The sequence below is a fragment of the Periplaneta americana genome, chromosome 6, assembly GCF_040183065.1.
Source record: "Periplaneta americana isolate PAMFEO1 chromosome 6, P.americana_PAMFEO1_priV1, whole genome shotgun sequence".
Classification (NCBI taxonomy): domain Eukaryota; kingdom Metazoa; phylum Arthropoda; class Insecta; order Blattodea; family Blattidae; genus Periplaneta; species Periplaneta americana.
Window position 1 is genome coordinate 69,026,495 of NC_091122.1, and position 69,605 is coordinate 69,096,099.

The 69,605-nt window shown below is 34.7% G+C and overlaps 2 protein-coding genes across 6 annotated transcripts; both read right to left on the reverse strand.

Annotated features, from left to right (window-relative positions):
* Window positions 1-1,685: 1,685 nt before the first annotated feature.
* Window positions 1,686-3,040, reverse strand: LOC138702204 (uncharacterized). Its single transcript, XM_069829807.1, has 3 exons — window positions 2,955-3,040; window positions 2,577-2,648; window positions 1,686-2,275 (listed from the first exon to the last, which is right to left on the reverse strand). Exons 2-3 carry the CDS (start codon window positions 2,611-2,613, stop codon window positions 1,686-1,688), a joined length of 627 nt encoding a protein of 208 aa, XP_069685908.1. The 5' UTR covers window positions 2,614-2,648; window positions 2,955-3,040.
* A 32,335-nt stretch (window positions 3,041-35,375) lies between these two features.
* On the reverse strand, window positions 35,376-60,218 carry LOC138701414 (protein IWS1 homolog). 5 transcript variants are annotated; one of them, XM_069828277.1, is made up of 6 exons: window positions 60,055-60,218; window positions 57,710-57,913; window positions 45,733-45,871; window positions 44,178-44,310; window positions 41,469-41,579; window positions 35,376-35,626 (listed from the first exon to the last, which is right to left on the reverse strand). In XM_069828277.1, the coding sequence occupies exons 1-4, from the start codon at window positions 60,133-60,135 to the stop codon at window positions 44,270-44,272; spliced, it is 465 nt and encodes a 154-aa protein (XP_069684378.1). In that variant the 5' UTR covers window positions 60,136-60,218; the 3' UTR covers window positions 35,376-35,626; window positions 41,469-41,579; window positions 44,178-44,269. The 5 variants fall into 5 exon arrangements, with proteins under 5 accessions (XP_069684378.1, XP_069684377.1, XP_069684380.1 ...); XM_069828276.1 differs by lacking the exon at window positions 44,178-44,310 and having other exon boundaries at window positions 60,055-60,217; XM_069828279.1 differs by lacking the exon at window positions 44,178-44,310 and having other exon boundaries at window positions 58,747-60,212.
* Window positions 60,219-69,605: the final 9,387 nt, after the last annotated feature.

Sequence of the window (69,605 nt, forward strand, 5' to 3'; positions counted from 1 at the left end):
TTGTAGTCAGTGCTGTGTATTAGATGAAATGAATGTGTTTATTTAAGAATAGAATAACATTGAAGTTAGTAATAGACTGAATCCCTTCTTGGCAGGTTGAACAAAAAATAAAGCAGCTATGATAAAAATTTCAATTGAAATGAGATACAAAATTTGCGTTTTGAGTGAGCAGTATCATTGTCAAGCAAGTATTGCACTACAAACTGGTGTATCGCGTTGCGCGGTAGAGTAGATTCTGAAGAAAAAGCTACAGTTGGTGACAGTAGATGATCGAAAGCGGACTGGCAGGCCCAAGAAATTGACTGCTAGGGATGAACAATATCTGAAAGTGAAACCCTGAGAAATAGAGCAGCTTCAAGTGCACAACTGGCAGCAGAACTTTCTGAAAACAGTAATACTGAAGTACATGCATCTACAGTATGATGGTCACTCATCAAAAATGGTCTTCATGGACGTGTTACGGAAGGGTAATAGGACAAAGCGATTATCATTCGCAAGAGAACACAAACTATAGCGAGCCAATAATGGAAACAACTGTTTTGGAGTGACGAATCAAAATTTGAAATCTTCAGAAGTCATCGAAGGCACTATGTCAGGTGGAGGAAAGGAGAACAATTAAAAGAGGTATGTCTGCAACCAACTATGAAACACGGGGATTGTAGTGTGCAAATATGAAGTTAATGGAGTGGGTGATTTAATTAGAATTGAAGGTAAGTTGACACCTGTTAAATACAAACAAATATTGATTCATCATGCAATGCCGTCAGGTTTGCGATTAATTGGAAGAGATTTTGTCTTTCAAAAAGGCAATGATCCGAAGCACACAGAAAATATAGTGAAAACCTACTTGCAGAAAAAAAAAAAGGTAGAGGAGACGTTCAGCTGTTGGAGTGGCCTCCTCATAGTGCAGATTTAAATATTATCGTGTGTCTTTGGGATTATCTGGGCAAAGAGAAGATGAAAAAGCAGCCAAAGTCTGCAGCTACATTGTGGCAGGGGGAGGAATATTCCTGCCACAGTTCTCCAGAAATTGCAAAAAGGTATACCTAAGAGAATTCAAGAGATATTGTTGTCTAAAGGCGGCCACACATCATATTAGTGTCAGGAACCTACTCAGTGACTCTTGTGTGTGATATTGTTTTTTTCTGTGTTTTCTAAATACTTTTGGTAATAAATACTTTATTTTTCATAGTATTTTTGTTCTTTTTTTTTTACAATTTTTATTACCTGCCTAAGACTTTTGCACAGTAGTGTATATATATATATATATATATATAAGGATTTAATATTACTAACAACAATAGTTGCGTACAATCTATTATTTATATATATATATATATATATATATATATATATATATATATATATATATATATATATAAGAGGTCCTATTTTAAATAATCAATTATTGATAAATAGATTTAACATAAATATATTTTTATATAAATAATATATATTCTAATAAGTTAGATTTATATTAATATAAATTATATATACCTCTATTTTTCAACAATGCTGTATATTCATAGATAATCTGTATTTTATATAAATTAATTATTATAATATAAATAACCCTATTCTTTAGTAAATTAGGTTATTTTATTAAACAATTAATTTATATATATATATTGTATCTAGGAGCCATGATCAGAACAGAACATGGCTCTTAGACAAACAGTATTATATTACTTATGCCTAAAAAGACGAAAAACCCTACGAAATACACGTCTGAAACGTGACCAGCAGCGATTCCTGTTTCGTCTGTCCTGTTCTGCTGACTGGTTTTCGACACGTGTCACTGACATGGCTTCGGGCATGGAAGCTGGTGTGGCAGCGTCTACGCTGCTGTCCAGTGTCTGCATGGCAGCGTCTACGCTGTACCCACATGTCTGCGTGGCAGCATCTACGCTGTGCCCACATGTCTGCGTGGCAGCATCTACGCTGTGCCCACATGTCTGCGTGGCAGCATCTATGCTGCGTTCACATACCTGCATGGCAGCGTCTATGCTGCGCCCACATGTCTGCATGGCAGCATCTACGCTGCGCCCACATGCCTGCGTGGCAGCATCTACGTTGCGCCCACATGCCTGTGTGGCAGCGTCTATGCTGCTCCCGAGTGCCTCCGTGGTAGCGTCCACGCTGCTCTGGCCCATTTGGGTGTGACTGTCTGCGCTGCTCTTGTCCTCCTGTGCTGTACCTTCAGAAAGACTAGCTCCGCTCCACATTGCAATCAAGCTGCCTGGCTGGCTTTTGGAGCAATGGATCTGTCCATCATCTAAAATGCAACATAATTCTGTGTTTCAATCGTAATAAAATGAATGTTAGCCAATGTAATAAACAGGATAAATAGGTACTAGACAGTATGCACGTGTATCAAGAATTTAAACACTTAAAAATTTACTTCTATCGCATGTGTAGCCTTAAAGAAAAATAAATTCAATGAACTGAAATAGAAGTAATTTCGAATTTTATTTAAAAATGAAAATAATTTATCCTTAATCTTTTATTTACAGTAAAAATTGAACTTGTCCATAGCTGAAAGCTCCACCAATTCAGAATGTAAACAATTACTGTACCTTCTAAAAGGCTGGGTCTGCTGCACAATATAACCATGCTGGATGTACTGCTATTTTCCTTGTCGAGTCGGTCTAAAATGCAATATAATTGTGTGTTTTAATTCTCGCAATAAAATGATTGTTAGCGAATGTAATGAACAGCATAAATAGATAGTAGACACTATGTACATGAATTAAAAGTTGAAGACCATAGTAAAGTTACTCCTATCGCATGTATAACCTTAAAGGAAAATAAATGCAAAGAACTGAAATAAAAGTGATTTTGAATTTAATTTCAGAAATGAAACTCGTTTATCCCTATTCTTTTATTTACAGTAAAATTCGAACATGTTCGTAGCTGAAAGCGCCACAACTTCAGAAGGTAAACAATTACATTACCTTCTGAAACATTTGATCTTCTCCACTCTGTAAAGCGGTTGGGTGTTATGTTTCCGTCACTGTGGAGCCTCCGCACGCTGATGAGTCCATCTAAAATGCAACATAATTCTGTGTTTTCATCTTCGTAATAAAATGATTGTTAGCAAATGTAATGAACAGGATAAATGGATAGTAGACTCTATGTACGTGAATTGAAAGTTGAAGCACATAGTGAAGTTGCTTCTAACGCACGTATAGCCTTAAAGAAAAATAAATTCAATGAACTGAAATAAAACTAATTTCGAATTTTATTTAAGAAATGAAATTAATTTAGTCCTATTCTTTTATTTACAAATGGCTTCTAAATATAGAGTGTCTGTGTGTACACTGGCGTTCAAAAGTATCTGGACTACAATTTTTTGATCATGTAAGGGTGAGCGAATTTTCTAACCACGGTATAGGTCAGAATCAAATATATAACAATTTGAGAAACTTTGAAATAGATCTGATAATATTCAGTAGGTGAATCTGTTACCGGAACAGATATAAAACTGTTTGGAAAAATATTGAGATTGTTATTCTGTATAGTTAAATTACACAAATCTACAGTACTTGGGCTAACTAAAACAGAAAATGAGTCCTTCGCCATGGCGTTGTGCTCTAAGGCATTCTGCCTAGAAGTCGCGTTATGGAATGCGCGCCGGTTCGAGTCCTCATGAGGGAAGAAATTTTCTCATGAAATTTCGGCTAGTGTATGGGATCGGTGCCCATCTGGCATCGTGATGCACTTGGGGGCTACGAAAGGTAGCGAAATCCAGTTGCGAAAGCGACCTATAATGGCTGGGGATCATCGTGCTAACCATACAACACTTATATTCTGATTGGATGATCGTCCACCTCTGCTTCGGCATGTGAACGTGAGGCCACCAGAGGTTGGTGGCCCAGAACCTTCATGGGCTGTAGCACGATGGTTCATTATTATTGTTTTGTTGTTATTATTATAATTATTATTATTATTATTATTATTATTATTATTATTATTATTATTATTACAGAATATGAATTATTTTGAACTTAACGCATTTTCCTCTCTGCTCTTCATATCATATCATATTATATAATATATTATATCATGCCAGTATCATAAATAATGTCATATCATATCATATCATATGAATAGTATAGCGAAAAAAACCTGATAAGTCACGTTTTACTGTTTTTACAGCACAGCAAGTTAAAAGTTTCAGGATCCATTATATTGTATTAACTTAGGGTGAGTGAGTGAGCTGCAGTAGCAGCTGGTGGTCAAAATAATGAGTGTGCTACAATCTCTACACTACAACTGTATACACTTATATGTATTTATCTTAATTTGAGACTCGCCTAGTGACGAAATATGAAATCCGTACGACGTTCCTTCCTACTGCAGAACTTGTCATTTACCCTGGTGTTAAACCCTCCATCTTGAATATCATACTCTTTTCTATTGATAGTATTCCAAGAGCAGTGAGGCGATCCTGGGACATAGTGTTCCTTAGAAAGGTTTTTATGCGTTTTAAGCAAGAAAAACATCTTTCTGACTCAGCAGTGGTCATTGGTTTTGTAACCAAAATATTTAACAACTTCCTTACTTCACAGAATGGATTCTGTGAATTGTTGGAGGCTATGTTATGTATTGCAACAATTGAACAGCTGTATCTGTATTTCAGAAGTCGGGTCTTCCGTATAGAACTCCAAGTTGTGTCTTTAACACTCTTTTGTTCAGTACAGTATAGCTGTTGGCAGCAAATTCAAGTTCGCGTTCAGGAAAATTATGCAAAAAATTGTCAAACAATTTGCTGTTTAACAATTTTGTTGCTTCTAGGTAGCTTAAAGACTGGAAGCAATAAGTAGTTTCCTGAATTATACGATCACATAATTCCTTGGCTTCAATTTTCTGGACTGACTGATTCGGGAGGAACCTCAAAAACCAGGTAGATGGCAGCAGTGGTAGGATGCTTGAATTACCAAACACACTGTACATAGTTCCGAGTTCTTCCACAAACAAGCATTCTTTCGTTACGCTTTACTTTTGCAATCTCCAAGCTGTGTTGTGCTGAAGCTGTCTACAGCACTTCCCCATGTAAAAATAGCCAATCAGAGCAGTGATTTCAGCTTCGCACATGCGCATTAGTTGTCTACATTCTCATGCAGAGTTTTGAGTAGCACAGCATACTGCCTGAGGCACCAAAGAGCGAAGAGCGAAGACTAAACACTCGATAATGCGTCATGAACATAACCACGGGAAATTGTCAAATGGCAGATCAAATACTATGGTATTGCAAATACATTATTTGAGCAAAAATTATCATTGTGCTGTAGCACTGTAGCACTGTGAGCTGTTGAAATTTGCTGAGGAAAATAAACTAGAGATGGCCAACTGTGCGGTTGTCAAAGTTTGTGAACTTACACTAACAATTCCTACGACTACTTCCTCTCTGTTCTGAAGAGGTTAAACACATTTGTGAGAAACTCTATACGCTAAGAGATAATTTCACAATTGGCAGTTTTCAAATTAAAAAATCTTTTAGGAACTGTCACAAAAATTTAGGTTTTACCATGCCGTCATAGATGGGTTTGACAAATAAAACGGGAGAATCATTCTGCAGTTTAAATGACAGATAGGTAGGTAATTTATTTTCTTAATACAGGGTGTTTCAGAAGGAATAGTAAATATTTAGAAGCCGGGAGTATGGACTATGCTGAGTAAAAGAGATTATATAAACATGTGTCCAATTTTCAATGGGTATGGAAATACAACTGTTTGTATGTTGTGCATAACAAGCCTACAAGACAAAGAGGAAACACAAATGACTTAACAATTACATTTATTGTTTATTTACATGGTCTCAATATAATTCAACAGTTCAATGCACTCTTCCGCTCTGTTCACAACAGTTGTTCTTCTGAGGTCGTCTTGTCGTTCCTTTGGAGAGCTGTACTATTCATAATGTGAGCGACCAATAATTTGATCCTTGTGTTTGCTAGGTTTTTGTACACTTCGCTTCCAAAGACAAAATCGACAGGATTAAGGTCTGGGGACCTTGGAGGCCAAAGCACGTGACTACCGCGACTGATTCCTCTTTTGGGGAATGTGACATTAAATGAGTTACCTGGAGGCTTAAATGTACAGGCGCTGTCATGCTGGACAAACATGCCCATCTTTGTGGCCAAAGGAAATACCAACTGCTATTTCTCTACATCCCTTTATGACCAGTGCTACCCTCAGACGATCTTACAAGATCGACACATATTATTGTTTTGTGCATAGTTATTTGCTTCATAAAATTTTTTAGGCTTGTTATACGTAACGTTCTAAGAGCTGTATTTCAACACACATTAAAAATTGGACACATATTTATATGAACTCTTTTACACACAATAGTCCATACTACCGCTCTCTAAAATATTCACTATTCCTCATGAAACACTCTGTGTATTCATTGTAGCCTATTTATTTACTGCTTCCCTACTTTGAAATGTTACTGTACCTTCAGAAGAGGTGGAATCGGTGAAATGTGTGGTGGACTCATAGATCATCTGGACCGCATCTGTCTCCTCTTCTGCTCTGCGTCCAGCTGAAAAGCAATATTGAGTTTCTGGTTGATATGTACATAAATTATCAGGAAGTATATCTCACATGACCATATGTGTCAATTATTGTTTGTATGCATCTGAATTCTGACTAGTGTTAATATGTAGCTAGTCGGTGTTGTCTGCACTGGAGCGGGAAAGAAACTGGCCACCCTAACCCATTATCTCCTAACCTAGTTACCTCATAAGTGGTGTCTTCTTTATATCACTTGTGAGGTTCAGACTTGTCTTCGGACAGTTGGATAAACAAGAACAATAATTATGAGTGAAAATCGTCGGTATCACACTGATTGCTAGCTAATGAACAGGATAAAGAGTGTATATTAGATAAGAATGATAGCATGAACGTCATCAAACTATCAACAATAAGTAAAACATTTTTAGGGAGCCTTTGTTATGTACACTATCAGAAAAAAGTAATGGGCCTTTGAATATTCTAAACTCCAGATACAAGAAACTGCACATGCTCAGAGACATAGAGCACAGACACACAAATTATCGCTAGAGGAGTTATTGAAATTCGTTCTATTTCAAGTGCTGTCGTAAACCGTTCTGAAACGAACTTGAGAAAATATGAAGAAAATGGATTTGATGTATAATTTATATGAACGACCCAGTTCAGAAGGAAACAAATGAAAATTTAAAGTTTTGAGTAAACTACATTTTAAAGCAATATGTTGCTGTGAGAAACAAAAGAATCTTTGAAATTAATCCATAATTCTGTTAATGATGTTTCATATACTTACTTACTTACTTACTGGCTTATAAGGAACCCGGAGGTTCATTGCCGCCCTCACATAAGCCCGCCATTGGTCCCTATCCTGAGCAAGATTAATCCAGTCTCTATCATCATATCCCACCTCCCTCAAATCCATTTTAATATTATCCTCCCATCTACGTCTCGGCCTTCCCAAAGGTCTTTTTCCCTCCGGCCTCCCAACTAACACTCTATATGCATTTCTGGATTCGCCCATACGTGCTACATGTCCTGCCCATCTCAAACGTCTGGATTTAATGTTCCTAATTATGTCAGGTGAAGAATACAATGCGTGCAGTTCTGTGTTGTGTAACTTTCCCCATTCTCCTGTAACTTCATCCCTCTTAGCCCCAAATATTTTCCTAAGCACCTTATTCTCAAACACCCTTAGTATGTTTCATATACTGTAGTTATATTATAAGCTTAAAATAATTAAAATGTGTTAATTGGATTTTTCACAGCAACATGAAGCTTTAAAATTCTGGTTTCTCATAACTTTAAATTTTGAGTTTTTTCCCTTTTGAACTGGCCTGTCTATATACTATATTCAGACCTTTGTGAGGATACTGACATGTCGCGCAAAAGTGAAATCTTCCGTCTCGTCTCACATGGCTCAGACATGTACGAATCTCTTTGTTCAACAGAAAGTGGAATAATTATTTCCCAAATCCTATCAGTTATTATTAGCTTTGCCCTGGCTCAAGAAAAATATATATATAAAAAACGAACCCTTACTTGGGAGATAATTTGTCTTCTTCAAACAAAATAAAGAACAAAAAAAAATGGTTATAGAAAATGTACTCTAAAACATAATTTTAACATTATTCCGATCATAAACTAATCTGACCAGTGTAAGTCAGTTTGTTTCTAAACGACATTTCATACAAGTTGAGAGGATGCGAAAGCATTTCTTTCCCCTTCTACTTGTCCTGAGTTCGTCAGTAACAGGGCGGTAGCTGTTACCTCTTATACCTGCACCTCTAAGTTGTACACACAAGAAAATAAAATCTTAAATAAAGTACATAAGTGAATGTAAAATACAGTGACACAGATGTTTCACAGTTACATGGTTGAGTATATTTTAGTGTCGTTCTTAAATATTTTCAACTGATATTTATAGTAAGGAATGTTAGTTTGTAGTATGAAGTCAGGGGGGAGTGACACAGTGCAGATTGTCCCATTGTATGTGTTGTAGGGTAGCAACTAGCGGTGAAGAATTTTATCTTCTGCTCTCAGTAGCCTTTTAATGTGCCAGTTTATATGAACAGCAATAAAATGAAATAAGAACGCTTAGTATGGACTTTCGAAATATAGATTATCAGTAAACATTTCCAATAATATAATTTTTCACTATGTTGAAAGTCAATTAGTCGAACGTTAGTAGGATGGATAGTAGCATCTTCCCCTTCACTGATGAGTAGAGGGGAAGGCCTATCAACCAAACTGAAATGAGGATTACTCGTACTTGCCAATAATGTTTCTACTTTTGGTCTCTTGGGTTTCTTGCTGCTCTTCTGAAACTATTTCCTAGACCATTCCTCTCTGCTGGGACCAGGTGTCAATTTTCACGATAAGATACTGGTGATTCCCCAAGTATGATTATATGTAACACATTTTCCGACAAGTTACGGTACATTTCAAAGTCTAACAATTCTTAGCTAACATTTCCCTAACACTTTGATTACTTTCAGTCCATTTTTTAAAACACTCCGTATAAATTGTCAATACTGTTGTTGTTTAGTCAACTGCCGGAAAAGACAGGTCTGAACTCACAAGTGACACCATTAAGGTACCACTCATGAGGCAACTAAGCCAGGAGATAATGGGTTAGGATGGCCAGTTCGTTCCCCTCTTTGTCTTTGTCTTTGACTGCAAGCACTGCGGCTGCAGTATTTGTACTGTTGCATTGAATGGGGGCAAGCATGTTACACACATGGTCAGGAGTTAAGGTTCATGAAACCATAAGACAAATTCCTCCATGACACAAACTGCACTAGGTTCTGGAATGTAGGGTACGATTACACCGTAAAAAAATTCCGTTCAAAACAAGGAAAGGGCAATAATGCAACAAAAATTAGAACATTTCCTAAAAAATGATCAGAAACAATAAAAGACAAAAAGTGCAAATATATACAAAAAAAAGTAGGCATAGACTATATTGGTTCGTGTTGAATTGAAACGAGTTAATATTGTATCTCGCTTTGTATGTGATATCAGAAAAAATATGATATTCCATCAACTTCGAACCCTATACATCACTCATCAACTCTCCACTATTTTTCCACCTCCTTTCTGATATTCCCATCACATCCACTCTGTTTCTACTCATTGCTTCAAGTTTTCCAACTTACTTGGTACCATTGGCGTCCTTACATCCTTCGTCGATCTTCTATCTTCTATGATTTGTTCTGTCATGAATTGTCCTTCCCCGGTATCCCCCACCCGGACATCCGATTGGGGGGATAGTTTACGTCCGGAATTTTTTACCAGGGAAAGACTCATCATGCAATTCTGGAATATTTCTTCTTGGGAGAAATAAGTGCGGAAGCTTCCCATTGCTGTCCGCACACCACTCTCTCTTTCGCATCTTAAAAGATCCCAGGGGGCCCCAGCGAGGAGGTGAGGAGAGTGGATTTGACTAATTAGGCCCTCCGGACTTCACCGAAATTCACCACAAGGATTAAATATCAGATCCATCAGGGTTTTTGACCCAATCAGAGACCAGGAAATCCCAATTAGCCTTTGCCCCCCATATTTTGGCTAAAGGATTATAGTGATCATCAATGTGATAAGACCAAAAAAGATCTTATCGAACAGACACCAAGAAAGTTAGACAAAAAAAAAAAACGCTTTAAAATTAAGGTTAACAGTCACATATGCTCTCTTCAAGTTCGGCATGAAGTTTATGAAAATACATTAGGTAGGAAAGAGGTTATAAGTTTTGTTTCAATTCACTTCCTATAAAGGGGTAGTTTTCCTTACACAAACATTATCAGAATTTGTACACAGATCACATAACTAACTTTAAGTTCTGCATAAAGTTTCTTAAAATTATGTTAGATAGGAAGAAAGTTATTAATTTTGCCTAAATTAACCCCCTAGAAAGGGGTAGTTTCCCTTACACAAATATTATCAGAGTTTGTACTACCTTAAAGTTCTACATCAAGTTTCATGAATATAGTCTATGTTACAAAGGACGGAAGTTATTAATGTTGCCTAAATTAACCCCCTATGAAGGGGTAGTTTCCCTTACACAAAGTTTATCAGATTTTGTACTCACATCACATACTTACCTTAAAATTTATATTAAGTTTCATGAAAATATGTTAGATACGAAAGAAGTTACTAATTTTGCCTAAATTAACCAAATATAAAGGGGTAGTTTCCCTTACACGACCATTATCAGAGTTTGTAATCAGATCACATAGCTACCTTTAAGTTCTGCATAAAGTCTCATGAAAATATGTTAGATAGGAAGGAAGCTATTAATTTTGCCTAAATTAACCCCCTATTCAGGGGTAGTTTACCTTACACAAACATTATCAGAGTTTGTACTCAGATCACATAATTAACTTTAAGTTCTGCATAAAGTTTCTTAAAATTATGTTAGATAGGAAGAAAGTTATTAATTTTGCCTAAATTAACCCCCTAGAAAGGGGTAGTTTCCCTTACACAAATATTATCAGAGTTTGTACTCACATCACATAGCTACCTTAAAGTTCTATATCAAGTTTCATGAAAATAGTCTATGTTACAAAGGACGGAAGTTTTGAATTTTGCCTAAATTAACCCCCTATGAAGGGGTAGTTTCCCTTACACAAACTTTATCAGATGTTGTACTCACATCACATACCTACCTTAAAATTTACATTAAGTTTCATGAAAATATGTTAGATACGAAAGAAGTTACTAATTTTGCCTAAATTAACCAACTATAAAGGGGTAGTTTCCCTTACACGACCATTATCAGAGTTTGTAATCAGATCACATAGCTACCTTTAAGTTCTGCATCAAGTCTCATGAAAATATGTTAGATAGGAAGGAAGCTATTAATTTTGCATAAATTAACCCCCTATTAAGGGGTAGTTTACCTTACACAAACATTATCAGAGTTTGTACTCAGATCACATAGCTACCTTTATGTTCTGCATAAAGTTTCATGGAAATATGTTAAATAGGGAGGAATTTATTAATTTTGCTTAAATTCACCCCTATAAAAGATGTAGTTCGCCCTACACAATCGTTATCAGAGTTCATACTGAAATCAAATACGCTACCTTAAAGTTCATGAAAATCTGTTAAATAGAAGGAAACATGTTAATGATGTCCATTTATATTAAGAAAATTTCAAACTGTGCGATGGCCAGCTTATGTGAGAGCAGCAATGAACCTCTGGGTTCTCTAAAAGCCATTTGTAATTAAATATTGTTAATATTGTTATAATAATAATAATAATAATAATAATAATAATAATAATAATAATATTGGAATTTAGTAAAAAGTAGTATTTTATGAGGAGCAAGTATGATTTTAAGAAAACAGTACCGCGTCACACCCAAATATGTAATTAGGTGATAAAATATGTTTACCTTACTCTATAATTAATATGTAACACCTGTAGATTTGATTCTCAAGTTTTAGAAAGGAACTCATTCTAAATTTGCATTTTTTGTGATGAAATTATTAATATTTCCATGAAGTATTGATTTACAAAGAAAGGAACTTAGTCAAACCTTCCCCTCTATCTCTAACATCAAGATGTTTTTTATAGTACTGGACTGGTACACTCGTATTTAGCCTATTCATAAAAATAAGTTTGTTTGCTCTCCTAAAATATGTCAAAATTTGACTTAGTTTCTTTCCAAAAAGTGCTATCCTTTGTAATATTAATACATTCCTCACTTTCATTTGATCACGAATTCACGCAACGCAAATGAGTTAACAGTTCCATGTGTGTTATTAGAGGAATTCGAAGTTTCATTAGTGTTATAATAATAATAATAATAATAATAATAATAATAATAATTTGCTATAATTAGCATACCTACCTTGAACTTTTATAAGATCATTAAAAGAAAAACAAAACAAAATAATCATTGCAATATAAATGTTAATATAGTTTAATGGTATTTAATAGATAACACACGTAATTATATAAAATCCAGTATTTAATTATTCTGTTCAATGGGATTAATATGTTACTTTTTAAAGGATACCAAATTTTTTAGAATGATCTGATTTTAGGGCGGCAAGCTGTGCCTCATTTCTGGTTTTGCATTTAGCCTATTTCGGTAATTCGTTTTCATGGATAAATATGCAGAGAATCCAGATATGAAACTGATTAATATTATTTTTTTAGATTTTTAATAGTATTAATGTTATTAATAATAATAATTGGATATAATAATTGTTAATATTTATTTTGTAATTTTACGATTAGGCCTATATTATAACTATTATTAATGGTGAAGTTTCATGTTTTTATTGATTCGTATTTTCGTGACTTCGTACACATTTTGCAGTAGGCCTATTCTTCAAATTTGAAATACTATTTATATATAGGCTAATTTACGATTCACCAAAGTCCACACTTTCACAAGGGCTGCATTATACGATTTATTTTGTTCGTATTTATTGAAAAGGAAGGATGGCTATAAAACAATGTTAGCCTATGTTTTAAAAGCATAAAACATCATTCTTCTCAGCAATTTAAAATTGCGTAGCGATTTTGGTACCGGTAGTGTTTTTAAATGTGCCTGTTCAATCGAGGGTTAATTATTAACTCCCAATATAAACATTTATTCTATAATCACTATTGATGCTAAATAACGTAAATGTTTTTTTCCCCTACTTACTATAGCAGTTTTCAAGAGGAATCTTAATATAACTTAGAAAACTTACCTCAGTGGAAAGAGGTTCATCCTGGTTCTCCTATGGGAATCGAACCAAGCTCCTCAATACACATACTCTCCATAAAACGCCATTTTTGCTTGCTTTAATTGAAATGAAAACTCATAATGGCGGTCCAATTTATCATATGCATTGTTGAAGATGGCATTGTTACGCATTGAGCAATGAATGCCAATTACAAAGAGAATGAAAAAATGGAACTAGCTTATAGATCTCAGTTATAGATCTTCTTCCCCTTCTTTTAAAAATGTTGTAGCTGAAACTTCATTCTATACCATGTTGGCTGCGTTTTTGTAATAGAAGATGAATCTTAATGTTACAACTATGCAGTTAAGAAATCATAGTTCTTCCTACGTGTTCATCTGTGTATTTGATTTTTAAAAAATTATGTTTCTTTTTATGTGTCCCTATTTTCTCTAGAACTAGTGAAAGTAGACAGTTGAAATTTCAGGTTTTTTATATCATACTACATTATTTCAGTCATATGGTAACTGATGTACTGATGGAAAATATAGACTAGAAACCTCTGTAGGAGTCAAGACTTTTTCAAATAATAATACACTAGAAGTAGGTTATTCGACATGTAACAATTGGAATAAATGGTTGTTTCGTCTAGTAATTACTTTTAAAACTAATGTTCATAATTAACATTTCATTTCAATTATTTTCGAAGCTTACATTTGGAAAATGCATTAATATCAATGAAAATAGTGTCCATTCTGGAATCCTAGAGGATGTTGCTGAAATTGCATTACTTCTTTTTCTAGCTATAAAACGTTGTCCTTTAGTACAGTAATTCATTTTATTTTATAACAAAACAAAGTAATGTGATTTTTATGTCTTACGAATTGAAAGCACCAAGTGTTGTCCAGGTTTTCCTTCTTGCTTCTATTTTTAATTAAACTTGTTGTTAGATTTTACAGAAATCTCGGAAACTCAACTATAGACAACCAAAACGAATTGCCTTTACTAAGTTTTCTCGTCCATAAAGATAATCTTTACATAGCGTCACTTACTTCTTAGCCAAATGCCTGCCAGGGTCACTCAATATAAAACAGGTGTAGATCAGGCATCGAAAAGAAAACATTTCATCATATGCCTTGCGTTCAACTGTTTCTTTGAATTAATTTTTATTTATTTATTTATTTTTGCTTATTTATTTATTCTGATGTAGTTAAGACCATCAGGCCTTCTCTTCCACACCACCAGAAATATAAATAAAATAACAGAAAAAATCAAACTGTAAACAAAGTAAAACCAAACAAAAATATTTACAGGCTACAGCAACACAAGATTTAAATGAATTAGCATTGTCTTCAAGTTCAGCAAAACAAACATATACCCGGTATCTATACACCCACTAATTCAAGTGGCTTATCTTATTCGTGGGCGTCAGCATATCAAAAAGCATTGCAACTTTTCTGCCGTCTCCTTTCCTCTCCATCGCAAATGTGATGTTGTACAGAGGCAGAAATAAAATAATTACCGGTATAAGATCTGTACATTGATCTCAAGGTGTGTCTATGTGTGCTTTCACTTGAAATTCAGAGACAGCTGATGATAAATAAGGAATTACCTTGTTCCCAGTCAGAACCCATTGGGGTGTTATCGTGAGCGATAATTGATCTAATCTGTTGTACATATACATATACGTATGTAATTTAATTTATATTAAAAGTTTTTTTACCTCTTAACCGCTGTATGCTCATATCATACCTGGTTTTTAAAATATGACTTGAGAAATTTCGATTATCTCTCAAATTCAGATCATATTAATTATATTATTTTTTATTTTATAAACCGAAAGAAAAACGTACAGTATAATTTCGTGACAAGTCATTGTTTAACATACATGTTATGAGTGACATATATTTTAGAAATTAAGATATTGTTCTTTCCACAATGCTTAACATTGGCAATATTGGCAATAGGCCTATAATTACACAGATATTTATAAACATACAAAGACGAGGGTAATGTAAAAATGATATCCAACGGTGAGACAATCCGATATGCATAAATTATGAAAATGAGATTGCATTTAATTCTCTAACGACTATGCAAACATTATGTAAAAATTTGGAATTACTTGCATCTTCACCCCTTCTCCAAGCCGATCAGAAATTCTCTATCTTAAATGCTTCGATTTGCCCTACACTCATCTATCATTTTCAAACTATTCCCCTTCGTCAGATCCCCAAAAATTTCTAGAAGACTCTGACAAAATGGTAAAATGCACTTTAAAGGAAATTTTACAACTTCCTGTTCTTCCTGACATATGGTTTACAGCCCCAGAAAATTTAAAGGCTTGGAACTTTTCAGATCTCAATGGGAAGCAGTTCTGCAGCAAATTAATGCTTTGAAAACACTATACAAATCAAATAATACCTATATTCTAAATACTAGAAGCACAATAGATGAAAGCAAACATTGCTTAACCAGACTAAATTTAACATACAATGACAGTCTCACTAACTCCCGAGATGAATTTCTTGATTCAAGGAAAGTGAGGGCTACGCTAAGGGATCTAGAATTTCAGAAATGGAGCACGCTTTCTCAAAAAGGGAAAGGAGTTTCCCTTTTCACGGAACATCCTGCCACAAGCCGGTGGATCACTCATCATGAAGGACTGAGCTGCAGTGAATGGAAGGATGCTATAAAAATGGTCGGTATTGTTGCGGCTGTATGCGCTATTCCAGTCAGATCCATGGACAGTAACTGTTGTCACCACTGCTTCAACGAGATAGAAACTTTCGCCCACGTTCTTGGATCTTGCTCACATGGTGAGACATTACGCAATGCCAGGCATCACAAAATCAGGACCGCAATCGCTCAAGCTCTTCGCGACAAGGGATATACCACTTATGAAGAAATCCATGGTCTATCGGAAACAGGAAGCTGTCGGCGGGTTGATATATTAGCCTTTAACAACACAATAGGCTATATAATAGATCCTACTATCCGCTTTGAATTGAATACAACTCAACCGGAAGATGTCAACAATGAGAAGAATCAAATTTATGGTCCAGCTGTTCCTTATTATTAACATATCGATGGCTGAGAACCAGACTGTTCTAAGTCCAACTTTTTATAAGAAAGAAATCTGTGTTTCATTGTGTTCCAATTCTTGTATGCATGTATGAATCGAACAAAATTGTAAATACTCCTTTCCATAAGGTTGCTATGAAGCTATTCCAGATTGTTTCATGAAGCTTTGAATGTCAGGAGCTTAAAATAGCTCTCAAAAAAAAAAAAAATAGTAAAATGGACTTGGAACAGTCTGGTTCTGGGCCATCAATATATATAAGTTACAAACAATTGAAATTGTTGGGTTATTAGTGGGTGCTAGAGGCACGATTATAAAAGAGTTTATTAATTTCTGTAAAGAGTTCAATCTTGAACCTTCTTTGGCCATGACTATTTCTTTGAGAGCTCTAAAATATTGAATCTATCTTCTGAGAAATCATATATATAAAGTAAATTAATAACACAATGATAATAATAATTGTATTTCTCACGAAAACATTTTCACAAAATTGTACGCATTCACCAATACTTGTCTATTTGGTAGGCTATACTTTGTCTTTCAGATCAACCCCTATTCTAGGGGAAGTTTGTTTTATATATAAAGTTTAGGTGTGCTCACTCGAAAGCAATAATTGACAATATGAAAGATATTGATATTGAGTTTCTAAGTGAATGTCTGCAACTTGAGTGACTGTCCTTGAGCTTTATTTTAATATGGTCATTACTCATTACAAAAATCTATCTCGCAGAATCTATCTCGCAGTACGCAGGCGCAGAATAAGATAGCCACAGATCACATGAGATACTTCTTCCATGCACATACGTGCACATTTAAGTGTTCATCATTACTCATTACAAATTCTAGTCGCACTGAAATTGAACTTGCTTAAAATCGAAAGGCATGTTAGTGGGTATCACAAACATACATAGGTTAAAAAATTTTCTCCTGTCGTTTACACCTAATATTCTCACTTATATCACGTATTGCATTAGTTTTTTCACAAAAATTCTTGTTCCATTGCATAAGTATACAGTTAAATATTTTGCAATAGTACTATTGGTCATTCAAAATTAAGTTTCAAAATATTTTGATGGCAATCCTTCAAAGAATTCAAGAAATCAGTTGGATAAAATACTACAGCCTGCTGACTATTTACAACTGTATCGAGAAACTCGTCATATATGGTCCTGGATTGTGTAAAGATACTTATTGCCTGAATTGTCTAGATTTTAGCCTTCATGATGTAAAACAATGTTATTTAATTTCGTGTTGTATTTTCCAGGGCCTCGTGAAAAAAAATATATATATATATATATATATATATATATATATATATATATATATATATATATATAATGTTGAATATAACAGAAAATAAGAAAGAACATTTGACAGCAGAATATTGGATTTTAATATTATACATGAATATTTGATCGTATTTATTTCTGTTTTATTTTTTAATTAATTTAACGTTCATATGTCCAATTCTAATGTAGCCTATGCTTCTTTCCTGGCTATGAAGGTTAAATGTGCACATTAAAAAAAAAAACCAAATAGAATGTGATGAAAGTGTAATGGAACGGAGAACAGAGAAATAGAATGTGTTCTAAACCAAGCTCTCAGGCATAGGTGGAGTTATGGGGGGGTATGGGGGGACACTGCCCCCCAAAACTTGTCTCAACTTTTTTTTTCCTATTAACATTAGAAAATATTGAATTCAAAAGATTTTTCTTGCTTCTGTTTATGATTAGGTTTCTGTGCTAAATTGACGAATTAATGTCTTCAGATCATTTATTTTAAATTTTTAAATGTATGAGAATTTTTATACCTCATATGAGGAATGGAAGCTCTGTAATGTTTCTTATGTAACAGCCTGTACCCATGTGTTAGAAGTCTGCAGGTGTTCAGGCCGCCATTTGGAGAAATATGAATAACATACTGCAGAACAATGCAGAAAAAATAAAAGTCATCCCGGTACAATGTGTAAATTTAAAGACGAGAGATTAAGTAAAATAATTAGAATTTACATTTCATATGATATCTTCAGGAAGGTAAGCTTCAGGTAAAGTTTCTGTTAGCACTGTTACTTAATGTTATTGATGTATGGATGTGTTTGTGTATGAGAGAGGAAAATAGGGAGATCGTTTTAAGTTATGCCCTATTATAATTTGTAGTAGACCTACAGTTCAAGTGCTATACAACTCAGTCCAAAACATCGCGGATATGGATGTAACACTGTAAGAAATATGTCCCCCAAAAACACCTTGATTAATGATCATTTTCCGATATACTGTACCACGGTCAAACTATAATGAGGGAAGGAGGTAAATAATGTCCCCCATAACCTTGTTATATTGGGATTCTATGGGTTTGCTTTGCCCCCCCCCCCAAGGAAACTGTTCTCTCTCCGCCTATGCTCTCATGCTCATTACTGGTGGAATCAAAACAACTCCAATAGATTATATGAGATTCCTCACTAATACAGATATGTAAGTAAAATCATGTATCAGAGAGAAACAAGGAAAGAACCACTCAAATTTAATGGGAAAACTCTTACTTCCAGCAGCTCTATTGCCGAAGCCTTTAATAAGGATTATAGCTCTCAACATAAACTTTCTCCTGAAGCTAAAAAGAAGCAAATGCAGATTAAAAAAGATCTCAAAAAATTTAAGAAGTGTCAAGAACAAACAAATGATATATTCAGCAGAGAATTCAGCATAAGGGAACTAAATTCTGCAATCCATTAAAAGATAACAAATCTCCTGGATCAGATAAAATACATGTTGAATTTCTGAAATATCTCGGACAAAAGGGAAGAAATGCACTACTGAAATTATTTAACCTATCATGGACCTCTACTGTACCTACAGAGTGGAAAAAAGCAATAATTATCCCTATTCTAAAAAAAGACAAGACAGCTGATGACATAAATAATTACAGACCAATTTCTTTAACAAGTGTCATTGCAAAAACAACAGAACATATCGTCGCCTGAATGCAAGAACTAGGTAACTCGAAATTTGAGTTTTTTAGTTGCCTCTTATATAGCGTAGCAAAAATCGCACAAAATGTAATCCAGCATCTAGGTAACTGATCGAACGATACCAGCGACATCTATTTTCCAATATAACAAATAGGTAAAAGAAAACGAGACATATTCCTTAGTGCAATAAATAAGTAAATAGGCGATGTCACAAAATATGAAAAATCAAGTTACCTAGTTCTTGCATTCAGGCGACGATATGATTTCAGCGAGGTCAAATTGGTTCTTAGAAAGTAATAACATACTAACAGCAGCACAAACAGGATTCAGACAACACCTATCTACAAAGAAAAGACAATTCAGTTATCCCACGATGTCAAAGAATCTTTCAACAAAAATCAAGATACGCTATCAGTTTTCACTGATTTTGAAAAAGCATTCGATTCAGTATGGAGGTATAATCTACTCGAAAATCTCACAAAACTAGGCATTCAAAACATGTTAAACTGGATCACTCACTTCCTTTCCCAGCGCTTCTGTGCCACAAAATACAATGACAGTACTTCCAAATTCCGAAAATAAAAATGGGCCTCGGACAAGGTGCAGTATTGAGTACAACCTTGTTTAACATTTACATCAACGATCTTCCCTCGGCTGTATCAAGCACAGAAATAAAGACAGCTCTTTTTGCAGACGACATGGTCATGTGGACATTTTCCCCACAAATAGTCAAATCCAAAGCTTCAATGGAAAAGGCTCTGATCCTATTAGAAAAACGGACTGACAACAATTTGATGACCATAAATACCGATAAAACAACATTTCAAATATTTAGCTTGAAGAAAAAAATCCCTAAACTAAATCTACAGTTCAAGAAAACAAACCTGAGTCAAACATATGAAACGAAATATCTAGGGACAATTTTTTATTCAAAATTATTTTGGAGAAATCATATTCAAGCATAGTAAATACATCAACGAAAAGACTTTCAATTTTAAAGAGATTAGCTGGAACAAAGTGGGGTAGTAATCGGCAGACTTTGGACACGACGTACAAAACATTCATCAAGGCAACAAATTCCACAATTTGGGACATCTGGCCCAAATCTACGGCTGACCCCTAGGATCCAGAATGCAAAGGAGAGGTTAAATTAAAAATACAATATGATTGCAGAGAGAATACGGAACAATGATAATAACTTCTCTACAATGTGGATGTAATAACACAGTCTAGTATATACAGTCACGAAGCTTAATACTTAATAAATATGCAAACATAGACAGTTGCTCACCACCAGGATCGCTACTATCGCCTCATCACAGACTCTTTCCCTAGCAGACTATAAAATATATATTACTGTCGATATCGTGTTCTTTTGAAAAAAATAACACCTTCCTTCCACTATTGAAATATGAAATACATAGGCCTAAGGTTTATATATTATTTTCATAAAATATATATCATATTCTTTAAACTCACCTTCCTGGATCTTTCGGAAGAAGGATAACTCTAACCTATTTTTCTTACAATTTATAGTACTACAAACGTCTCCTTGTCCCATATTATTATTCAAATTATTGTATTTTAGCCATTTACATTTATTACAACCGATAACAAACATTTCACAGTTTACATAGCTTTTCACAAAAATGCGAAATATGGCACAGTCAATGCTTTTTCGATCTAGACCAGGCCGTAATATTTGTTCGGGTTTCTATTTCAGTGTATGGAGCTCAGTGTAATATTATATTATAACTTTATTGTGTATCATTGCTAAGCTTTATTTAATGTAATGTGTCTATAAGTTCCCTTTACTTCTTGTTGCATAATATGTTGCTGAAATAATTACAAAACTGTGTTATTTTAATGTGAAGAGACTTTTACATGTTAACATAATCTGTTTGCGTCAACATTTCAAGTTTAGAATGGAAGCTATTTTGAGGTTTACTAAAAAAGAATTTATATTGTGATTTCAATTTAGCACATCTTCCTTCCTTAATTTTAGACAAAACATTTACCATACCACTCCTATGAAATTAGTGTACGTACAATTGTGTTACTTCGTCTCTTAGGTAGTAGATAAATACAATAATTCAGTACTCAATTGTAGTATTAAAATACAGACAAATTGAATGTCTGGGGTATCATACATGACATTATGCTTAATTATAATGTATGATTGCGAATTTAGGAATATAAGTTAAATATAGTAAACATAACCTATAATTTTCATATGAATGGCAAGGCATTGGAGATCACTAAATTTAGACAGAAAGGAACAACTGGTACAGTAAACATAACCTATAATTTCAACATCTCTAAATATCTGTGCGATACAATTGAAAATTATTGAATCGTGCATAAATGAATGTACAAGAATTTCGAAATATTTAATCGAAATAAAGGCAGGTATTACAGATACGAACAACGTAATTTTCACACCATAAATAATATTACACCTTAACTCACAAGTGAATTATGTCTGAAGTGTCTCATAATCATTGCTTAAAATTTTATTAATGGAATTACACTACATTTTAGAGAAACATATGTTACTGTTTATGCATTCCAACTAATTTATATGGTTGAAACGCCGCCCTTCGTGATCGGGTTAAGCGAGTTACATGGTCTGGCTGTATTAGATCACAATGGCTATGGCACAGTTTATTGTTCCTAGTACTCACAGCGCTCCAAGCGGCTAGCAACTATCGCGAGATTTGCAAAAAATCATCCCAAGCTTCGTGACTGTATATTGTAGACTGTGGTAATAATTAGAGCAAATAATTTTAACCTGAATCGACTAGAAGAATGCCAAAATCAGCCCTGCGACTAATAACTAGTGCAGCTAAATCAACTCCAATCACGGCAATGCAAACCTTAATCCAGAACCCTCCAATATGTCTAACTCTAGAGGAGCAGGCACTAACAAACCATGAAAAAATGCTACGGGTAACAACAACAAAATGGGAAAAAAGACTGCTACAACCAATCAAGTTGAAAACACAAACAAGTTTCCTTCCAAAGTCACGGAAATAAAAACAGAATTGAATCTCCCTAAATCTAAAGAAAACATTTTAACCAAAGAAAGCTCCCTAACCTTCGAACCAATTAATATTCAGCTAGATTTAGAAGAACCAGTTACAAAATCTGAAACTTCCAAACCTGTACTAAAAGCACTAGCATTAGAAGCTGTGAACAATACACACCACCAGAAGAATGGTTACATATCCACAGATGGAGTTCCTATTGATAACAACTCAGGATCAGGAATTACATGTGCGTTATTCTCATTTTATCAACCAGCAGGATACCATGCAACAAATCTTGATGCGGAAATAACGGATATTCATATTTTACTCCAACACCTACTATACAGAATAGATAAATTTCAAAATGCTGTCATACTCTCTGATTGTAAACCAGCATTATATGCAATAAATTCATATAAAATGATGTCAATTAAAATTAAAGAATGTCACAAAATGATTCAACAACTTCAAACACTACAGAAAAGAATTCAATTGCAATGGATACCTACACATTGAGGAATTGCTGGAAATGAAACCGCTGATTTTCTTGCCAAAAAAGGCTCCAATTTAATTCAGAATACAAATAAAATCCTACCTTTTCAATCCATGAAAAGACTAATTAAAAACAAATATAAAATCAAGCAAAACCAAGCACTATGTAACAAAGCCGAAGATAAAAAAGGAACATTTTAATAAAAAAAAAAAAAACAGAAATTATTCCAGAAATCCCACGTAAAACTGCAGTAGCAAAATTCAGACTGCTTACGGAACATGATTATTTGGCCAAACACTTGCATAAAATAGGAATTTACTTACTTACTTACTTACAAATGGCTTTTAAGGAACCCGAAGGTTCATTGCCGCCCTCACATAAGCCCACCAGTAGCCCCTATCCCGTGCAAGATTAATCCAGTCTCTATCATCATACCCCACCTCCCTCAAATCCATTTTAATATTATCCTCCCATCTACGACTCGGCCTCCCTAAAGGTCTTTTTCCCTCCGGTCTCCCAACTAACACTCTATATGCATTTCTGGATTCGCCCATATGTGCTACATGCCCTGCCCATCTCAAACGTCTGGATTTAATGTTCCTAATTATGTCAGGTGAAGAATAAAATGCGTGCAGTTCTGTGTTGTGTAACTTTCTCCATTCTCCTGTAACTTCATCCCGCTTAGCCCCAAATATTTTCCTAAGCACCTTATTATCAAACACCCTTACCCTATGTTCCTCTCTCAGAGTGAGAGTCCAAGTTTCACAACCATACAGAAGAACCGGTAATATAACTGTTTTATAAATTCTAACTTTCAGATTTTTGGACAGCAGACTGGATGATAAGAGCTTCTCAACCGAATAATAACATGCATTTCCCATATTTATTCTGCATTTAATTTCCTTCCGAGTGTCATTTATATTTGTTACTGTTGCTCCAAGATATTTGAATTTTTCCACCTCTTCGAAGGATAAATCTCCAATTTTTATATTTCCATTTCGTACAATATTCTGGTCACGAGACATAATCATAATAGGAATTTATACAAATTCTAATTGTCCTCTATGCCACAAAGAAGAAGAAATGAGTGCAGAACATCTACAAACCTGTGAAGTTCTACCTGTTGGATCCACCACAGAGAAATATTGGACAGCAAGAGCGCTAATGGCTTCGTTGCCAAGGCCCAGCATTGGATAACAACAACAACAACATATTAACAGCATCAAAATGACAATTGAAGAAAAAGCACTGATCCAATATGAAAAACTTATCAGATTCAGTGCTGTTTACATAAACAAATACATGAACAGTTTTACCAATATAATGAGTATGACTACTATTCGTAAACTACATACAATTTTACACATGCAAACAGGAAAACTAATTTATTTGAGGACTCACCCAATTTCTTCCATACCAAGTCAATCCTCCTATATTTTAAGCAGCAAACCTTTCGATGATGTCTTCATAAAATGTCTGAGTTTAACTGAGGGTGGACAGCTATGCAAAGCTATGGGGCTAATGATGAAAGTCTCTCCTATGATGTAGCATTCCGAGTGAAATTTTCGATATTTTCAAACAGAAAAGCTTCTTTCATCGGAAGAATTTTTTAAAGTTATTTTATACAACTTCTCTATTTTCTTAGCACTTCTTAAAACAAAGAACAAATGGAACTGTAAGTCGTCCAGAATTTAAAACATCTTTCTTATTCTCATATTTAAGTCTACAAAACGGCATTTCTAATAAATTACAAACTGTGTCATTTTCGGGATACATATTTCACACTCATTTATCAACATTTTCTATGTACTGGTACCTAAGTACTCGTATTTGTATAATAGCACTATAGTGATTAAACATATGTAATATACACTTAGATGTAGGATTAATACACTATATACACTTATCACTAATATACTCTAAATACATTAAATAATAAGTTAATATATAAGTACACAGTATTAAACTACATGACTTGTACATTTACACGCGCGTTAAACTTTCAAATACAAGAGCTGGATCAAAACTGATGAGCTCATGAGAAGAAATAACCGGGAAAAACAAATTTTAAACTTTGCGAATGTATGTGGGGTGTATTCCTGATCAAATAATATAGAGCCAGCTAATTTACTACTGCAGGGATGGCTGCTTGGACACAGGGAATGAGAATACTATTCTCGAGTCAGGTAGTACATACTGTAAAATTTCACAGCCCTTAAACAATAGCCCCCAGCCTTGGAGACCAGCTTCAACCCTTCTCTATTATTAGTACCGTTAGATCTGCAAACTGGTTGCTCCACCTTCAAGTCTGACAGTTCTCCGTAACTAAAAGACTCAGAAACGCACTTCACTCATACAATCTTTCTTTAGTGTGTGACATCACGTTACCATGGAAATCAAGTGCTGTTTGAGAATGGGAACCCAAATAATTTCACCTCTACAGTATTGTAAGTCCAATAAGCACCGCTCAGCGCTCGTGGCAATTGACATTATTCTATTCAGCGGACGGTTCCAGGCACTATTTATACAACTAAACACTGTTCACAACAACTGACAAGAAAACTTTTTTTTATTTTAGAAATATGATACCGGTAATAATTAGAATTAATTATTAATACGAGATAAAATTGTGTTTTACACATAAATAGATAAAGTGGCACTTCACCTGAATAACCGCCCCTGATCAGATTACCAGGAAATAATTGGCATTCATACAGTCCTCTCTATAGATTAAAAACTCGAAAAAGTTTCATATCCATGGTTCAAGAATTTAAAGCAGAAAATCAACATCCCGAATTTAACAGAAAACTTACAAATTAAACCAAACCCTTTAACTCTATTCCATATATAGTATAATCTAAATTTAACAGAAGAAATATTGAAATCAGAAGTAAACACTGAAATAATGAAACAATTGTCTTTAGAGACAATTAATATTAGGTACACTCCACAAAACTGGCTTCATTTATACACCGATGGATCCTTGAGCTCCAGGGAACAAGGTGCAGGTACAGGTGTTATGTGCTGTCTCTTCTCACTTTATAGATCTCTTGGATATGGCACAAATTTTGATGGAGAAATCATTGCAATGAGTGAAAGTCTCAGGAATCTTCTATGCCACATCAATAAATTAAAAAATGCAGTTATATGTCAGACTCCAAAACAGCTATTCTACCAATAGTCTCTAGACACAGACCTTCATCTCAAACAGCAGAAATAACTACAGTACCAGTATTTGAGGAACAAGTTGAGACAAAATTTTGAACAGTGACAGCATTATGTACTTACCCTCTCTCTCGCACAGCTACTATTATGGGGTTGTTGGCATTGGTGCTATCCCTTCCATCATGTCCGTGAAAGTGTCAGTGGCGGCATGCTTCTCTGTTGAGTGTTCACATCCTTCGTCTTCGCTATCTGTCTCTCCTATGTTGATTACAAACCGATTGATGACTTCGTCAATTAAACCATCTTTCTTCCAATAAAACTTTTCCTCCTTTTCTACACTTTCACACGCTTTTCTCCAGTTTTCTGGTGTCACTTTTGATAATGCTGTTTGAAAGAGAAGTGTTACATCACTGGGTATGAATGTTACATGATGTTTGGCCACATCGTTCTTTACTTGGGCCCAAATTAATTCAATTGCACTGAAGTTGCAATGATAGGGAGGAAGACGTACTACGGTATGCCCTGCTAACTCTCCAATAGTGTCAATTTCGTATTTTCTAAATCTATCTTTCTTAGTCTTGATAATGTCATATAATACTACTTTGGGGGATCTCGGATCATATTCAATGTTTTCTTCGCGTAACCAGGTTTCCACTTCGCTTTTTAAACGTGATGATATTGAGGCCTTATTTAGTTCCACCGAATGATAAGGTGGATTGTCCACAGCAATTACACTATTTTGAGGAATATTTGGAAGGAGTTTGTTTACAAACCAATCCCTGAAAACAATACCATTCATCTCCTCGTGACAGTCCTTTGTGGATTTAGACCCAAAATACAGAAGGCCGTTCGGAACAAACCCTTCAGAAGACCCGGCGTGTACTATAATAAATCTCCGACCTTTACCCAGGGGAAAAAATCATAGGTAAGTCAATTTCACCGTCTGGCATGTCACATAACCATACCTTTCCTGTAGTATGGTTCACATTCAACCAAGTTTCATCAAGATAAACGATTGGTCGACCACTTGCTCTCAGTTCTTGCATTTTTCGTAAATAATAAAAACCTTTTTGCTACAATGTCGGGTTTTTCCATTAAAAATTTTCGTCCTACAATGTTTTTAGAGTAACGGAAGTTCATATTTTTTAATATTTGTCGCACTACCCATATGCTGCCCTCAACTAACTTAGCCTCCCTCAAAGCTTTGTGTATATCAAGCAAACTGGGAATGAAACTTGTTTTGTATAAGGAATAAACGATCCTCTTAATGGCAGATGCAGTGAATGAGCGTATATTCGTCTTCTTCGGCGTACTGTTGGATCTTTTCTTAACCGGGGTTCGAATTTTGGTTCCTGTATTGTCAGCATTTATCTTTTCATTTAACATTCTATAAACATTAGCGCGAGATACTCCAATTGCGGTAGCAGTTTGTCCGATGACATAATTATGTGACTGATATAGTAGGCGCTCCATTTTTAAGTGCATCAAATTCGTCTTTAAAGAACTTGTGCACATTAATCACAATTCATCTTCCATCTGACTGAACTGGCTTTCCCTTCTTTCCACCACCGGTTTGAAAAAGAATTAATATTAGAGCAAATATTATTAAATATGGAACTAACGTAAATATGTCTGTGTTCTGATGCAGTCCTACAACATAATAGAATTTGTTAACAACAGAGAAGCGCCACTGTTCTCCACTTGCACTACCCAGTGGTTATTGTTATTAAAATACAAAATAACACGATACAGTAAAACAATAAAATAAATACTCAAACAAATAACATAAAAATAACGTCGAAGTAAAATATCGCACTAAAACAACTCGCAATATTGTGACCGACAACAGAGACCGACACTGGCAACCTCAAGACTTCGACTGACGCAAGTGGATTCTTTCTTCCTTCCTTTTGTCAACTTACACCCTCTCAACCGGTTGCCTGGGAAAGGCCAGAGCAGGTATCAGTCTCAAGATATTCCTCAAAGACTGTAAAATGCTCTCTCAATTAATAACACTCAATAAAATAATTGTATTCCAATGGATACCATCCCATTGTGGAATCCTGTGAAATGAGAATGTGGATGCTTTAGCAAAGAGGGGCAGCACTGCTACTTACAGACCTGTTACTAAATCTATGTATTACTCTGTGAAAAGATTTATCAAATCTACATACTTAGACTTCAAAAACAAAATTTGATAACACAATCTCAAGGGAAAAAAATGGAACTCTCTGCATCATAATCCACAGTTAATTCGAGATTTATCACGCAAATCGTCTGTAGCTGCATTTAGATTGGTAACAGGCCATGCAGTTGCGGTGCGTCAATAAGAGCACAAGAGCATGTGAACACCTTGTTTCCATTAATGCACGACTAGTTTTATTATTTGATACCGTATTGACGTAGTGAGGATGTATAATATCAGAATCGAGTATTTTAAACTTCCCGCATCCTGCATAAACTTCTTATGTAAACTTGGCAACATCTGTTCACGTACAAGCTGTGCTCTTTTCGAGATGGTTACAGGAATTTCACGCATGCGCGGGAGAGAAAATTGTCTTTAGCTGGCCGCTTATGACTCGTCAAGAATACAAAGCGTTAAGTGAACATGATGAGTATCTATCCTACAGATGTCAGGTGCATCGATGCCTATCGTTCACGTGCTATATCTCGAGGAGGAAATTTAATAACCTGTAGATGTCAGCATCTGACTGTAGGAACGTTTACTTTACGTGGATGTGTGTACAGTGCTGCTACGAGAGTGTAGTTTGTGAATTACTGTACTTCAGTGTCGGCATAATAGCATAGTTTGACTTTCAAACACATGCTGGCTGACTGTGGTGGTGTTATGAATTTAAATATCTGTATGGTAGTGTATAATATTTAAGAATAATATTTACTGGCATGTATTTATAGTAATCAATCTATGCGAATGGGATTACAGTATTGGTATAGGCTATAGTGTATCAGTATGTTGTGAATCAAAATATATTACCGAACACATGCGTGGTATGCGTTCATTTTTAACAAACATAAACAATGAACTCTGTTCAAGTAATTTTGAACAGTAAAGAACTGGTTAAACTGACTTACCAGGAAAAATTGGAAAAAGACTGGGTTTCATTATTACTATTACTATATTATTATTATTATTATTATTATTATTATTATTATTATTATATGTTGTTTCGAATTTATATACGGTTTTTTTCGATAGTGAAACATTGGAATTATGACATTTCATATTAGACTAAACGTACAATTTCAAATTCTCTTCGATTTTGGAACCACAAAATTGTGAACACATATAATATTTTATCACGAGCCGCCACTGAGGCCATGCTGTATAGCCAAGCACCTGTATAGAATTGGAATATATCAGTCCTCTAACTGTCCAGCGTGCAACTCAAACCAAGAAATGGATTCGGAATATCTCAAAAATCTATGCTTCAGTGGCTGACCATGACAATATCTTTGAAAAATATTGGAGTGCAAGAGGTCAAATGACTTTATTGTCAAATGCCTGACATTAGAAAACAACAACAACATATTGGCCAAAGCGTGTAGATTTGTATTGAGAAAACAAAACACAGACACAGACACACACACATATACTTACATACACTTTTATATACAGGGTTCCTACAAAAGAACTCTGGGGTTTCAGACAAGGTTTATTACACTAAGGAAAAAGAAAAGTCAATTTGCATGCATAGATGACATGAAAGCATACATACAGAAAGCATTAATGGAGAAAAATTCGCTTCGACGCCAGAGATCGAACCCGGGTTCCCCAGCTCAAACTCAACGTCAGCAACATCTCGCACCTGATGTCAACCAAGGTCATGTGTCTGCCTCTCTAAGAATGGGATCCAACAAAGTACCGGTATGTGAAGTCATCACTGTCGAAAGGGAACCATAGTGCAGATGATCTAAGGATAAAAAGGAGGAGGGACGAGGAACTAGCCTCAGAAAACAAGAAAGGAATTTAAAATCATCTTTTAGCCTGGGTGCTTAAAGTTCGTATCAAGCCATAAATCACAATAAAAACATTATTTTTGTCACTACCTCCCTTCCAATAGCTTTTTATTCACTCTATTCCTAATACTCGTGAGAGAACCGGTTGTTAATGAGTTTGAATATCACCACTGGATTATGCTTTCCCCTTATCCTCACATTTTTCAATCATCACTATTCTTTAAAACAGCGTTTCAGTTTTACAAGGTTACAGTGAAAATTGATTTCATTATTCAGAACTTCTACTCATGAGTTCAATTTAAGTAATAATAAATAAATCGCATTAGTAAGGTAAAATGGGAAAAAACTTACATGGGACAAGTGAGTAATTTGCTCAATTTGTCTTTAAATTGTACTACAGCATTTTTTAAAATGCTATAATTTTTTGCATACTATCCACTAAATATCTTAAATACTAAAAGACTGTGAAGGATGAAGGAAAAGAATGGCTGCTGGTAATTTTTAAGAAAATGGTTTTAAAATACTTGGAATTTACTGTGTAAGTGCATTTTCATTAATATCTTAACTTTTCCTTTTAATTTAAGTCCATTTTAAATTTCAAAATTACAACTACTGAAAAGACAGTGCATTCATTTTCGGAGTATATTCTAACACTGTGCTTTCTTTCTACGTAAACAGGTGGTAGAAATCTGTGTAAAATTTATTGGAGCCAACTTGGAGATGATTACTGCCCAGTACACTGGGAATTCAAAGCCTAAGCGGAGTTCAGGAAAAAACATAATTAAACCTTCTTTATTTTCCTGAGATTTCTTCCATGTTAGTATAAATAAAACTGACTAAATTTTGGTTAAAAAATTAATAAATTTGTTTGCAACAAAGGCAATAACCATACTAGATACTAGCAGGGGCGATTTCTCAGGGCATGCTATGCTTGCTGCGCAAGCCCAATATTTTCGTGGAATGTGTATTTCTCAAAATGGCGTTACGTACATTAAAATTTATTTTGATTTTTGGAATACTGTATAGGCGTAATACCATCCGCAGGTTGCACACTGCAAGTATCACAACGCTTGTTCGTTTCTCGGAGCTACAGGAAAGACGTAGAAATAGAGAAAAAATTATGTGCGCGCAAGTGCCTTCCTCTAGGGCGCTCATGTTTCTGTTATGTGTTGTTTGAAGCTCTGGTCCGAGAGCTACACCAAAGACTATTTAAAATGTTACACAGAGAGCAGTATTGACAGCGGGAATGTGCTGTGATTTGCGAGTGCAATGTAATTGTATGAGCGGAATGCATGTGTTAGCTGCTGCATGTATTATTAATTCTTAAACATTAATTTGAAGTATTGCAATGAGTTCGGAATTGTGTGTCATTGAAACCTTATTATTAAATCCATTTTCCCGAAGGACTATTCAAAGACATTATAGAGAATATGTGCGCTTGTTCAGTGCAGCTCAATACAACAATGTGCATTGGTTGGCAGGGTCGAAAAAAACTAAATAAACTGTTTTTTTGGCCATGTTTGTTATATTATACCGAACTTCTACATCTGATAAGCGAATATGATCCATGACTCATAATGATTTCATAATTATAAAATAAATTATTTATGTGGGTCTGATTATTTTTATTAATTATGAATTATTATATCCTCCCATCTTCCCCTATGAATAAAAGAGCAAGCCTAACTTTTGTGACTAGCATTCGCCTCTGGATACTAGTAACCCGAAATATTAGAAGATTTTTCCACAGTATAGCCATTTTTTCAGTATTTTCTTCTTTTTGTCATGCTCTTTCCTTGTGACACCTTTTAGCGGCCAAAATTTAGCACAGTGGTCAGAGTTGGAGTTATCAAAGGAGGTCCAACAATTCTAAAGCCTCATGTACACGATATCACAGGTGATGTGTCGTTTAGTGAGCAATATCAAGCAGAGTGACGGCAATCTGGAAGTGATGCATCATCGAGTGTGTACACGTCCGAAACCAGTGACATGCATGCAAGGCCTTCTTAATGACATTATAGGTCTCAGGGCAAAGGTGTGCATTGGGCCTTGCCTACACAACCACTCATATGAGTAAAAATGGAAATTATCTATAAACATATATTATGATACCTCCTACAAAATCAATATTTTGACATTTAAAAAGCCTCACGTACAGCAAAAATTAATCATTACAAACGTTTGGACAGTGCAACATGAACTTGGAAATAAAAATTTCAACATAAAAATGGTACTTGGTTAGTAAATGAGATAACAAAGGCGCACGTTGTGAAATTACCATGAATTATTTATGTTTTTTTCTTAATCAAGTGTTCAATACAAACATTTGCAAAAAACTTCTTTGCAGAGAATTCCTTTATAATTGGGTTGAAGTAAGCAGTCTTCAGGATTTCCTTTTTCACAAGCCTACACATGAGCGAAGAGAAGTGCAGAGAGTCTCAAATACTGTTTTGAAAAAGTTAATTTTGAAAGATAATTGCAGTTAACTATCATTACTTAAGGATGGCAAGTGATCAGTTTTACTATCTGCTAGTTTCTATACAAAGAGAGCAGACAACAATGAGAATAACACCAGCAAAACTAAAAAACTCTGATTTTCATTTACCGGAGACAGTTTCGCAATTCTTATAGAGCACTGCTTGTTTGTTTTTACATTCCTGATTATTTACTTCCCATCCCCGTACACAACAAAATGCAGAGTACATTGATCATTCTATCTATCCATATTTTAGCGCGTTCTAATGCAATTTCTGCTAGCAACTAAATAATTTACGCGCGAAATCACCCATTAAACAGATGGAATCATGGAAAAAATTATGCATCACTGCTCATTAAAGTTGGAAAGCAACCAACTGGTTCTAGTGATCTGCAAGTAATGATATGCTGACGCAGTGATCACTTGCACAGTGGTGTACACAGTGCAGTTTAGCGATACGTTAGTGACTACACATCACTAAGTGATACCGTGTAAATGAGGCTTAATAAGAAGCAAGGAATCATCTCACTGGAGAGACAATGAAGTTTAGCTGGGAGGAGTCTCACAATATATTGACAGCGTGAATTTCGAACATTTCTTGGTTCGTGATGAAAAATATAACAAAAAAAGGGGGATAGGCTGTATTGGAGAGATGCCTGCAAGTATTATACATGAATACTCGCTGATAAAATTGCTATTAAGGTGTACGTCAACAGTAACAAACCAACATCTCTTCTTTCCAGATACTCTGAAAACCTGGTAGGACCTATATCTTTCATATGCGGGAACTCCTGCCAGTAGTCATCTTCTATGGATTAAGACTAAACATGTCGGTTGCTATAGAAACCATAGTGCTCTATTGTTTGCTACCAGTTGCTTATACACCTGCTCCCGTTTGGCTTGCATATGCCTCGAAATTATAAATTTTCTCTCTTCATTCAAATCCACTCGCGAATTTTTCATTTAACTTGTCGATTGTTGATCAATTGAGATTGGTTAGTTACGAATCATTTGACACTGCTATGAACGAGATACTGTGTCTCTTCACATTCTCGAGTTAAACTGCCCCAGTTACTGTGCAATCCGCCAAACTCCTCATTCAGTGTTTCCCTACATGGGGTCATTTGCTCCAATTCAAGGTCACGTTGGATACATATTTATATTTCGTCACTTACTTCATTGAATTATGTTGTGCAGAAGAACTGTTCTTGCCTCAATCATTTTATATAATTATGTCGGGCAGATATGGGCTACAAATATTACAATGATATTCACTCTGATTTACACTTAACCCAAATCATTCTTGAAGTTTTCTTGTCAGACTGTTTACATTACATTGAAGATATATAAAAGCAAATCAAATTCAAGAGATGAGAGTTCTTATTCAAATTGCATTCTCCAGGAAGCATTATCCAATATCAAAAAGGTACTTTGAAGTATGCTGATGCATTTCAATGAATATTAAACAGTTTGAAAACTATACAACATTTATTATACTTAATTAATGTCCAGCTTTCTGTAAGCAGTTCTGTAGATGGAGTGGGATGGGATACTTATAAAATCACTCTATACTCAGGAACTTAGTTAAATATCGTGAAAACATTGAAAAAGTGATAATGTCGTTCTAAATGGAGAGCTGAATATAATGCACAGAGTTTACTTAAGAAATTACGAGAAAACTGATGCCAAATTTATTCTCAAGATTTTTTTAAATTTGGACTACAAATTTCGACTTGCTCTTTCCCCATTTCTCCTTAAACTTGACTTGGCAAGTTATACCGGTTTTCTTTTATGAATAATCTAAAGGGTAATAAAAATCACGTCCCTGAAAATTTTAAGGGGAGTCTGTACTTCCATATCTTACAATGTTAAATTCCTCAATTTTATTTATTTATTTAATACTTTACACTTGAGCTACATTAGGCATTGCAGCCCAAAAGAGTAGAAGCTCGTGCTCGGGCGCAGTTCAGATCAGTCATACAAAATATATCACAAAATTAAGAGAGTTAATTGAGCACAATAACAGCAATAAATGGTAAAATACAGCATGTAATAATAGGGTCCATATACACATAGAAAATACAAAAGTACATAAATATTAGAGTATCAATTTTTAACTCAATTGGCTTAAACAATTAAATAATTAATCTGATATTTTCGATATAGTTTTCTCAGAATTTGTAAAAGATACAAATGTAGAAAGAAATAGGGTATATGTAACGTACCTTTATGTATACAACCGATTAAATAAATTTAAAATTCCACTGAGCAGTTAGCAAAAAAAAAATTTTTTTAATTCGTAACATTTTTTTGCATTAAGAATTACTACAAATTATTTTTTATTTTTACTTAACATAGAAATAAACTTAATTTATTTAACCTACTGTGTAAAATGTCATCACATTGATATTATATATTAATTTCAGCCTTCTGGGTACAATACATTCTGAGAAAAGTGCACCAATATCACAATAATAAGAAAGTGCAGAAAAATGGTGTCAAAGTTTACATATCATGCAATGTTAAATTCCTCAATTTTGGAAGCACTTTTCTCAGAAGTGATAAAGGATACAAATGTAGGAAAAATAAGGCAAATTATGTAACATACTTTTATGTACAGAATCGGCTAAATAACTTTAAAATTTCACTAGTTGTTGATTAAAAAAAAAAATTCATTCACAACATTTTTTGCATTAAGAATTACTACAAAATTTTTGCCGAAGATAGGGTTAAATCTGACAATCAGGAGAAATAGGTCTAAAATCATAGTATCATTTTACACTTATTAAACTACCGAAAAACGATAAAACCAAAATTTCATTTTTGTTTGTCAAAATTCGTTGTAATTCCCTGAATTACCCTACCGGCACGTCTCCACCAGTCTGTTTCCTCACGTAGGAATTTCACTAAAGAAAAGGCTACGTGAACAACAATATGGAACTCTGAAATATTTCTTAATTCTAGTGAAAGGGATTGCAACATAACTGAAATAAAATGCGTAATTTTATTTTATTAAACAAAATTTTAACATTAAAACAAACAAAATATCGATATTACACACAAATTTCACATGACATCAAAGATCTTCACTCTCAGACTCTCCAAGGATTTAAATAGCTCATATTTCCATTTTGCGACCTTCAATAGATACAGTCACAGACACAGTTCATCTTTCCTGCATCTTGAGTCGCTTCATGTTCAGCAAACACCTTTCAAAGGGGTTCAACCTTTTCTTTATGGACTGAAGCAAAACAAAAGTGACAAGCAAAATTAGCTTCATATATTCGACTAAGGTTATCATTAAACCTTTACAATAACGGGAACCATCTTATTAGGGTACAGTTACGAAACAACTCGCTTCTATTTTCTCTTCATAGCCTATATCAAGCTTCCTTCTTTCGATAATGCCATCACGAAAACCAACAAATTTGTTACAGGGAAGCTTCAAGTAATCACAACAATGCATTGAAACTGTCACAGTTTAAGCAAACAGTAAAGCAGGAAAAGTTAATTACCAGAATTGCATAAAAATACCTTTTCCAAAGCCTTCTTAGTACTGTACCACGTTACAAAATATCTGTAGCAGCAGTAACTAATGTTTGTGTCATGATGACAGTTATATTTAAATAACTTGAAAACGATTAGAGATATCTCAAAATGGATAGCACCATTGTTTTTCTCAGAAAATTTCACATGATTCTGAGTACCTACATGACCCCCTTTCCATTTAAAATTTCAAAGTTGCATTCAAAATGGCGGCTTTTGAAATAGCTGAGAGGTAGAATCGAATGTGTCACTGGTAGAGCATTTGGTCTTACAAATACTGGTGAACCAATAGTAATCGAAAATCAAGCATATGGAAGATATTTATATGGTTCCAGACTTTTGATTCACTATGTATAAAGCGAAGCATGTTATTAAAAAATAGGATCAATATTGGCTAGAGACTGAAAAGGGAAGTACTACCACAGTCTAGTACATACAGTCACGAAGCTCAATACGCAGGGAATATGCATCCAATGACAGTTGAAATTTAGTTGCTAGCCATTAAGATCGCTACTATTGCACAGTCTTTTGTTCCTAGTTCTCTCAGTTGCTAACCGCTTGGAGCACTGTATCGCGAGAAATGCAAAAAATCACCTCAAGTTTCGTGACTGTATGATATTAGACTGTGGTACTACAAAAAGCCATTTTTTTCTCCAATATTTCAAGTCAGATTATCTTCTTACAGCCATTTTCACCAACACCAATAATTTCTTTATCCAGGTTTTTGTACTGAAAAACTATAGTAACGCTTATTTTTCGTTTCACCAACATAATATCTTGGGTTTGTGACATTATCTCAGTTTATATTTTAACTGTGGAAGATTGGCCAGTAAAACAGGATTATCCACGACAACTCCCCTAAAAGAAAATGAGTTGTATACAGTGGCGGTTTCTCAGGGGAGTCCACACCTGTGGAGTAGCAGTTAGTGCGTCTGGCCACAAAACCAGTTAGCCCGGGTTCGATTCCCGGTCGGGGCAAGTTACCTGGTTGAGGTTTTTTTCGGGGTTTTCCCTCAACCCAATATGAGCAAATGCTGGGTAACTTTCGGTGCTGGACCCCAGGCTCATTTCACCGGCATTATCACCTTCATCTTATTCAGACGCTAAATAACCTAAGATGTTGATATAGCGTCGCAAAATAACTTACTAAAATAAACAGAAAATTCTTGGGGGAGGGAAAGGAGGAACGTCCTCCTCACATTTCTCTTCTTTTAAAAGTAAATACCAAATAATATATGTGCCATGAAATTCGAGGAAAATTCTATAATTTTTAAGTTCACAGCTGTAAGAAAACCTCGGTTAATCGAGTTTTAAACAATGCGCGCTCATGTGCTGTGCGAAAGCTGAGAGAAGGATGCGAGATTGTTTGTGAGGAGGAGAGTCAACACAGAGACTTACTAAATACCACAGTCAATCTTTCCTCCTCTCAGTGTTGCCAACCAAGGGACAAGAAATCCAAATCCCCCTGTATCATATTAAAAATCCCCCTAAAATTCAGAGAAAGCCTCTAATTTTTTTTAATTTGTACTTGGAAAAACGCAACATAAAAATTAGCAAATGTGATTGTACATACACAATTGAATAGAAAAAATATTCGTACTCATGAACACTGACATGCAATAGAATAAAATATTCACAGTACAATCCTGTATGTCCCTGCACTGGTAGACGATTTCTTCAGAATTTGATTATTAAGTGTTTGCATTTGCATTAGTTGCACGATGTGTTCAAATACGGCATTCAAGGGAAAAAAAGTAAGATATGGTCAAAAATAATCTTCATTCATAATATAGAACAAACACACATACTAACACAGACAACAACAAACACGCAGAGAGAATAATGTATTTGCATCGATATGTAGATGACATAATAGTCCTATATAATGGAAACGAGAGACAAATAGAAAACCTACATCAACAACTCAACAAAATACATCCAAAATTAAAGTATACAATAGAAACAGAACATAACCAAGCTATAAATTTCTTAGACATCACCATAACCAAAACAAATAATAGACATGAATTCAAAATATACAGGAAACCACAACTACAACACACATACAGAATTCATCGAACTATCCCATACAACATAAACATGCAGCTTTCCATACAATGACATACAGATTAATATTTAACATACCTATGAACAATGACAACTATACTGAAGAACTAACACAATAAAATATATAGCACAAGACATGGATATAATCCTAACATGATAGACACACTAATAAAAAAGGCAAAACAAAAACAGAACAAACCAACACAAACAGAGCGTGAGAATAAATACATAACATTAACATATCACAATACCAATACTCACAAAATTGCAACTTCGTTCAAAAAACTAAAATACAAGATAGCATACAAAACAAATAACACAACACAGAAATATCTAAATAATCACATCAAACATTCAAATAAATATAATTCAACTGGGGTTTACAAACTAAAATGCAATAGTTGCCCACATTTTTACATAGGACAGACAGGAAGAACCTTTCTAACAAGATATAATGAACACATTAAAGCTATAACCAAACCCTACATCACATCAAATTACGCAGAACATATTATCAGCAATAATCATGACTACAATAATATAGAAACAGAAATTCTACACATCACACCAAAAAGTCCACAGTTAAACATCTTAGAACAATACGAAATATACAAACTTGCAATAACACACCCACAACATATACTTAATACACAATTGCAGTTCAATACCCACACATTATTCGACATCATGATACGTAGCACACAAACAACCACCCCCCACCATAGGAGCAACACACCCCCACCCCTACAACTGACGAATGCAAATAGCAGTATGCAAGATCAGCAGGAACATAAGTAGTTCATAGGACACTGAAGATGACACAGAACCGGCATCGAAATGAGCCGTCTGTCTAAGGTACATAACCTTTTTTAAAAATTTTAACACTTCTAACATGTCGTTAAACAATTTTAAGTTTTTAAACAAAGTGTTAACGTGAACCGGAATCAATGAAAAAAAAAATTCAATGCTCTGAAAGACAAATCCATTGTTGAAAGGTAAGTTATCGATTTACTGTATGTTACAGAGTTGATATTTTTACGTGGCAGTACAAACAAGAATTATTTAATTTCTAATGTGCAAGGATTTTTAATTATTAAAATAAGATATTTATTCCAATGGTACATATCCTTGAAATTATTTTATAAATAAACTGATAGGCTTCAAAATAATAATATAAAACATACATTATTTAAAATTTTTAAATTAATGATTTAATTTCTTTGGATTTCTCATAATACGTCCTCACATTACGAACTGGTTGGCTCCTTATCCATCAGGAAGACAATGTGTTGCATTTTGCAAGTATTGCCACAGTACACTTAAAGTCCATACCACTTGCACCTTGCTGAGAGCCGACGTTTACTCGGGCAAGCCGACAGTTTCAAACTAAAAATGTTATTCTTAGCTAACGTGACTGGCAAAAAATATTGTTACCTTTTTATGTACAAATAGCTTCACTATGATACAGACGTATTAACTGACAGTTACATTCCTTGAGATTTTATTAAAGCTGTTTGCTATATCTTTCCACTTATCATTTTTAAATTTGGTTGTAACTCCATGACTTTAATTTGTTGTCAATCACATTTATATGCTTTGTACGAGTTCCAATGACAGATCTTTCTCTTTGTATGTCATATTAGGCTTCTTCTTCTTCTTCTTCTTCTCCTTCTTCTTCTTCTTTGTCGGCCTCAGTAGCGTACTTGGTGGAGCGCTGACCTTCTATGCTCGAGGTTGCGGGTTCGATCCCGGCCCAGGTCGATGGCATTTAAGTATGTTTAAATGCGACAGGCTCATGTCAGTATATTTACTGGCATATAAAAGAACTCCTGCTGGACAAAATTCTGGCACACCGGCGACTCTGATATAACCTCTGCAGTTGCGAGCGTCGTTAAATAAACCATAATTTGATTTTCTTCTTCTTCTTCATCATCTTCGTCTTTCATCAACGCGCATCATTCTTTACGGTAGCAAAACTGTTTTTATAATCAACTACACCGTCGACATACTCATTTTCAGTTGTTTTTACTTTTATTATAATGAAGAACTCGTATGATACTAGTCAGTTTTTCTTCCAAGATGGTCTTCTTGAGCAGTACCAAACAGACGGTGTTGGTTCCAAAATGAGAATTTTAAGGATCAAAGTGAATTGAAACAAAATTTACGTTTTAGAAAACTAAGATAATAAAAGGTGTGGCGACCACAGAGTTGAGTGTTTCCAAAGACCAAGTTATTAACTGAGTTTTAGCAAACTGAGATAAATTAATTAAAAACATAAAATTGCTTAGTCACACATTAAAAAGTGTTAAAATTTTAAAAAAAGGTATATACCTTCGACAGACAGTCCGTTTCGATGTGATGTTACGTCTTCATCAGTGCCATCTGTCGAAGGTATATATACCTTTTTTTAAAATTTTAACACTTTTTAACGTGTGACTAAGTAATTTTATGTTTTTAACAAACAAAGTGTTAACGTGAAGTTTAATCAATAAATTAATTTACCGGCATTGGTGAAAATGACACTTAGCTGTAAACATTGTAAACAGTGTACAGTATTTGCTACATTGTAATGTAGTAACTGAATAATGTATACACCTTAAATTGTTAAAACATAAATATAGGTTCTGCATATATCGGATATCAGGGATTGTGGGTTTGTGTTCCACCACGGGTACCTACCAAGGTAAGGCGTAACTCAAACTAGAGAAAGAATGATGCAGATCAACTTTTAATTTTCATTCGACAACAACACACAGTATTTCCGATAAAACTGTGGCTTCAAGACAAAATGTGACATGTCATTTATTGCAGTTTTTCAGGACCTACGCTTTTAAGGTTTGAACAACTGTATAAACTCATAATAATCAATTATAACACAATGGATTAGAGAGAAAAATACCACAGATAATATGCATATCATCTTTTGTCACAATAAAGATACCTTTAGGATGAACAACATATTACAAAACACCGTTTTCGCCAAAAATTGATATGACAACTTTTGCCTTGGAATCACAGAATTATAAGGCAACACAAAAACATTACGCAATATCGCAATATTTTAATATAAAATTATAAAATGATAGATCTTCTCTTTCATTAGTGTAAGTGAAACAATGTAAATTACAATTTAAATTATTATTGTGAAGAGAAATTAAAAATCATAATTCTGTGGTGTTTAGGTAAAAGGGGATAAGTCATTTTTTGTGCAGATGGAATTTTCTTCCCCTGGCGAATACACAAGTTAAATTATACAAGAGAGTGTGTAAAAATCAGAAGAATACTAGCAGTTGATGTGTTTTATTTATGTAGAAAATTATTTGCAATAAGGATTCGAAGTTTAATTTTTATTTATCTCTAAACTCATTTATATCTCCCTTTACCTAAATAACACAAAATTGTTCCCGAATTTCTTACAAGAACCATCCTATTTAACACAACAGAGTTTCTGTCAATCATGGCATACTTACCGTGCTAATGTTGGTCTCATTTTCCCATTTGGGTCGCACAAAATAGTCTTTATTAGTAGTTCTGGCGCACGTGCCCTAGCCACCCAACCTTTGTCTCCAGGGCGGAATGGTCTGAAACATGACAAACGACCTGTGTAGTCATTGAAACTAATTTTATAAAAGCTACAAGAGATGTCGCGTAAATTATGAGTAGGGTCATTTTGGGAGATCTCGACACTTCTAAGAAAAGTAGCCATTGTGAGCATTGTTCCTAGTGAAAAATGTTCGAACTATAGCCTACAAGATCTGTGTTGACTGTGTTTCGACAGCTTAGTGTCAAAGAACACTAACTCCAAAAATCGACTTTTTGAGTTATTTATAGTATCATGTTGTACAAAGTAGGCTTTATATAGTGAGAAAGTAATATGTCTCTACAAATAATAGTTTTATTTTATTTTTTTTGGAGATAGTGTTGTGTTAATTTATACAGATGCTAGGTGTCAAACAACACTATCTACACTTAGTTTTCTTTGACAGTAACAAAATATAGACTAGAAGAACACTAAGTCGAGATAATGTTCTTTGTCTCTAAATTATTTAACATTTCTAAGACTTTATTGGTGACACTGCCTCAGAACATACAACCAACAATGTAATACAATCACCATACTGTTCATTGTTAGAGAATTGATAAGTTTTTAATTAATTGAATAAGCATTCTTAAATCAATCCAGTTTGTAATAAGTTTACAATTTGTAAGAAACGCAGCACAGGATTGCTCTGATAATTTGATACTCTTTTATTAGAGCTAAGAAATACTCAGTTCGAATACTAGGGGCAGGTTATGGTGAAGTTGGCTTTAGCGACATCTAAAATTTCGCAAGGAATGAGTGATGAAGCTAATAAGAGCATAGCTGTTATCAGTCCATCTCCAACGCCAGATAACAGGGAAAGCCAGCATGTCCTTAAATAGTGGAAAGAAATTGCTGGTAAAAAAGTTCTAGACAAAGATTGTACAGAATGTCTCCATAAATGCAACCTCTCATTTAGTGCTGAAGACAGACATGAAATTCATAAACAATATTGCAATATTGAGAATAACGATTTGAAGTGGTAATTTTTGATGGGCCTTATAGAAGCGAAAGAAATCCAAATATAAAAGGATGAATCTAGAAGGCGAAACACCATTTTTCCCGATGAAAAATAAAGAAAAGGTATGGGTATGCAGGAGTTTTTTCTTGCCATCTTTGATATATCCAACACATTGGATCGGTGTCGGTTAGAGTTCCCGAGTAGCTCAGTGGTAGAGCGTTGGTACGTTAAACCAAAGGTCCCGGGTTCGATACCCGGCTCCGGAACAATTTTTCCCTCGAAATTATTCAAATCAACTTTACAGGGAGTTATACCTGAAAATCTTGATTTGTATACCGATAAGTCGTTTGTCTCAAATAGATACTTTATTATTTGCTGATGATATTGTGTTTATGGCATCTTCAGAAGATAATTTACAACATTTGGTTTACAACTTTAATCAAATGGCAGAAAGTTTCAATATGGAAATTTCAACTGACAAATCTAAAGTGATGGCTTTTTTAGGAAAGGAACCAGTCCGTAGCAAAATATGCATCAATAATAAGATCATCGAACAAGTCAAAAATTTTAGTTATCTCGGATACCAAATTTCATATGAAGAAGAAAAGGATTTGAATGAGAAAATTATTAAATTCAACAGAGCAATGGGGATAATTAATCAGATATTCAAACCAACCTCACCAACACGCGCACCAGAATTTATAAAACTTTGGCCAGACCTATACTCTGTTTTGGTAGTGAAGCTTAGACGATTCGTAATATTGATTCACAAAGATTAACAGCAGCAGAAATGAGATTTATGCGTCATACAGCGGGATACACGAGAATGGATCATATTAAAAATTTTGACATTATGAAAGAACTACAGATTAAACTGATTACGGAATACCTACAGAAATACAGACAAAACTGGAGATCACATGTCATCAGAATGCCTCGTTCTATAATTCCACGCCAAATTTTAAATTACCATCCTGTGGGCAAGAGAACCTTGGGCAGACCATTCAAGCCTTGGCAGGAGACCGTAACGGGCCACTAGGCCCAATACATGCAAGGATGATGATGATGATGATGATTATTATTGAGTTCATTCTACGTCCTTCGTTTTTTCTAGTAGGTATACTGTTTTCAAATTATTCTCATAATATTGATGAATTCATAATGTCGTCTATGATCACTATTAAGTTATATTAAATTGGACATTTAATTGCAATTTTCAATACAGGTACTATATTCGTTTTTCAGTGTACAAAGTAATTATCATTATTTACAGACGTATCCTTGGTGGATTCGCCCTTATCTCTTTTATAGGTAAAATACTTTGAACATTGATTATCTCTTCAGGTACATTCCCTTATGGAACGTCTCATATATTGTAATTACTTATGAGAAAAAAAACTGTTCTAATATGATTATAATTTAACATGTTTATCAAGCTCTTATCTTTGCCTTCATTTATATGTATATATATGTATTATATGTAACCAATTAATTTATGTATTCAAGCTACTGTTTGTGTAATATTTACTGTATTAATTGAACTTAATTTAAGTAGTATTTGTTTTAATTTATAGTTCTAGTAGAGATAAGACAAAAGGTTACAGCGACTTTAAATAAACAAACAAATCAAAAACTTACTTTCCCCCTGTTTCGCCAGATGTCAGTGCTTTGTCGAAGTCTTGCTTATCCTGACGATCTTCTTCATCTTTAGTGCGTTACCTCTTAGGCATCTATTCCAGTTCACGCTGCCTCCACTCCTCTTTATTTATGTCTACACAAAATTATACTCGACTCAGTAACAAAGTTTCTTCAAGAATTTCAATCTTTACAAATATTTATTCCTGCCATATGAAAACTGAGTCATTTCATGTCAAATCAACACACTGACTTTGACTTTCTGGAATTTTAATGAAACTTGCTGTATCAAGTGGCTTTACATAGTTATGAATGGAAATCGCAAGAAATTTTTTCTGTCCTATGTTCATACTTTATTAAGTATTAATTTTTGTATTATATTTTATCAAAAAAGAGAAGTTTTATATGATATTCTTATTGAATTTGGTATTCCCAAGAAACTAGTTCGATTAATTAAAATGTGTCTCAGTGATAAGTAAAGCAGAGTTCGTATAGGTCAGTTTCTGTCAGATGCGTTTCCAATTCACTGTGGGCTAAAGCAAGGAGATGCACTATCACCTTTACTTTTTAACTTTGCTCTACAGTATGCCATTAGGAAAGTCCAGGATAACAGAAAGGGTTTGGAATTGAACGGGTTACATCATCTGCTTGTCTATGCGGATGACGTGAATATGTTAGAAGAAAATCCACAAACGATTAGGGAAAACACGGGAATTTTACTGGCAACAAGTAAAGAGATAGGTTTGGAAGTAAATCCCGAAAAAGATAAAGTATATGATTATGTCTCGTGACGAGAATATTGTACGAAATGGAAATATAAAAATTGGAAATTTATCTTTTGAAGAGGTGGAGAAGTTCAAATATCTTGGAGCAACAGTAACAAATATAAATGATACACCAGAGGAAATTAAACACAGAATAAACATGGGAAATGCCTGTTATTATTCTGTTGAGAAGCTTTTATCATCCAGTCTGCTGTCAAAAAATCTGAAAGTTGGAATTTATATAAGTTGTGAAACTTGGACTCTCACTTTGGAGAGGAACATAGGTTAAGAGTGTTTGAGAGTAAGGTGCTTAGGAAAATATTTGGGGCTAAGAGGGATGAAGTTACAGGAGAATGGAGAAAGTTACACAACACAGAACTGCACGCATTGTATTCTTCACCTGACATAATTAGAAACATTAAATCCAGACGTTTGAGATGGGCAGGGCATGTAGCACGTATGGGCGAATCCAGAAATGCATATAGACTGTTAGTTGGGGGGCCGGAGGGAAAAAGACCTTTAGAGAGGCTAAGACATAGATGGGAAGATAATATTAAAATGGATTTGAGGGAGGTGGGATATGATGATAGAGAATGGATTAATCTTGCTCAGTATAGGGACCAATGGCGGGCTTATGTGAGGGCAGCAATGAACCTCCGGGTTCCTTAAAAGCCAGTAAGTAAGTAAGTATTTTATCAAAAATTTCTGCGTCCTGAAGTACCAGTAGTTAATAAAATTATCATCTGCACGTTTTAAATTATTTAATCCTATCAATTCTAAACAAATGCACCTACCTTTGAAGTCAGCCCACTCATTCATAAGTTTGCGAGCATGCTCCTTGTTCTCCTTGGTTTTATCGGGGTGCTTATACAGGTACATCACTGCCTTTCCAATACCAGATTGCTTAAGAGTATCTTGACTGATACCTGTGAACTAAAGACAAGAGCATGATATTATTAAGTAGTTTATAATAAATTGTGGTGTTCCCCTGCAAAGCGTTAAATCCACTTGCTTCTTAATTTGTAAAAATACCTGTTGGAAATTGCATCCATACGTAGACTCACAACAAGAAAAACTGACCAGCTGAGAAATGTCTTCATAGCAGCCATGCTGTACAGCTATACAGAAATTTTTCATCATACTATCTCTACAATTCCACTTACTGTTTTCCCTCCCACGACTTTAGAACGAAACCTAACCCTATTCTGCCGCTATCTGTGTCTTACTTACTTACTTACTGACTTTTAAGGAACGCGGAGGTTCATTGCCGCCCTTACATAAGCCCGCCATTGGTCCCTATCCTGAGCAAAATGAATCCATTCTCTATCATCATATCCCACCTCCATCAAATCCATTTTAATATTATCTTCCCATCTACATCTCGGCCTCCCTAAAGGTCTTTTTCCCTCCGGCCTCCCAACTAACACTTTATATGCATTTCTGGATTCGCCCATACGTGCTACATGCCCTGCTATCTGTGTCTAATTTAGATTATTATTTAACTCATGAAACTTCCATATAACACGAATTTAATAACAAATAAATCTTCAGATGACCGCGCTCTTCACCAGGTATACATGTGGAAAACACGTTGGCAAAGTCTTATTCTGAAAATGTGTGATAGCTCATTAGTAAAATGCTTGACTGCCTACTGCAACACAAACTGCTCTGTTTTAAGAAACAAATTTACAATATTTCATCCCCACTTATTGCTTGATTTCTTTTAAGTTTGTATTTTCACGTAATAGTTTTATTCCACTATCACTGTCGTAACATTTTGTTCAAGTATATTGCTATAGAACAATATAATGTGCATTACATGATAATATGATAATGAAAAACGATAAACTATTTCGAACTGACAATACCAATTTTAGTTTAACAGCTTTGACAGAGCTTGCTTTATTGCATGATTCTGTCTGCACCTCGTGTTGTATTCGCTATGAAACGTGTTTCTAATGTTAAAACCCATTGAGAATCAAAAATGGTCATGAGCTGTATTTTCTCTTTCGTTCATATGATTATTGGATACCTAGTCATTGTGGTATACCTGGAAACGAGAAAGTCGATAATATTGCAAAACAGGCAACATATTTGCAACCAAGACCTCTTCAAGTGATATCTCTATCCAGTGCTTTTGCTTCAGTAAAGTCTCATTGTATAAACCTATGGCTCAACAATTGGCTCTCTTCTGACAAAGGAAAAATTTTTACAGTTTGTACGAAAGAAACGAAACCAAATGACCTGGAAATGTACAAAAACTTACCTGAACATGTTCAAACATTTTTAACAAGAGCCAGAACAGGTCACATTGTCACACAATTGTACCTACACCGATTTCACATTTCTGATAATCCTACTTGTCTGTGGTGATGAAGATCTGGAACACATTTTTCTATACTGTCCATCCATAAACCACAAAAGTAGTAAATTAAAATCATCAGTACCAGTTGCAGAAGACACAGCCCTGCAGTATATATTGACTACACCCCAACTCTGGCTACTAGCAACAGGCGTCTATAATGAACACCGATTAAAATATCCCTCATTTCTCGTGAAAAACAACAACTGAATATACTACACTGGACTATAGTGGACTTTATGTAGTCAGCAAAAAGCTGGATACATTAAGAAAATTGATTGATTCATATGATTATAAAATTTATTTTAAAAATTCAGTAATTAAATTTATGTTACCCTTTTACACACATTTCATTCTTGTTTCTTTTACTTAATATTACATTGTTAACATTTTTATAATATGGATGTTATACAATAATTCCAGTTGTGAGAAATTAAAAAAAAAATAAAAACTGAGTTAACTAAATTCTGTAAATTATTACTGAATTTATGACTATTTTATTTAACTAGAATGTTTTAAATATTTTGTTCATACTACCGTCCTTCATTCTTTAAAGAGTGGAATACACAGCCATTTGATAACGTTACTCGAAATTATATTATAACTAGTGGCTTGTGGAGCAAATACTGCAAACTAAGTCCATAAGAAGTACAAAAAAAAATTGTTCAGATTTATTTTCAATGAAGAATACCAGACATTTTGAAAGTTATTTGCTTCCATAATAGTGAAACATACTCCCTCTGAATGTTTTTTTATGCCAAATATTGTTCCTTGAACTATCCGTCTTCAGTTCTTGAGTTTCAATGCGAAATCACAAGTAACAATGTCAGGACGATCAGCGAGTTTTTCATGTGGGAATAAAGCAGTAGCTATTTCAGGTCATAGCAGATTGTAGGTGAGAGTTAAGAAAATGTAAGGTTTGTCATGCTTTGAACAAAAGACTTAGCATCTTGGTATAGCTGCTGCACGTTTCGTGAACTACCCTGAAATGTAGAGGGCAGAATCACTTTTTCCCACTAAGAGATCTTGCTGAGGTGATCGAGAGACTACAAAATCTTGTAGGCTTCTTATTTTATCAGTAAGTAATACCTTTTGGTCTTTTCTTAGGAATTGTAATTTTTGCGCTTCCTCCAGACAATACTGATCTACCAAATACTGCTGGATTAATCTGTGTAACAATGAATGTTATCTCGTATATTTTCTGTAATACAGGCTGTTGTGATGAATCTATTGCTGAGATGCGAAAAAGGAGGCGAATGATATGTCAAGTGTTGTAGAATCTTATATGCACCCTAAATAAAATTGTCCATCGTAAATCGTTAGCAGTTTCAGTGTTTCATTCGTTGCTGGTTGCGGGAAGTAAACTTACTCATCATGGTAGCAAGAAGTGTAATGGCATGCTATTTTCCCTACAACAAAATATGCTTGGCAGTGATCACAAATCTAATCAATTAAACCAAAGAAATATGAAATTAATTTTGATGTAGTTTAAAGACGCAGCATGAATCAATTACTACCAAGGAAAATTAGAGAATCAGACATATAAATATCTATATCACACTGCCTACTTGATTAATAACTATAAAAGTATTTCATTTTTAATAACAATATTGTTACCCTACGTAAGTTTTATAGTTTTCAGTAACATATATACAGCCATTACACAGTAAATGATAGAAATGGAAGTCTAATATAAAATATTCTTTCTCTGCGTCTACTTACTTAAAGCCCCAAAACGTTTCACTTTCATATCATCAGTATACCTTTATGTGTTGCATTACCTATAATAATATTTCATTTTTAATGGTAATAATGTCATCAAACATTCTTAAGTTTAGACCAGAGAATCAGACCTGTAAATTATTTTTTATACGTTATCAAAAAATTACACAAATGAAGATCGACATATTGGCATTATGATGTGAAAGAATCTGAGCCATCTGAACTCTAACCTATGTCAGCAATCCTGTAGGTCATAGCCTTCGTGTAATAGTCTATTGTTTATTGTAGTGTGTGTTTTGTTTTATTCTGAAATGCAATTAATTAGTTCTCAAAACTGACGAAAGATGGATTTTGAAAAATAGGAAAATGATGTAGGAAAACTGACATTTCACTGAAAACTACTATTTTTCTGAAAAACTTTGGGTTCCAAGCTTCAAAATGAGGGGTCATTTATTAAAATCCGTTCAGCCGTTTTCCCGTAATTTCCATCACCAATACAAATTATATATATATAGATTGGCAATTATAAATTATTATTCTGGTCTATATATCCGTTTCAATATTATAATATGCTTCTGCAAGTATTAACCTTAGACTGCTATCGTCATTGAGTAGTAATGTATTGCTATTGTTACGAAAAAATGACGTAACAGGCGAAAAGAGTGCTTTTGGATTCTATATTCGTTTCGGAATATAATTTTTTTATTCTTTTCTTTGTAGTGTTTAGGTCTCTTTTTCGTTTCTAATTTTTATTTTCATGAAAATAAACTTCCATGAAATACATATATCTTATAATAACTTGGCTAAACGTCTAAGTTACAGCCTTCTGTCATGACTGATAGTCAGCAACTGACAGATGGAGGCATAGCTCCACTCACTTGGCGGGAAAACCAGTGAGGATCAATTATACGTCAAAATTACGTACGATAACATTCTAGGGAACCCTAATTAGCGTATCCCTTCCCACTCGAATAGAAGAAATCTGTGACAACAGAGATAAAGGATGTGTATATTGAATGATAGCCAAAAACAGCCCTTTCCCGGGCTACATAATTTTCCCAAAATGTATTCAGGAAACATAAAATAATTCTGAGCAACATACGTTCAAATTGCAAAGATGTAACAATAGACCCTAATAAAAAATACTCGCAGGCAGGGCTTGAACACGGAACATTTTCTTAGTAGGCTGACGTGCTTTTCATTTGTTATGAATGATTTACAAGGTGCACGTGTATAACATTGAAGGTGATTAGCATATGGGTAAAGCCACAGTATTTGTGTGTTACGTATGGGACATTTTGCAATATATTTTCTTGAACTGAAATATAATTTACAGTTTTTAAAAATAAAGACTCACATATAATTCAACAGAATGCTTTTCCTTACATTATACCAAAATCAGGAATCCAAAAATCTCATTTCAGTGCAAAAAAAAATTAATACCAGTTACGTACGGGACAGTAGAAAATCACTGGTTTATTTCCACTTCATTTTTTCTGAAATTACTTATAGTTAAAAATGCTTTTTGGTGCTCAGCATTACTTTACAATATATACTTAACATGCCCTATCAGATCAAAGATTTTCCTTTATATGTTCCAATCACAAAAACATAATTTGTGAGAAGTGTGACAAATAGACGAACAAATATTAACCTCTTTTAATGATCTACATAATAATTTGAAGTTTACACAGGAAATTGAAGCTAATAACATGATTAATTTTTTGGACATCATCATAAAGAAACACAAAAATAAATTTGATTTCAACATTTACAGAAAACCTGGAACCACTAATCATAGTATTCCGATAGATTCTGAGCACCCAACCGCACATAGATTAAGTAATTTCAACTTTTTGGTCAATAGATTAACACAAATCCCTTTAAATATAAGTAACTATAACAAAGAATACAACAAAATGATTCAAATAGCCAATGAAAATGGTTATAGTAAAAATTTAATCAAGAAATTGATAAATAAGAATGAAAGAATTAAAAAACTAAATAACACATCCACTTTAACAAAACAAAAAAGTAATACTAATAGTAAACGTTTTGGACTATCATACAACAAATACATATCAAATAAATTAACTAACTTTTTCAAGAAAGAAAATATTTATATAGCACATAAGCCTGATAACAAACTCAACAACAATTTAAATAATAGACTTCATAAATTCAATAAATTAAATAATAACGGCATCTACAGATTGGAATATTATACTTGTGAACAAAAATACATAGGACAGACCAAAAGGAATTTCAAAATTAGATACAGTAAACATATCACCGACTTCAAACATAATAGAAAAAAATCTACATATGCCACCCACCTAATTGAAACAGGATATGAATTAGGCCCTCTCCATAAAACTTTGAAAATTTTAAAATCTGGAACAGACAGAAAACTAATAAATTCCGCCGAAGAGTATTACATTGCCAAACAAATTCAAAAAGATAGTTGTGTTCTCAACGAAAATTTAGTTCACATCCGAAACCCCTTATATAACCTCTAGACGTAATCCCAATCACAACCCAATATACTTCCGCGTTAAATGCTCAATGCAAGCACTACAGGTCGCTCGCGTCACATCAGTCGGCAAGATCATCATAACTAGTCAACCGCATTTCATCGTAAGTACGTTCATACAATTATTATATTCATTTACACCAAATTTCATATATTCTTATGTTAAATTTCATTGCAGATAAAACCCAGTCTCAAAAAATCGTCTCAATGCAAATGTCAACACAGATAACCTATGCAGTACACACGATCTTAAATGTGAGTATTTTCGACAACAATTTAATAAATTTTAACATTGCATCATATAGGATTCTCTACATAATAACTAATATATTTCAGATTGATTTCACCATAACAAGTAATGAACAATTGAGACAAGACTAGCAGTAAAACATCCAATTAATGATATTATGAAGTTTAAAGAGGAATGAAATCTTTTTATCATGTTCACAGTTTTATGATATTATAATTTAAACACAACACAGCAGTGCAGCCACAATTTTATATCATTATTATGTATTAAATTTTCATATCTGTACATTAATTTTAGATTGTTAATTACCATAAGTCAATTTTAAATAGTTATTATTTTCATTATAAAAAAGGTTGTGATTAATCATTTGTTCCGCAATAAGAGACAAAATGTACAAGATATTGTATGTAAAAAAGCCTGATGATGCCCGAAGGGCGAAAGCGTTTGCTTAATTTTTATATTTGTATAGTATACAATGATCACTTACATGGGTAAGTGTCATTGACTTTTTATATTTGTGATATGTCAATTAGACTGAATTAATAAAACAATATTATATTATATTATATTATACTGACTATCTGAACATTTCAACATGCTTTCTAAGTGTGACAAGTGTTTGGTTACGTATAGGACACACTAGTATTAAGTTATCCTATTCAACTTAACAATAATAACTAAAAGAATGTTTCAGAGTGTGCCTTACATACCCAAATTTTGAATTTTGGATTCAATCATCTTAATTTCATCAGCTGGAAGTGCAAATATTGGCATTTATTTTATTCAGCCCTTCCACAAGCATTTCTATGTTTTCATATGAGCACTTGCATACATTGTGAACTCTGCATGATGTTGGAAATGCTTCTGATGGTCTCAGTGTTTTAAACATGGATAATCCTATTTAAAAATTATGATCTTTTTTTAACAAACCATATCCCTCTTAAATTTTCACTATTAAAAGGCAAAGGCAAAAAGGCAAAACAAAAACAGAACAAACCAACACAAACAGCACGCGAGAATAAATACATAACATTAACATACCACAATACCAATACCAACTTCATTCAGAAAACTAAAGTACAAAATTGCATACAAAACAAATAATACAACACAGAAATACTTAAATAACCACACTAAACATTCAAATAAATATGATTCAACTGGAATTTACAAATTAAAATGCAATAGTTGCCCACATTTTTACATAGGACAGACAGGAAGATACTTTCATACAAGATATAATGAACATATTAAAGCTATAACCAAACCTTACATCACATCAAATTATGCAGATCACATTATCAACAATAATCATGACTACAATAATATAGAAACAGATATGGAAATTTTACACATCACACCAAAAAGTTCACAGTTAAACATCCTAGAACAGTACGAAATATATAAGAATACAATAGCACACCCACAATATATACTTAACACACAACTACAGTTCGATACGCACACATTATTTGACGTCATAATACATCATAACATACAAACAGCCAACCCCCACCATAGGAGCAACACACCCCCACCCCTACCATCGACAACTGCACATCGCAGAGTCAAGATCACCAGTGGTTCAAGAGACACTGAAGACGACGACACATAGCGTCAAAACGTGCCGTCTGTCAAAGGTAAATACCTTTTTTAACAATTTTAACACTTTTAACGTATGACGAAGTAAATTTTATGTTATTAAAATATGCTTTTATATTTGTTTCCACTTTCGAGATTCAAGATTTTTCACAGAAACATATTCCCTCTTTCCTGGCCTTATTCTGCTTATGTCATTCCTTCTGTAGAACTGTATCACTTCACACATTTATTCTTCACTTAGTGCATCACTCAGTTTCTTTCTTTCCTTTAGATCACTTATCAAAAAGAGTTTAAGGTTTTCAGAAAGTATTTTTTACCTTTGAAGGTGACAGATTTTGAATGGTGTTGGAAAGAACATGAACTTGTTTTGTTGGAGATGTTGAAAGAAAAATTAAATTATGGTTTATTTAACGATGCTCACAACTGCAGAGGTTATATCAGTGTCGTCCGTGAGCTGGAATTTTGTCCCGCAGGAATTCTTTTATATGCCAGTAAATCTACTGACATGAGCCTGTCGCATTTAAACACACTTAAATGCCATCGACCTGGGCTGGAATTGAACCCGCAACCTCGGGCATAGAAGACTAGCGCTATACCAACTACGCTACCGAGGCCGACATGTTGGAAGATTGCGTTCAACCCACGTGAATATCTTGCCTATTAATTGTAGTGAAATCTTTTATGTTGATGCGTCTGATATCTGAGGTTGAGCAGCTTGTAACTTTTTTCTCTCTCTTTGAACTCTCTTCTTCTCTCTTTTCCAAATTCTTTCTCGATCAATCTCTCTCTTATTCATTTTACAGCTCTTAAGTATTTCTATATAGTCTCAATCTCTCTCCTTCTTTCTTTTTTTCACTTTCCCTAGCTCTGGATTTTCTGTATTTTTTTTTTGCCTATATTTTCTCACTCTTCCTGCAACTGTCATAGAAGCCATACCTTACAAGTGGATAATAATGGCACACCATGAAGACTATTACATCATATTATATGTCTATATAACATTTACAATAAATTTTGTACCTACAGTCAGTAAAAAATGTCTCCATACACCAGGCTCACATATTAACATTTGTGAAAAAATCTGATTTAATATATAGTAAAAAAATAAATTTTATTATTACGTAAAATATACTCTGTTTACGGTTAATACCTACAGGAAACAGAGCAGTTACGTACATTTTCTTGTAAGCACGACACAACTCAGAACTAAAGGAGAGTATATAAAGTCTCTGTACGGACAACACTGGTGTAAGAGAACCTGTGTTTGTTGTTGTTCAAAAAACTACAGAGTCAGTATAGAGTTGTCTGTGACTATAGTAAGGTAAGACGCAGCAAAATTTGGGACTACAATGGAAATACTAATACCAATTAGAGAGTTAATTGTTAAGTTGAGAAAGGAGGGACAGTCAATAAAAAAATAGCAGAAAATGTAAAAAAACCCTCTTCTGTACAATAATGTGTTTGAAAGGTACAATGACACAAAATAACTGGTTAGTAGAAGTCGATCAGGACGATCCAAGAAACTGGAATCCAACCATAGACGGGCAGTATTGGGATCCATCAGAAAAAATCCAAAGATAATTGCACAGAGACTGGCGGCCATGGTTAAAGAAGATTATGGTGTAGAGGTGGTATCTCATACTGTACGAAATGTCATAAAAGACGAATGTTATCATGGCCGAGTTGCCCAAAAGAAGCCCTAGGTGAGCAACATCAACAAGCAGAAGAGATTGGCTTTTGCTAAGGAGCATGTTAACAAACTGCAGGACTTCTGGAATTCAGTCATCATATTCAGTGATTCGGATGGTAGTACAATGGTATGGAGAAAGCCAAGTGATCATTTACAGAGCAAGAATTTGTGCCCTACTGTAAAACATGGAGGAGGTAGTGTTTTTGTTAGGGGCTGCATGAGTGCTGCAGGTGTGGGAAATTTGGTTTTTGTGGACGGGACTATGGTCTGGATACAATATTTGAATATCCTGAAGGAAAACCTACACGACAATGCTGAAAAACTCAACATCAGTGAGACATTTATCTTTCATCAAGACAATGACCCTAAACACACTGCCTCAAATATGAAGCTCTGGTTGTTGTACAGTACAAAAAAAACAGCTCCATACTCCTCCACCATCCCCCGACAAGAACGCCATAGAACATTTATGAGATGAAATAAAACGAAGGCTGAAAAAACATAAGACAAGAAGCAAGCAACAATTGAGGGAAAAATTCTAGAAGAATGGAGGAACATTGAGCCAGAGAAAACAAGAAAACTAGTACAAACAATCCCTAAAAGCATGAGGGATGCAATAAAAACAAAAGGAGGTCCAATTGATCACTGAATGAAGAGCGGTTGGTGATGTGAATGCATATAAACTGTAGTGTACAAAGACTTGTTGTTTTATTGTTTTTGGTTTTCAGTTTCATTTAATGTAATTTACAAGTTTGTTTGTTTATTTTTCAAACTGTAATATATAATTCCGTTAGTATACATCAGGATAATTTATACAAATGGAACAGCATGTTTTTGTTTTACTTATGTATATGTTATTATGTAAAAGAGAATAAATTGGTAGGTTGTATGGAGACTTTTTTACTGATTGTAAATATTTTTGCTTCTTAACCTCAAAATTATGTAACCAATATTTATGAATAAAAAAATAACTAATCAAATAGGCCTAAGTGAAACAAAAACTTCCTTCACAAGTTAAATTATTATAATGATCAAAATCACATTAGTTCAAGCAGCCCTACTAAAATCGTATAAGTAATGAAACTTATCTTTTTAGTTAAATCAAGTTTTTTTATGTAATGGGCTACTAATTATATGTTGTTATCATGTATACCAAAGCCATAATAGAGGTTGGCTTTTCCTCCATATTGCTGGCAACCTGACTACCTGAAAAATTCTCAAATGTTACAGAACATATATCTCCCTAAAATGGAATTTCCTTAATATCCAAGGAAACAGTCCCATTAGTAACAGATATTAAAATAAAATTTAATGCCTAATTCATATCCCACATTTTTTATGTTAATGTATTTTCAGTTACAATATAACACCATACTTTAAAAAATAAAAAATAAAAATTTTCTGCATTGATAACAAGGCACAAAGTTTAAAAATGTCGATTAATTTGTTACGTATGGGACATCGTCTTCATTTTTACCAGAATACCACTAACTTTTAAACTGGATAAATCTTTTAAATACATGATATGAAAGACTTTTAAGTACATATCTTTGAAAACATAGGTAGAAATATTTCAAATAAATTATTTAAATTATAAGCCTTTTTAAACTTTGTCCCATACGTAACACAAAATTACACCACTTGAAACATTTTCAAGCTCCTTTTCAAAATTCTGTACATTTTTGCAAAATTATCCCTGGATCTAAGTAATAGAGATTTCAAGCTTTAAAATAATGTATTACACAATTCCCTTGGGAGAACCTGTAACCCCTAGAGGGTGCGTCCCCAGGTGGCGGATCGGGGAATGCCTCTCAGAAATAAGTGGTAGGAGAGAAATTAAATATCTCCCGCGGACCAACAGGTAATTACCTATGCTAGCCTGCCATGGTATAGAGATGCATCCCACGGGAGGCAGAGGTGGGAACGGTCGGTGGACTCAAGTAAGCCCTCCCGGCTAGGTCCGAAGGACCTGCTGACCAAAGACAGGTGTGGTCCTCCTTTCATATAGGGGGTTGAGAAAGGACAATACAACCGCCAACTCTTAAAAACATGTTGTCCTTCAATAAAATGGTTAAAATCAGCTCCTGAAAATGTAGCATCCTAAAGCAAACACTTCCATCATATTGGAGTGCTGAATTCACCTAAATGCTTACTGTGCATCAGAGAAGAGGACATGGAGACGGAGCACCTGGCTAATTGTGAAACTCTTAGGACATTTGTGGACCTTCCATCAAAACATTGGGAAGCAAGAAGGATGATGACTTCATTGTTAAATCCAGAGCGTTAGATACACACACACATTTGTCTTTCACTCATTTTATGTCTGGTCTCTTCTGAACAGAAATACTGTGGCTTCACCCCTATACTAATATTCTCTCTAATATCAATTTTTAGATCAATACGCATTTACAGGTCTAAATGTAGCTTCTGACCATTCTAAATCTTGATTACTGTCTAACCTAACCTAACCTAACATCAGGATTACTTTTAATTGTGTTAATGTAACTTATATTCGGGTTGAATTAATGCGGGTAACTGTACCATCAGAAAACACAGTCGGTAATTTTTCTTTTTTGAGTGTATACACTATGAAGGGTACAGGACTGACTTACCTCCCAGAGCAGCTTGAGGAGGTTATCTCTCATCTTGAGGCTGTGCATGCTGAGGTCAGGCGTGGGTGCTAACCAGACAGACAACACGCCGTGTTCAATGAACGTGTGCTTCAAGTTGTGCTTCCTCAGCTGGGACATCACTCTGGGGAGCATTGCAATCTTGTTCATAGCAGGCATCTGCAGCTCGTTCAGACACCGATCTTGCTGTAATAGAATTGCAACTACAGACATACTGTTGGCTACACAACAAATTCTCTTAAATATTACTTGCAGAAATTATCTTCAAGAAGACTGAATATAAGTAGGCCTACCTATGTTATTTGACTGGTTGGCTTTCAATGGTAAGTACTTAAGAACTAAGTCACTACATCTTTCTGATTAATTTCAGCTTAATTAATATCCATTTTCTATTTTTTTTTGTATCAGCAGGTACCATTACATTACATGCTGAAAGCTGAGGACTGTGTTGAAGTTGAATATCAAGACAGTCCAGTTTTTATTGTGTGTAGGATCTTTCGGAATTTCCGAGTTCATTACATCTGTGAAGTCATTTACGAGTTGAAAAAATTCATTAACTTCTTCACTTTCGGGTACCAAATATTTAATCAGAGCAGCAGTGTGATGCGAAAAAAGTTCCATGGCTGGTGCAACTCTTTGCGTATCATTCTCTTGCACAGTAATGTGACCCCAATGTAATTTCGGGAATAGTTGCAACTCCGAAGAATCGGATTACACTTTTTTCTATAATTGTGTCATTCAACTGAAACCCACTGTCAATAAAATGGTTTTTAATAACTTAATCAGGTGGGGCAAATCTGCAAAAATCCAAATATTTTCGTCGGAAGCAGGATTTGAAACGCAGGTTTGAATTGCATTTATTTGCAACTCATTTCACAGTCTTCTATTGCCGCCACTCAGATCAGAAACAATTGCAACTACTCTGAAACCTGCCACTTCAATTTCTGTTATAATTTCGAACAGTAGCTCTCGGTTCATTGTTTTGTCGAAATCATAATAGATAGGCTGCTTCCACTCACCTGTCAATCCTCGGATCATTACGATTTGAGCATTTCTGTGAGGGCCCAATATCGAATCGTTCCCGTGATCGTAACAAATTATACCATTGACATTCATCTCATCAAATAGTAACACTGATAACTTATTCATTTCGCTCAAAGACAGCCCCTGCTCTTTTAAAATGTTCAGTACCGGTGTAAGAATACCAGGAGAAAAGGGCATTTTTTTTTGTCCGACGCTGCAGGGTAGCAACGCTTGGTATCCTCTAGAGGAATTCCCACCTGTGATCTCAAATGATTGTACAATTTATCATTAATTGCTCGCTGAGCTAATGCCGGAATTATGTGTTGTTCTTCCCATCTTTGCTTTCTTTTCCCTCTAATAAGCATTTTTATTTGCCCTGCAGTGAACACTTTAGCTAATAAATGTTTACTTTTCCATTTCTAAACGATTTAAACACTTTCTTTGTCGTTGTGAATTTTGATTTACCCTAAAATATGCTTGCTTTTTATATTTTGTTTGTAATGCTTTTAATTTAGACTATCTTTTCAATGTTGTTGTTGTTGTTGTCTAGTGCCTTGCATTTGGCAATGAAGCCATTAGCAGTCGTGCTTTCCAATACTTTTGAACTGTAGTTTCTTCTGATCTTAATGCTTCACAGGTCTTCAAGTGGTCTTCATTCATTTCTGCTGGATCGTTACACAGGACACATATGGGTGAATGTCTAATTTAAGTTTTTCATTTTCTATACGTAGTTCTTCATTTTCTTTCTTGAGTTCCAGCCCCTCATTTTCTAACGAACAGACGAAAGATAACACACCCAATGGATCGTCCTGCCGCACTGTTGTTTTTGCATCTAATGGTTCACTTACCGGTACCTCAGACAAAACTTTTTTCTGCACGTTTACTTCTAGCACTCTTTATCTCACTGTTTTTCACATAGCACACTGGTAAATTCAGCGATGGTTGGGCGTTTAATATCAATTTTTTCTTTGCTGGTATGTTCAAAAGCTCGGCTTTCAAATCACGCTCATAGGAATCAGATGTGAAATGTTCGGAACAAATACGCGCAGTTTCAAGATTAAATTAATCTTTTCGATAACACTTACTACAAATCTTTCGGAGTTAGGGAACAGAGGGAAACGTATGATAAATAACACTCGAGCCCTTAGTTTTCCTGCTGTAATTCTGACACTCGCTCACCGCACAATTTGGCATTCTGCACTCTATAATAGTAACAATATAGGCCTATTATAAACAGCACACTATTAAGGTCTATACAAAATCACAAACACAGCCCGCGTTTTCTAATTCCAGCAACTACTAACAAAGATAGCGCAAGCCGAGGGGTTGACAGTCTCCCCCGAGACTCGGTCTCCCCATGGTGACATCACAGATTTACAACGCATTCACTTTCTCTTTAATGGCTGTTATGAAGGGACCTGTGAGAGCGACAGCGACCGACTGTCCACGAACCTTGCTTTTCACTTCCCCGCAAGCACCGAAAACCTCCTCAATGTTCAACCTGCTGTCCCTTCTGTGCTCACCAAAAAGTAGCCAGAACAGAATAGCCAACTTACGCATTTAGTACCTAAAACTCCATATTTATTAAAAATGTATTTAAATATAAAATATTTATTTTTTTCTATTAGAAATGTGGTTTTTTCCCATCATTTTCAATTCTTTTAGTTCATAAAATTAGACATATACAGTATATCCAGGTCGATGGCATTTAAGTGTGCTTAAATGCAACAGGCACATGTCAGTAGATTTACTGGCATGTAAAAGAACTCCTGCGGGACAAAATTCTGGCACACTGGTGACACTGATATAGCCTCGGCAGTTGCGAGCGTCGTTAAATAAAACATAACATTTTTCAATACTAAGGTGATAGAAAAGTTCGCCAACAGGAAGGAGAATGGACTTTAATTTTGGTTATTAGAATGATTGCTATTATTATTATTATTATTATTATTATTATTATTATATTTATTATTATTATTATTATTATTATTATTATTATTATTATTATTATTGTTGTTGTTGTTGTAGCACATACGTTTAAAAAGTCACGAGCCGCCAATGACTTCAACTAACTATGACAATAACGAAACTCATTTAAATGAAAGAGTAATGGGTCATTCTACAATAAGTGATCACTTTGCAGTGAAAAAAAAGTGCATCTTATAGTTTCTTGTTATATGTCACTTGAAAGTTTATTTCATGTAGTTTGAAGATATGTGAATCATAACAGCTGTTTCCTTTCGGTTCACCACTATTTTCATTTTCATGATTATACTTATGGCAGTCAGCAATTTCACGTTAGTCACAGGTCTATTTTTTCAAGTCTGTTTTTCAGTCACAAGTAACATAATTTGGCATAATGGCTTTAGGGTATAGAATAGCCTACTATAAAATGTATTCAAACCTCCACACACTATTAGAAATTATCTTTTATGTTTGCCAATAGCCATGGTGTCCTGTAACTAACATTTTTAAATTTTAACTTTGCATCTGGCAACCCTGGAATTGCCTATGGTGACAATATTGCATTCAATGACAGGCTTTCAACATGGCTCCTTGGTGCTGAATTGGTATTCAGATAAGTTTAAATTTATAAATATGAAATCATTTTGAAAATTCATGCACTAGGTTGTTAGTCACAGGACAGATACCTTAAATAAATTGTCAGGAAGAATTACTTAAAAGAATTGAATTTATATGTTGTTGTTGTTGTTTATTGACATTTCTGGCTTTGAGCCAGAGGCCGTTTTAGGGTCTTATACGTGCAGGATGCCCTCTCCAGCCATTGTACATAAATAATAATAATAATAATAATAATAATAATAAACGTATATTTACATATATGACAGTATTTCTGGCATAAGTGCCAATAGGTGTGTGAGTGCAGTGACTGATTCCTTTTATTTTGGTGTAGGCCTAATTTGTTAATTGCGATGTATCATATTTTTGGTTAGGTTTGATTGTGACCCTAAGTAAGCCAACAAGGGTCATTAAGGCTTCCTAGCAAATTCGAGCTACTTTGAGATGGCCCATGACAAGGGCGTAGTAGATGGAGTTGATGCAAAAGTGAAAAGGATGGTGTGGCTGAAAGTTTTGAGAGGCCAAGCTGTAGTAAATACTGCAGAAAAATTTGCTGTAGTAGCTGGTGGAGACTTGGAATCCAAAATTGTAGCACTGTACTTTGCTCCAAAACATGGCGGCCTTCCCTCACACAGTCACACCCTTCACCACTTAACTGTAGGAATGTGCAAGTGATAAACACTTAGCTGACTTGCCAGTTGTTGAAGTCGTTGTCATATTGTATTTCTTTCACATGCCTAAGGATTGAAGAGAGGATGGGGTTCATAAGAGTTTATCAATTCCAGGAAGAGAGACAGTCATATTCTCGAGCAAAGTATATCTATCTGGATACATTAAGATATATGAATCATGTGCAGAGACTAAGAGAAAGGCAGAAAATAGGAAATATTGGGGAATGCTGGGTTTACAGTGAAAGACCTGCCCTTGGGCAGAAAACTATGAATGAATGAATGAATGTATCTGGAGAAACCATATAAAAGGAAAAGGGAAAGTATGGGAATAAGAATTGTTCGAGGTACATGAGCACTCCATTACATCAGACCTGGGCAGTCTCCTGTTGTTCTTGAATTTGCACAGAATTCAGTATTCATTGAAAATACACAATATGACCTTCAAGATAAAAAAATTGAGGATAAACAGGTAAGTTTACGACTAAGTTTGAAATGAAACCAACATAACTTGCAGCTCAGTTCTTAACTAGTCAGGTAGTCTAGTAGTAGGCCTAGTAAGTGCAACTGATTAATTATTTGTAGTTCTGTATTTCATTTCAGGAAAGTGTGGTTAATGATAGGTAACTTTGAAGTAGAAGAACACCACCTTGTAAATGAATCCGAATGTGGAGGAACCTACACAATAGGGAGTTTTGTTTTAGTACCATGGTGTTTGAAATTGTGCCTTGGCCAAACCATAAAAATGTGACACAAGAGGGAAAACTTGAAGTTATTTGCTATAGAATGACAGACCGAGCAAGAAACAAATATTCTGTCATCCAGAGTATGAAGACAGAATTGTGGTTGATTTAGACACATTTATTAAGAAAGTACAGATCTCGGATTATATCTCTGCCGGTCGGTGGCCGTTAAATTTCAAATGGATTATCTTACAACGTGGACATCAGCGTATTGAAAAGCATTACTTCTATCCTCCCATCGCCTTACCTGCCCAGCGCAAATATGACGTTGCACAGAGGCAGAGGTAAAATACGAGATCTGTACCTAAACCCGTCCAAGATAGGTCACTATAAATATGAATTTTTAATTGGATGTGACAAATTAAATAATTGGCCCTAGGTTGTCATTTTCATTCGGTAAATAAACGTATACAGATCATTTGGTGGCTTCATTTACATTGGTGGACGAATATGTCCTGTAACTAACATGGCCCATGTCCTGTGACTAACGTGACTTCATTCCAAATTTCCTCCCCTAATATTTTAACAAAGAGTAATAAATTAATGAATGATGTCTCATTTTGTTTTGCAATTACAGTACTCTTGCACATTAAGATTGCAATCCTATCCTCCTTATGACTGCTGTGAATTAGAGGATTGAAAATGATCTTCATATTATGTCAACATTTCTTGGCCCTGTGACTAACGCTGCATTTTATTATTGTTTACTCAGTAAATAATAATAATACTGCATTGAACTAAAATTAAATTAATAGCAGATTTTGATCTATATAAAGCTAAAAAAACGGGACATGAATATATTTATTACTTCTAGATATATGACATTCTGAATGTCCTGTGACTAACGAAACTCTTACTGTGGAATGACCCTAATATCTCCAGTTTACATTATAAGTTCATAAGTGTTCAATGTGACCCCCGTTTGTTATACGACACACATCTAACCTGTAGGCTAATTCCTCCCATACTTTAATCAGCATATCTGGTGTGATGGCAGCAACAGCTTCTCGAATCCTCTCTCAACTAGGGCAGGTTAGCAGGTTAACCTTTCCACTAAGGTGAAATGTTGATTCATCAATTAACACAACACAATTAAGAACGTCATCATTTTCCAATTGAAACATTTCAAGTGCACAGCGTAGTCAGTAGGCTTTAAAGCCTGTAACAATTGTAAACGGTAGGGACGCAAATGTAAGCGTCTTCTGAAGACCTTCCATACTGTCATCACTGGCATTGCAAGTTCACGACTAACTTTCCTAACTGACGTTTTAAAACTACGTAAGAAAGTGTCCCGAACTCACTGAACATTCTCCTCAGATACTCTTGGTCGCCCTACACTTTTAGCTTTACACAGACAACCGGTCGTTGCCAACTGGTTATGCCATTAACGGATGTTGTTGGTATTTGGGGATCACGATTAAACTGCCTACGAAACACACGTTCAACTGTCATAACCGATTTACAACTCTCAAACTTCAAAACACAAAATGCTTTCTCTTGAGGAGTCGCCTTCTTTGTTATTATCGCTGCCAAGGAAACAAAACAAAGGAAAGCTATCTGCGCATGCATGCAACTAAAACTGTCTTCCTTCCTCTTTCATTTGAGCCTACAAACAACTTTCTACGCCTCATCTGAGTGATAATGTAACGACTATAAACTGCTACACGGTGTATAATAGGGTTGTCTTCCTACAGTATTAGATTAAATGAAATTAAGAGAAAAAAATGAAAGTACAAGGATCCTTGTAGACTGTATTAAAACAAAACAATTAAGATGGTTTGGTAAGAATGATAGATGACAGACTGCCGAAGAAAGTGTAAGAATGGATTCCAACGGGGAAAAAGAAAGAGGGAATGATCAAAACTGACATGAACAGAAGGAATAATTATAACGATGAGAGAAAGGAGTTTGGAAGATGGGACATGGGAGAATAGAGAGAAATGGAGAAAGAAAAATTACACCTATTTATGAACATCTCAACCACAATAGACAAAAATGGCTTAACCATGTCAATAGAATGGACCGTTCCAGACTCCCAAGACAAATTCTCTGCTATATACCACATGGAAGACGATCTTTGGGACGCCCCCTGAAAAGATAGACGGAGACCGTAACAGGCCACTAGGCCTAATACCTGCAAGGACGACGATGATGATAATAATAATAATAATAATAATAATAATAATAATAATAATAATAATAAATTGTTGTGAAAAAATAAATTATAAGAAAACATCATTTATAGTGTCGGCCTTGGTAGAGTATTTGGTATAGCGCTGGCCTTCTATACTCGAGGATGTGGGTTCGATCCCGGCCCAGGTCCAAGCATTTAAGTGTGTTTAAATGCGCAGGCTCATGTCAGTAGGTTTACTGGCATGTAAAAGAACTCCTGCGGAAAAATTCCAACATACCGGCGACGCTGATATAATCTCTACAGTTGCGAGCGTCGTTAAATAAACCATATTTTTTCATTTATGGTTATTAAGTCAATGTCTGATGTTCTCTTGGTTTACAAATTGTCAAAGTCTGCTAATTTCTAATCATGCCCAACTGGTCAAGTTATTTCTTCGTTGTTTTTATACATAGGTTTTTTTATATTTTGAATTAAGAATTTCCATTGTGATTTTCAAACACATTTTTAATTTGCTGGATTGTTGCGTGTGTTCCGTCTAAATGATCTAATAAGCCACGTGACTGGTTACAGAAACTTCTGGTTCTGCAATACATTTTTTTATTTTATTTTATTGGGTTATTTTACGACGCTGTATCAACATCTCAGGTTATTTAGCGTCTGAATGAAATGAAGGTGATCATGCCGGTGAAATGAGTCCAAGGTCCAGCACCGAAAGTTACTCAGCATTTGCTCGTATTGGGTTGAGGGAAAACCCCGGAAAAAACCTCAACCAGGTAACTTGCCCCGACCGGGATTCGAACCCGGGCCACCTAGTTTCGCGGCCAGACGCGCTGACCGTTACTCCACAGGTGTGGACTCTGCAATACATCCACAATTTCAATGGTATATTGTATACCATCTCTCTTATTTTAAACCATTTTCTTTTCTGGCCTCCAAATGTGTAAAAGCGGGTTTCAACTGCATATTATATTTACTTGTATTTCTACCTACACTAAAACCTCGTTTTAAGAAATGAATTCAGAAGTCTTGGCAAAACTATCATATAAACCATGTTGCTGATTCCTGCTTTTAAGAAAAATCCCAGTTTAAGGGAATACATCTGAATGGATTTGCGAATATAGAATCTATTTAGTGAAATTCCGAATCTATTTCAAACATTTGTGACTGATTTCTGTGCAAGATATGATCACACAAGTGTGACACTAATAGCCGTACATTGCAATCAATCTCTATTAAAAGTAAGCTTATAAAAATGTTATTGCGCATTTACATGTCAAAATTTTAAATTTCATTAGGACACTTAAAAATAAGTTATTGTAATTTTGTGAAAATATAAGTAAGTAAAATTGGAGGTTTAAAAAATTTCGAATGAAAGTCACTAGCTAATAAAATTAATTGTGTGCGCAAATGAACTCCTTCACAATCACCTGTGAAGCATGTCTCATGTCAGCCAGCAGCTGTACAATAATATCGCCATTATCGTTCATGTCGATATATTTTCTCTTCCTTTCTTTTTATCTAATATCTGTTTTTTCGTCAACAGCATAAACTCAAAGTCAGACATTTCGACAAACTCTCTATTAAGCAGGGTGGGACAGGTCATAGTGAGTGCAAAGGCGTTTGAGTGTGTCTTGCACGATCAGGGAGGGTAGAGAAGTGAAGGGAGGCAGAGGTAAACTGCAGCTGTTCAAAACCCATATTTCGCTGCAATGGCTTGCAGAGCCACAAGGGAAGATCTTTCCTCCCCTCCCACGCCGCTATTATAATGCTACATCAAATGAATTCTGCATTCCCTTGAAACTAAATGGCAAAATTTTTATTTTCTCTTCACATACTTATTGTAGAATCTTATCGAGTTAATATAACGAAATTAATATTCTTTTGTTTTGCCTATTATTACGTATATATCCAGCTTCCAGCAGAACCTAATATTTGCCTTAATTCAAAATGATTGCGCGAGTAGAATCCTTTTGATATAGCACGTAAAATACGAGAGAGACTTCTTTTACAGTTTCACAAAATTGTTGACCATCAGTATATCTGAGTGTTGCTTTGTTGTGACATCTTAGTACCGTAACTTAACCAGTGCAAATGTGCAAGCATGAGTGTGTGTGAAATACAGAATATTAATTTTATTTTTCTCAACTATCCCTTGCGGAGAAGATTGATGTGAAATTAAAGGGTCGTCCGTTACCCGACTTAAATCTTACTCAAGCTTCGTCCAGCCGAAATAGTGCATATGTAAGGATGTTTAACAATGAAATTTACGCTAGGCATTTGTCGTTACGGTGGCTGTGAACAAAAAAATGCTGTATTTTGTTTTCTTTGCCTCCTCTTCGGTGGTGATGCTGCATGGACTAGGCATGGTGTGACAGATTTAGGATATTTGCCCCTAAAAATTAAATAGCACGAATCTTCGCAGTCTCCCCTGAAAAAATGTTTCATTGTCTATGTTAGGCAGTAATATTGCTGCGCAACTAAGTGAAGCGTACAGAACAAACATTCTCAAACATAACGAAGTGAGAAAAAAATCGTGAAATTATTAAAAAAAATTGATTGTATCAAATTTTGTGGCCAATATGAATTTCTCCTTAGGGATCATGATGAAAAAAAAAATCGATTCTAAGAACCCTGGTGTATTTCGTCAGTTGCTACAGTTCGTGAGTAATCTAAACGAGCTTCTCAAATTCATTTGGAACATCCCACTGTGTTTAAAGGTAATTCTAAAACAATTCGGAATGAACTGGCAGATTGCATGTTGAGTGTCTGCCGATCTGAAATTCAGACTGAAATCAATGGTATTAGATTTTTAGCGATCATGGCAAATGATGCCATAGACGTCTTCCAATTAACTCAGGAAGTTTTGGTTTTTCGATATGTACTGCATTTATTTTTGTCCTATACTTGCTAGTAGGCTTCGTATTCCAGCTACCTATAAACTGGAATGAGGTTGTACAGTATATTCGAAGTATATGTGACGTCACAGCGCTGGTACAGGTATGTTCGTGTACAAAATAGTTACACATCCTCTGCTCTCTTCCTCTAGAAAATCAAAACCGGACGCAGTCATAGTGAATAGTCTTATCGATCACTGCTCTACTAGTCGTATTATTTAAATAACTACAACTTTGTGGCTGACTGAAGGTTCATTGCAGAGGTGAAATGCCTTAGTGTGCGTTCACGTACAAAGCTGGCAGCAAGCGACTTGTCGCCAGTGGCTTGTTTACAAGCTCTTGCATGTTCCGAAAGGTTCATGTACAAAACTGTAAACAAGCTCCTGTTGACCTTTTACTCGTTATCAGTTGTGAGATGAGTTCAAGTGGAAAGTTATTTTTGATTGAAAACGTAGAGTTCAAATTGTATAGAAAAAGAGTGGGTGTACATGAAATTAACTGTGAAAGTAGAAACTTTGATGAGTACCATCAACAATCTTCAGTCTCTACATAGCCCTGTACCCAAAAAGGAACAATTTTTGGAGTTTTCAAACAGTTTTTCTCTATGGTCTTATAAGGGGTAGCAGATGACAATTACCGGTTTGTAATTATTGATGTTGGTGGTTGTGGTAAGCAAAATGACGGAATACACTTAAATCATCTGATATGTTCAAATTAATGATAAGAAAAGAGTATGATATTCCTAGTCCGTCATTTCTATCAGGTACCAATGTAAAAGCTCCGTATGTGTTTCTCAGTGATGATGCTAACCCACTTCTATCTAATCTCATCAAGCCTTATTTAGGAAATAATCTTTTCTTAGTTAAGGACATGTACAACAAAAGTTTATCACGTATGAGAAAATGAATTTGAATGTGCTTTTGGGATTTTTTTTTTTTAATGAAGACTATTATGAACTACCATAGAAACCGAGGTAAATATTGTGGAGGACATAATCAAGTGTACCAGTCTGTTGCACAACATAATCATTAATAAAGAAGGCATACAGCACCATTTAACCGAAACCACAGTCATCCCTGTACCAAAAAACAAAATGAAACCTTTGGGAAGACCCACAAACGTAGTAGCAGAGATATGTTTAAGACATACTTTGCCAACAACCCCCTATACTTCATAAGCTAAAACTGTTCATAAAATAATTTGTCATAATGTAACTGTCATAAAATAATATATGTTTAGATATAAGAAATTACTTAATTACAATAAAAACAATAATTAATTACAATAAAAAATTATCAAAATTCATCTTCGGCTTTAATTTCAGAAGATATTTCCTGCCAACATTTGCCAACGAAAATCCTGTTAGCATGTACTTTCAGTCGTTTATCCCAAGTGGCTCTTCTTTGCAATATATGATATATTAATTCATCAACATCCACCATTTTCAATGACAATATTAAAGCACCGAACAAGTGTCCGTAGTGCTATCCACCAGCCGTCCAGCGCTGGAAATAAATGTTTCATTCATTCTTGTTTGCCGGTCGGCACTTGCAACAAGCGCTTGCATGTCCAGACAGGCTCTGTCAGTGAACAGACACAGTTACAATAATGTGGACTTTTACTCGTGCTGGCAAGCGCTTACAGGTGCTTGCTTGCAAGCGCTAGAAACCAGCTTTGTACGTGAACGCACCCTAAGACGCTCAAGCGTGTAATATTGCAGGACATAATATGAACTAATATTTTCACTGTAAATATAGACAACATTGCATATAAACTGTATAAAATGAACGTAAACGTGACAAAAACAGTACAATGAAAGACACTGTAATACCAAAG

Bases quoted from the DNA above. Each gene is read 5' to 3' on its own strand.
- LOC138702204 (XM_069829807.1), bottom strand. From the start codon at position 2,613: ATGGTTATATTGTGCAGCAGACCCAGCCTTTTAGAAG. The intron at 2,276-2,576 runs GTACAGTAATTG...GTTGCATTTTAG, and splicing joins CAGACCCAGCCTTTTAGAAG to ATGATGGACAGATCCATTGC.
- LOC138701414 (XM_069828276.1), bottom strand. From the start codon at position 60,135: ATGCGTTGTAAATCTGTGATGTCACCATGGGGAGACCGAGTCTCGGGG. The intron at 57,914-60,054 runs GTTAGTAGTTGC...ATTCTATTACAG, and splicing joins CCTCGGCTTGCGCTATCTTT to CAAGATCGGTGTCTGAACGA. The intron at 41,580-45,732 runs GTAGGTGCATTT...GTCATGTTTCAG, and splicing joins TGAGTGGGCTGACTTCAAAG to ACCATTCCGCCCTGGAGACA.